At 38.2% G+C, this 51,618-nt stretch overlaps 1 protein-coding gene across 2 annotated transcripts; it reads right to left on the bottom strand.

The window, feature by feature from the left end:
* Positions 1 to 2,098: 2,098 nt before the first annotated feature.
* VSIG1 (V-set and immunoglobulin domain containing 1) lies at positions 2,099 to 49,596 on the bottom strand. Of its 2 annotated transcripts, XM_037167118.2 has the most exons (8): positions 49,505 to 49,596; positions 24,072 to 24,235; positions 20,093 to 20,200; positions 14,444 to 14,642; positions 8,248 to 8,403; positions 7,744 to 7,863; positions 4,299 to 4,446; positions 2,099 to 3,491 (listed from the first exon to the last, which is right to left on the bottom strand). In XM_037167118.2, exons 1-8 carry the CDS (start codon positions 49,551 to 49,553, stop codon positions 3,188 to 3,190), a joined length of 1,248 nt encoding a protein of 415 aa, XP_037023013.2. In that variant the 5' UTR covers positions 49,554 to 49,596; the 3' UTR covers positions 2,099 to 3,187. The 2 variants fall into 2 exon arrangements, with proteins under 2 accessions (XP_037023013.2, XP_037023012.2); XM_037167117.2 differs by lacking the exon at positions 20,093 to 20,200 and having other exon boundaries at positions 2,100 to 3,491.
* Positions 49,597 to 51,618: the final 2,022 nt, after the last annotated feature.

Genomic DNA, 51,618 nt, shown 5'->3' with positions numbered 1-51,618 from the left:
GATTGCAGACTGGTACAACCACTATGGAAAACAGTATGGAATTTTCTCAGAAAACTAGAAATGGATCTGCCTTTTGACCCAGCAATTCCACTGATAGGATTGTATCCTACAAACCCTGAAAACAACAATCCAAAAGATCCTATGCACCCCAATGTTCATATCAGCATGATTTACAGTAGCCAACTGCTGGTAGAAACCTAGGTGCCTGTCAGTAAATGAATGGATCCAAAAACTATGGTACATTTACAGAGTGGAATTCTATGCAGCAGAAAGAAAGAAGGAGCTTCTACCCTTTGCAACAGCATGGATGGAAGTGGAAAGCATTATGCTAAGTGAAATAAGCCAAGTGGAAAAGACAAATAGCATATGATCTCACCTTTAACAGGAACCTAAACAACAAAACAAGCAAGCAACCAAAATATAACCAAAGACACTGAAATAGAGAACAGGCTGACAATGGCCAGAGGGGAGAGGAGAGGGAATTTCAGGGGAACAGGGAAAGAATTTACAGGGACAAGTATAAATGGAAACATGGACAAAAACTAGGGGGGTTTGGAAATGTAAGGGAGGTGGGGAGGTCTGGGACTTGGCCTGGGATGGGAGTAAAAGACAGAAAATTGTACATCAACAACATTTTTTAAAAAAGCATTTACATAAAAAAACGGGGGAAAATAACTGAATAGACCCTCGTCTAAGGAATACATACAGAGGGCCCAGAGACATATGAAAAGATGCTCAGCATCACTAGCTATCAGAGAGATGAAAATTAGAACCACACTGAGATACCAGTTCACATTGGTCAAAATGGCCATCATAACCAAATCAATAAACAACAACTTCTAATGAGGTTGTGCAGAAAATGGAACCCTAGTGCACTGTTGGTGGGCATGTAGACTGGTGCAGCCACTCTGGAAGACAGTATGGAATTTCCTCAGAAAACTAAAACTGGAATTGCCTTTTGGCCTGTAAGTTCTCTTGCTGGGAGTATACCCTAAGAATTCTGAAATACCAATCCAAAAGAACCTGTGCACCCCAATATGCATAGCAGTACAATTTATAATAGCTGGGTGCTGGAAGCAACCCAAATGCCCATCAGTAAATGAGTGGATAAAAAAAAACTGTCATACATTTACATGATGAAATACTATGCAGCAGTAAGAAAGAAGTACCTCCCATCCTTTGCAATAACTTGGATGGATCTGGAGAGCATTTTTCTAAGTGAAATAAGCCAGGCAGTGAAAAACATATACCATATAATCTCAACTATGAGTGCAACCTGATCAATGAAACAAACAAAGAAGCAAAATAACAACCAGAGACATTGAAATAAAGAACAAACTGACAGAAACCACAGGTGAGGTGGGAGGGGATAATGGGAGGAAAAGGGGGAAGGGCTGTCAAGGAACATGTTATAAAGGACACACAGACAAAGCCAAAGGCAGAGCATGGATCGCATGAAAGGTGAGAGGTGGGGATGGCTGTGTTGGGGCAATGGTAGGAGGAAAATAGAGACAACTCATTGCACTTGAACAACAATAAATAAAAAGATTCACTTTAGAAGGAAGTCAACACAGAAAATTCATACTGAATGATCCCACTGATATGAAGATAAGGCAAAGCTCTTGATAGAAAACAAACTGGTGTTTAAATCTAGGGCCAGGGTGTTGGTAGGATTGCACAAAGGGGCATAGGAAATGTTTTGGGATGATGGAAATGCTGTATAAGGAGTGTCCAACCTTTTGGTGTTTCTGAGACACACTGGAAGAAGAAGAGTTGTTTTTGGTACAACATTAAATGCATCGTGATACATAATGACAAAAAAATCTCACAATGTTTTAAGGAAATGTATGATTTTGTGTTGGGTCATATCTGTAGCCATCCTATGACACATGTGACCTGCAGGCCACAGAATGGACACCCCTGCTTGTGGGGGTTTTATGGGTATATACCATGGCAAAACTCATCAACCTGTACAGTTGAAATAGGTGCAGTTTATTGTATATAAAGTAAATGTCAATAATATTGCTTATAGGAAATTTACTGCAGGATCATTAAAGAAAGATTTTATTGAATATTGTTTATTGAACATTACGATAAGATTTAAAATCTGATTGATTACACAAATGAAAACATCTGCCTGTACATTTCTGCAAGGTGAGATGTGGATGAAATATGATCAATGGAGAAGCTTTTTAACAGGTAAAGAAGAGGTGATATCAATGCATTTTAGTTAATGTTTAACTTATAGGAATGATATCTCTTTATTAATGTGGAATTACCCCAACCGTAAAACAAGTTCAGATTATCTAAAGTTGATCTTAAGTGTTCATTTAGAACAGTTTTCTAATCTGACCCTTCCAAAATAGATAGCATGAGACCCAGTGATAACACAATAGCTCATTCAAAGCTAAATTGTACATCACCTATGATATTAACATTTTGTATTCACTAAATAAAAATTGTATTTGGAATTGTTTGTGTATTACTTTGAATTTAAAAATTGGGTTATTTAAAAAATTGCTATGCTCAGATATTGAATAGCAGGGTGGTTCCTTGGGAAATCTAATATGATAAATGAAGCACTAATTTTAAGACCTAGGTTTAAATGTTATGTATCAATCAATATGTACCCTTTACATAATCTCCTCTAGAATTTTTAATGAACTATAGAAATAATCCCTGAAAGTATAGTCTTTCCTCTGGAATTTTTAAAGATTTTTTCTAATCTGTGAGGTGGTGATGGTGAATTCTTTTCTTTGTAGTCAATGTGGAAATGAGAAGCCCTGAACTAATCCTGGAAATAATACTGAATCCAATTAAAGCCACCTTATCATGTGTGCATGTGGACTGTAATAGAGAGTAGATAAAATACAGAAATAAGGTTTTATAAAATACTACACAGATGTTGCAAAAACACTTTCAAATAAATCAGAAATCAATTGTCATTAGTTATGCTTATGTGTTAGTGAAAGTGTTAGTACTCTTCACTAGCAATGGAGGAATCCTTGCATTTATTTAGTGGTTATCTTGAACCTGTTTATTTTGGCTTGATGGTAGAAGCACCTTGTTGGAAGAGGGTTGGTCAAATGCAGGGAGGGAGGTTAGTGGGCAATTGGTTAGGTCAACTAAATTCTAAATGCCAGTAATGGGTTCCTTAACCTAACAACACTGTACTTAGGCTACCAGCCTATGTCTTATTCACTTGCTTTTCCTCATCACCCACAATCTCAAGCTCGGACTCCAGCTTGGGCTCAGCCTCTGGCTCCAACATGATTTCAACTTCAAGCACCTGGGCAGGCTCAGGTCCTGGGGCAGGCTCCTGGGCAGGATCCACGGAAGGCTCAGGCTTGGGGATAGACCCTGGATCTGGCCCCAGAATGGTGCTGAAGTCAGTCTCATAGAAGGAAGGATGCAGCGTTGCTTTTACTTGGATAACATCTTCAGATGGTGTTGTCTCGAACTCTGTGCCTGTGTTTATCTTTGCCATTGGTCTGCAGGAAGAAGGCCCAAGAAAGACCAAGTTAGGGTTTGACATTTCATATGGGGCCACAGGCTCTGTAGATTTAGCAACCACAGATCCATCCCCATCTGTTCAGGAACTCTGTGATTTCTGATATTCTTACCTACTGTTAGACCACTCCATTTTGGGTGCAGAAAGGTTATGTCTCAACAACATCATGAGAGTTCAAGAGAGAAAAAACTATTGTTTAAAATGTAGGGAAAATATAAAGATGAAAAGATTTAAATATCTAGTAAGGTCTTTGAGGGCCAAATCCACAGCTCGGGTGCATCTCCCACTTCATCTAGCACAACTCTTGCATCTGTTTGTTGTCTAAAACATAACTGTGGAAGCATAGAAATGGAGGGATGAACACATGAATGAGTGTGAGGTACATTCAAAAAGAAATAGCAGAGTGGTCAAGAGCATGAGCTCTGGGCATGGTCGTGTGACATAGGCACTTCTTCCTTCATGTACCCCTTGTTCCAAAACATATTAAAAATTATATTTTATGACTGTTGGTAAAAATACAAGCATACTAATATGATACATTAAATAATTTTTCTTAGACCTAAAAGAGTTATTGTGGTAAAAGAAGTTGGTATAAATTGCTTAGAGTAGTTTCGCACATAGTGCTCAGTAAATGGTACCCATCATGACTCTTTTATAAAAGCAGTGAGAATAAGCAGAATGATATCCTTAATATCTTATGCTAAAAGGAATGCTTGGGAAGAGATAACTGATAGACATACCTGAGAAATGTCTATATTCAAGTAAAGTCAACAAAATAAGGTCTTACTCGAGTTCTGTGGTGGTTTTAGAACTTCTCTTCCTTTCCTTCCCCTTTGCCTTTGCCTTGCTCCTTGCAAAACACACCACAGAGGTGATAATGGCAGCACCCACTAGGGAACCCACCAAGGCCCCAACAATGATTCCAACTTCTGGATCTGCAGGATACAAACAGCTGGTTAGTAAGCTGGAACATATTGTCTCTGCCTCAGACATGTGTTTTTGTGACCAGTGGGAAATATTTGGGGCATTCATAGCCTAGGAAAGAGACTTGTATAGGTAGGGAGAATGTAAACCCCTAGAACTCTGCCAGTTGGACTCAAGGGGAAGAAAGATGGCTAGGTCAACTATATAGCTTACCTATTCACATTTCCACACATAAAGAAAAAAAAATATGCCAACTTGGGGGAGGTGGGGTCACTTTCAAAATGAGGTTTGGAGAAGTGAGTTTTCAGTGGTCATTTGCTTAGTCAATGAGAGAGACACCATGCAGCTGCATTCTGGTGACCAGAGAAATGACCTCTGTTACAGGCAGGGGCATTTCGCCAGGTTTTCCCAGATAATAAGTCAAGTAGGTCCCTAAAACATTCTCTCTCACAGATTCTATGCTCACCGTGGAGCCTCATTCATTCTGGCCACTGGAAAGGGATATGCCAATTCCATAAACTGGTTTATTAGATGAGTCGATGGAAAAGCTTAATGAGTGAGATGATTCACATGAGCATCAGATCTTAAAGCACTAAAGTATTTTCCCAAAAAGGCTATGTCTGGGTTCTAGGAGGGCTCATCTCCATCTACCTCTCTTCAAATAAGAACAGACACCTTTTTTTTTAAAAAAAAAAAAAAGAAAATTTCTTTATTTACTTTCAGAAAGGGGAAGGGAGGGAGAAAAAGAGGGAGAGAAACATCAATGTGTGGTTGCCTCTCAAGTGCCCCCTACTGGGGACCTGGCCTGCAACACAGGCATGTGCCCTGATAGGGAATGGAACCAGCGACCCTTTGATTTGTAGGCTGGCACTCAATCCACTAAGCCACACCAGCCAGGGCAAGAATGGACATCATATAGTTTTAGACTAAAGGCTAGTTGAATTGCCTGATAATTCTTTCAACGTTTTATGACTAAAGGAATACATGTGAATAATTTAGAAAGTAAAACAGTTCTATTAGACTTCTAATGGAAACAAAAATAAAAACAAAACAAACAAAAAACACCAGTCCCCCATCTCTGAGTCACATTCACTAAAGAAAACCATTTTTAACTCTTTTTTTTAACCTTCTGAAATTTGCCCGCAAGTTCCTGTTATGCTTGTTCTAATATTCCCAGCCTTTTCCAATTTTGGTAATTTTCTATTGACTTCCTACTTTGGAAGTTGAAGATTTAATCTCTTATACCATTCCTCTTACACTTTGCCACATTCTTCTTATGTAGACAGGTTGTAGTTAAATTCAAGTTTGCAGTATTATGACTATGTGAATATTATCCACAGCTACAGAACACAGTATTACTATGGTCCTCTCTAGTACAACATTTAAAAATATTATTAGATTACTAATTGCTTCATTTGGGATTTTTTAAAATGTGTTATTGCTAGTCCCCAAGACTTCCAGTAAAACTATTGAACTCCTTTCAACAGATTCAAACATGTCAGATAATCTATAAGAATTTAAAAATTTTTTTCTCTCAGGGATATCCTTTATGGAGCCCCCCTGTATTGACTGGTTGCCTTCTTGCTCTACTGTCATTCTTTAATCTTGTTTTACCTTTGTTCCTATTTTACAGTTAAAGAAACAAACTGCAAGTTCCTTCAAGACCCAGCTCAAGAAGTACTTCATTGGTAAAGTTGCCCTGGTTCTATAACCATAATTGTTTCTTCTTTGATGTCCTATAGACACTCTGCAGACCTCTATTATAGCATTTAACACATTTTAGTGTTTGTTCATACCTCTAGCTAAACTATGAGCTCCTTGATTGTAAGGCATATATGTTATTAATCTCTGTATCTCCATCACCTAGGATATTCCCTGGCATATAGTAGATATTCAGTGAATATTTAAGGAAGTCAGGGAGGGAGGGAGGGAACCAAATGACAATACTGGAAAGAGAATTCAAAAGGAAGTGAGGTTCAAGTAGAAATCCTAGGAATTTTCCCATCTGCAGTATGACTGTACCCCTAGAAAGGCAAAACAGGTGAAACAGGACTGAGGAAGATCTAGAAAAAAAAAAAAAACAGCAGAAATGGCTGAAAGGACTGGGGGCAGACTGAGATCACAGAAAGGACAGACCAAAAAGGTAAGGTTTCTTCATTTTGAATAAAAATAGCTGAAAGTGCCTTAGCTGGTTTGGCTCAGTAAATTGAGTGTCAGCCTGGGAACAAAAGGGCCACCAGTTTGATTCCCAGTCAGGGCACATGCCTGGGTCTCAGACCAGGTTCCCAGTAGGGAGTGTGTGACAGGCAACCACACACTGATGTTTCTCTTCATCTCCCTCTCTCTCAAAAATTAAAAAAAAGTAACTGAAAGTGACATAAGAATGCAGGTGTAGTCTGGAGTTGGAAAATGTTTGGTTTAGGACAAAAGGAAGAAAGCTGGGCTTCATAGGAGACTAATGATCTAATGGAACTGGCCACCTGTGTTTTGTATAGATTAAGACCACAGATTCAAAGTAAGTTAGAAAAAATGAATAGATCCTAAGTGTTAAATGATTTTTGAGAGATGTTGCAAGATGTCCCTTATGGGAACTTGCCCTTGATTGGCCCATTTTGACAGTTCCAGGTCCTGGAGTCCATGCTTAATAACTAAGCACCTTTGAACTAGAAAGTCGAGGTTTAAAGACATCCTGGAACTGCCGGTTACTAACTGGATGACCTTGGGCAAATCACTTACCTCCCTGAATTCAGTTTCCTTTCAGTAAAGTGAGGCTAACAATATATTCAGCCTCTTAGACAGGGTAGTTGGAGGATCAAGTGAGGCAATGCTCACAGTACTTGGCTGAGTGGTACATAATTTGTGCTTCACTAACATTGGCTACTATGACTGTAGGTATGTTTTTACTCCCATTATTATTAGAGGCAGATCTTAACAAATTAGTTAAGAACTGGAAAGTTTTTGAGCTCCCTATTTGATGTAGATTGCTACAGTTTCACCTGGGTTTACCAACAGCATAACAGAAAATTTAGCTCGGGACTATCAATGAGGCTGTTTTATTTATTATATAGTAATTCTTACTTTCTAGAGAATTTTGAGGGTTAAACAAACTTATTTTTATAAACACCTTAGGGAAGTGTGTGACACATATTAAGTATAGTGTAAGCATTAGATATAGGGATGGTAATTCATGAAATTAACCTATAAAGCACCAAAATGTCCAGAGAAGCAGGAAGGACAAACTAGGACTATTTAAATTACTTGGTTGGCAGGCCCGCAATATTTGACTTAAAGCTGTATGATCAACTCACGTGAAACAGTTAGATCGATTTCACAGGAGCTATTGCCAAGGATGTTGGTTGCAGTGCACTGGTAATAACCTTGTTCAAAATTGGTCAGATTTCCAAAAACCAAAGTCCCGGTTGCTGGATCTGTCAAGACCAGGAAATAGACTTTTGAAATCTCTTATGTGGGTAGAGATCATGTTAATGTAGCAGATCATTCATTGCCAACCCACTTCCTCACATTGGCCTTCCTTTTTTGATATATCCTTATGACTATTCCAAAGTAGCCCAGCTTGGACCACACCATTCTCTCCATACCCACCACCTCTTAGGCAAAACCAGGCCTGACTTCTAGAAGATGGGGACAAGGCCAGAGTACAATCATCTCGTTAAGAGACAGATATTATTTTTATATCCCCTCCCAGAAAAATAGAAGATTGAGCTCTAGAGATGAACAGCCAGTAACATACATGCTATTAGCCACCACACATACCATATACCTTGCCAAGGGCTGCTGAGAGCTATACTTACCAAAGCTTTCTTTCACTGGAATGATGTCTCTTCCTTCAAGTTTATACCAGTGGTACACAGGAGAAGGTGTTCCGAGCACCGAGAGGCAAGAAAGAGATATAGGTTGGCCAGTTTCTGGTATTCCTTGAATGCTGCAAAAGGGCTTAGAAGGTTTTACTGTAAAACAATGACAAACAGTAAAAATCATGTTAGATGAATGGCAGTCTGTAACCATTGTAGTCACTGACTCCCTCTTGTTTTGAGGAACGTCTGCTTAATTAAAAAACAAAATCTTTAGCACTTGTTTTGACAGTATTCTATTTGTACCACCAGGTGGGAGTAGAGTGCTTCAGATACAAGGACCTTTCAGTCACCAGTTAATGTTCCAATAGCATCTCTTCCATCTACCTCCTTCCTTGATTTATAACCATGAATTTTTATATTGTGTCTTAAAACATGGCTTTAATAAAACAACCAAATATAAGCAAACACTAAACAACTACAAGCATAGTTAATACTCTCGAAGCACAGCTGTAAATGAAAATACTTTGAGATAACCTGTTATTTTTTTCTGTTAAAAATTGTTATATAAATGCCATATTTTTCTTTTTTCTTTTTATATAAGAGTCATTTTGGCATTTGTTCTTCTTGGGTAAACCACATGGTTTGAATTTACCAGTGTCACTCATTGGTAGGGGAAGCCCATTTGTTGAGAGTGGTGCTACAGAGCATTGAAATCTTTATTCATTTTTCACTCTAGGACAAACACATACTTGAGGGCCTTATGTGTGCCTGGCATTGGAATAGGCACTAGGGATTCAAAAGTAATTCTGACACAGTTGTGAAGTGGAGTGGGGAAGTGGTGAAAGAGAAACATGTAGCTTGGAGGGTGTTGTATCTCATGTATTTTATACCGAGAGCAGGAGGACCACAGAAGGAATTTAAGTAGGGAAGAGATGATGGTCGTTTTAACGTTTTACTTGGATCACTCTGACTCTGGAGTTCCTAAACCAAGGGAGAGGAGAAGACATATTTAAGAGGTATTAACAAGTCAACAACACTTGGTGACTAAGTAGATATTGGGCATGAGGAAGAAGGTGGGGTCAGTGGTGATCCCCAACTTTCTGATTTGAACAGATGGTACATGAACTTGGCCTCATCTCCTGAGATAATATAGGAGGAAGAGCAGGTTTTCAGGGAAAGAGAGGAAAAAGGGGTGAAGATGAGTTCAGTTTGGATTTTTAAACCCTCCAAACATGTAGATTTTCTAATTAGACCTTAAATCTCCAGATTTCCCAGCTCTTTGCTCTTAATTGAAAGGTAACAGTTAAAAACACAGCTCTGGATCCACACAAAATCCTGGCTTTGCAACTTTACCATAGATGTGTTTAGGCAAGTAGCCTAAGAGAAAAAACCTCAATTGACTCATCTATAAAATGTGAAGAAGAGATTATCTGTGCTCCAGCTAATGCAAATACATTGTATTTATATAATTAAAATTATGTCTATAGAGCCTTGCACATGGAGTTGCTCTTGGCCATAGGCAGGACTAATTTCTGCTGCCACATTTTAAAGCATGCTACTGAAGTTAATCTTCCAATCTAAGATTCTAGTCCTCTGTACACGTGAGCAAGAATACAGATGGATAGAGCTGTAACTCTCTGAAACACTTCACCATTCCTATTTTTAAACAGTTGTATTTTAATTAAAAGAAATATTTTCCTACTTACCCCTTTATTATTTCTACTGATTTTCTCAGATGGGTATAATGCACTGTATTTGCCCACCCTAATTTAAGCAGAAGTCCATTGTAGATTTAGATACTGCATTTTTTCTTTGTCTTTTTTTTTCATTTTTTAATGTAATTATTGTTCAAGTACAGTTTTCTGTCTTTTACACCCATCCCAGCCTACCCCCCAGTGCTTCCCACCTCCCTCCCATTTCCACCCCCCCCCCCCTTAGTTTTTGTTCGTGTGTCCTTTATACTTGTTCCTGTAAACCCTTCCCCTTTTCCCCTGAAATTTTCTCCCCTCTCCTCTCTGGACACTTTCAGCCTGTTCTCTATTTCAGTGTCTTTGCTTGCATGTTTGTTTTGTTGTGTAGGTCACTAATAAAGGTGAGATCATATGGTATTTGTCTTTCACCGCCTGGCTTATTTCACTCAGCATAATGCTTTCCACTTCCATCCATGCTGTTGCAAATGGTAGGAGCTCTTTCTTTCTTTCTGCTGCATAGAATGCCATTGTGTAAATGTACCATAGTTTTTGAATCCATTCATTTAATGATGGGCACTTAGGTTGCTCCCAACTCTTGGCTATTGTAAATTGTGCTGCTATGAACATTGGTGTGCATAGGTTCTTTTGGATTGGTGTTTCAGGGTTCTTAGGATATAATCCCAGCAGTGGAATTGCTGGGTCAAAAGACATATTCATTTTTAGTTTTTTTAGAAAACTCCATACTGTTTTCCATAGTGGTTATACCAGTCTGTAATCTCACCAACAGTGAACTAGGGAGATACTGCATTTTTTTAACATGGTGATGTTATAGCTTTTACAGCAGAATGGATCAATTTAAACAGAAAATTAAGTGGGTTGTTTTTATCATGGTGTTTTAATACCAGAACTTGAACTAATGATGGGGGAAAAAAACCTGAATGGCTTGCATTCATTTCTTGAGCCCAGAATGAAACCCAAATAGGCATTTTCTATTTATTTATTTTGCTGAACACATTTTTCCACTTTTTTAAAATTAACAAAACAGCGTATGTTCCATGTTCATTCTAACCATGTTCCAAACCTATACATTTTCTAAAACTACTACATCGGGATTGAATTGACACTTCATTCAGTTAGAGTCCCCAGCAGAACCTAGATATTTACTGCCAAAGCCATTGATCTACAATTTACCTTTATTGCTTTCAACAGAATTGGAGAGGCTTACCTCAGAAAATAAATGAAAATGTTTCAGCATGTTCTCAAACCTTCTCTAAATTCATCATTTTCTTTTTACATGCCAAATTCCAGAAGGAAAACGATGCTAATTCCAAAGGCATACAAAATAATTATTCAAACTTGTGCTGAGCTTTTTTTCATCAATTCACTTTCTAAGTCTGTCTTACCTAATGGAAGTCTGCCAAATGTATGGTTATCCAAATCACCTGGGTCTTCGCTCATTGCTGTTTCCTTCACCTAAATCATATCCTAACACCTCAGCCTCCTTTCTACCTTGTATACTCTTGCATATTCTTCAACATTCAGTGTAAAAGTCACTTTCTCCAGGAAGCCTTCTTCAGTTCCCCCACACAGCTTTTAGCCCTTTCCTCTGTCTCTCTCAGCTCTCTTCTCCTACCTCCATGGTATGTTTTTGTCATATGAGTGTATTTGCCTTCCTCACTAGACTCTGAACTTTTGAAGGGCTTAGACTTTACCTTTTAAATCTTTCCATCTCCATTGCCTAGCTCAGTAACTGGACACGTGCTCCAGGTTTGTCCAAATGACCTTATGCATGAACAATTGAATGCATGGAATCAATCAAGGTCCACTACTGGGTAACAAAATATCTCTAAAAGATGCATGCTAGGAAAAGCAACTTTTAAAGAAATATCGGCACTTCTTCCCACAATTGGCCTCCTTTACCCACCTGTCCCAACTGTGTCCTGACCTTCAGTGGGGGTAAGCAGAACAGGCATTCATATACAATGGAATTTGAGAATTATAAATGACCTTAGTAATTTTTAGAGAAAATTATCAGTCTCAAAATTTCCAAAACCATTAATTTGTAGAATGCTTCTGTTCTTAACCCAATTAGTAAAAACAGAATTTTTGAGAGTTCCCAAACAAACAAGGAAATCCACAGACACTTCTGCCTCTTGCCTTTCCTGAATCCTGGATGCTTCAGGAAAGAAAAGTCGGGACACAGTTATTGCAGGAACAACTTACCCAAAGACTCATGGGAAAGAACAACTCAGAGAGAAGATAATCCTCACCTTTTTATGGAAGTTGATTCGGGATTCTCTGAACTCTCAATTTAATAATATTAACCTCTCTGTCTAACTAATTCAGGACTATTTCCAAGCTCAGAGATAAAGAGGCTTGGCTTCTCTAGCTTGTTTCTGGTCAGAAGGACAACCCAGAGTCAGGGAGCAACAGAAAACTATTACAAAACTAATCCCTCTAATTCTTTTAACAGTGACTGTATAACATTTGATCCTCATGGTAAACTTGTAAAGACAGGGAAAGAGTTAGAACTCCATCTCAAAATGGACAGAAGAGACAAAATGGACAGGCCAGAACAAAGTGGACTAACTTGCCTGAGGCTACTGAGTAGCCAAGTTAGCAATAGAACCTAGGTCTTCTGGCTTACAGCCTGATGTGCTAGCATCTATACCATACTGTTTAGTTGCCATACAAATGAATAATCTTCCAAACTGAAACATCGACTCTCCCAGGAAAGGCCTTTTGTATACTTCTCTGGTCTTTCCTTGTACCCCAATGCTGAAAACAGGGCTCAGCAAAATAAAAACATGATTGAGCTACGTTGCTCTTAAAAATCAGCTCCTGCTTATCATTTCCTCTTTTCCAGGTGGGTAGATATGGTAGAAAACCTTACAGTAAATACATGGTGTATTTTTGGCACCAAGTGAGTGGCAAGCTCAGACAACTCTAGACATTGCTACTAAGTTTTCACCTTGTTACCAATTACTGTTTTTCCAAGCTACTCAATTATGAAGTCATTGATTTGATCTAGTTCTTTCTTTCCTGTGATGGAAGTACACAGCTCAAGAACAATAACTAGATCATCTTCATTTGAGGTTACTTAGGAGTGGAAGAGCCCTTATTAGTTAAACTGGTTAGTTGATGAGGGTTTAGAGCCCTTTCATCCTTCCCTTTAGGACTGAGGGCCTGCACACAGGACCTGCTAAGCTGAAAGTCAGGATCAAAGTTTCCATTGTCCCCTAAATCTGATGTTGAAAGGAGCCCTAGAAACCTCCCAAACTGTGAACTTCCCAAGATCAATAACTATGCCTCAATATTGTAATCCTTACGGCTCTTGGCACAAAGTTGGCACTCAATAAATACCACATAAATGAACCACTCCATATTCACTTGAAGAATAGTTATGACTTGTCCAATGTTACATAATGCATATTTGCATATAAATAAATTCATTCTAAACTCTGGTTTAACATGTGGTCCTTTTTCCAAATAGTGTTAACATTTAAATTATTTATTAAAGTATAATTAGCATACAACAGTATATTAGTTTCAGATGTACAAAATAGTGATTTAATATGTATATACCTTGTGATATGATCACCACACTAAGCATCTATCTGTCACCATGCCAAGTTATTACAATATTACTGACTATATTCCCTGTGCCTTATACTACATATCTCTGGCTTATTCATTTTATGACTGGAATTTTGTACCTGTTATTCCCCATCCACCTTTTTTACCCATCCCCACACCCCTCATCTCTGACAACCAAGAGTTTGTTCTCTGTAAGTATGCATATGTTCTTGTTTTGGCCCATTGATACATAAATGGATAAAGAAGATGTGGTGTATATATACACAATGGAATATTACCAAGCAATAAAAAACAATGAAATCTTGTCATTTGTGACAGCATGGATGGATCTAGAGGGTATTATGGTAGGTGAAATAAGTCAGTTAGAGGGAGATAAATACCATTTGATTTCACTTATATGTGGAATCTAGAAATACAATCCAAATGATGTTAACATTTAAAAAAATGGACCCTCCTGCCTTTATTCAAAAGAATGATTTAATGGTGGAAATTATGGCTGGCTTACAAGAGGTAATAAGTTAGCAGTTGTCTCCCCCAGGTAGGACAGGCTGTTACTGGAGGTCCCCTATGAAGGAGTTGATAATGATCATTTATCATTATCTGTGAGACTGTGCATTGTCTAAAATGTTCTCATTTTATCCTTCAGAGATAGGAATCCCTGGAGGTGGAGTCATATACTGTTGTTTGTCATTTTGGCAACCCTTTTAGTTTGGCAATTTTTCAACATATTATATGAGCAATTTATCAGTGTTGCTATATGGGTTGGGGTATGTGTCTCTAGTTACCCAATAATCAAAGAGCAGGGAGGATATTTATCCCTGAGACTTAATTGGCATTATAACCCATGCCCTGGCTCATTCAATGTCCTAAGTTGTCTCAAGAAAGGGCATAAAAATTATTCATACCTAACACACTAACTGTGACAATGCCTTGATTGTTGCCATCAAAGTCTGGGGGGTTGTTAACATCGCAGGTGTAGGTTCCACTATCTGCTGGTTGTATATGCAAAATAGTGATGGATGCATTATCTGGCTCATTGGATACCACAATTCGATCTTCAAATTGCCCGCTGGATGCAGCTTGTCCACCTTCAGAATAGTAAATCTAGAACAGAATAATGAGAGAAATGAGAACTGGAGAGTGTTTAGGGCTAGGACAAACTATCTGGGAGCTCCTTCTATCCAAGGTTACCTCCTTTGATAAGCAGCAGCATTTTCCCCTGGCAAGAAACAGGTCCCTGTGGCAAAGGATTTTCAACTCAGTGGGGCATTTTAGCTTTCTCGTAGCTGTATACAGCCATTACCTCACTTGTGCTCAATGCAGCTTTGTGATGTCATCAGGACAGAGAGGTATTCCTGTCTCATAGACAGTAGACAGCTAGAGCTGATGGGATTTAACTCTTAAGCTTAGGTTAGAAGATCAAGATGCTCATTTGAGGAGTCTACTAGGAGGAAACTCATTATATAAGATATAAATGCCTCATGGGAAATCTAAAACTATCATTTCCTCCTACTTTATAAGCTTTTTTCTTTTTAAATTTTGTTGTATTTTTTCTCATTGCCGTTTAATCTCCTTATAGCCTGCTCCCCAGAAATCACCACACTTTGTCCATGTCTATGAGTCCTTTTTCCTTTGTGCTCAGTCCCTCCACTTATTTTACTCAGTGGGACTATCTGGAAATTCTGGTTTCACTGAAAGTTAGAATATTCAAGCTCCTTTTGTACACACATACTTTTTTGGACAACTAGACTTGGGTTCACCCCGTTAGAATAACATTTTCAAGTAGACAGGCCCCTGAGAAATCATCTGGTCCCATCTCCTCATAATGATGATATGAGGATGGAACAAAATAATCCAGGACAGGGCCTAGTGAGTGTTTAGTCGATGAAGCTACTACCTTTCTCCCCATGTGGCAGGAAGTAGTACTGGAATTATTATTTCAAAGAAGGGCATTCACATCCAGAGAGATTAAATGACCCATTTAAAGCCAAAGGGATTTTCATTATTATAATTTAGTAGACCTAAGAAATATCTGGATTCTAGTCCCATCTCTGTTTAAGAACATGGAAAATTAGCCCTGGTTGGTGTATGGATTGAGTGCCAGCCTGGGAATCAAAGGGTTTCCAGTTTGATTCACGGGGCACAGGCCTGGGTTGTGGGCCAGGTCCCTAGTGGGAGCCATGTGAGAGGCAACCACACATTGCTGTTTCTCTCCCTCTCTTTCTCCCTGCCTTCCCCTATCTCTAAAAATAAATAAATAAAATCTTAAAAACAAGAACATCGATAATTAGATAATAATGGCAACTGTGGGAGCAGCAAAGTGAGGTGGAAAGAGGCCTGGTCTCTGAGTTCCAGGACCCAGCTTTTAGTCACAGCTCTGCCTCTGACTAACTGTAACAAAGTTAGGGAAGATGGCCTCTGGTCATGTCTCCATGGCAACCTGCTTTGCGATAAGAAAACAAAATTATTTAATTTTTAACCTTTAGTTTCCACATCTGAATGAGGAACCAGAGCAATGTTCTCCCAAATATGTGTTCCCTAAGTATAAACACATAAGTTGATTTTAGGTGGTACATAAATGAAAACATTAAAATGAGATATAATTAGCACATCAAGTCTGTGACCTAATAAATATTATTGCTTGGGTGAAACTAAGATATTTTTAAGATTTTAAGAAACCAAGTCAGTATAGAAAACATTACATACTACTACTTAATATGGCAAAAAATCAGAAAGACGAGGCATGAATGATGAGCTTTGGAATCACTGATCCCTGAGGTTCCTTCATAATATACACAGTCTATATACATACTTCATTAGTTTCACACAAATGTGTATAATTGAAATGGCTGTTATTTATTATTCAATAAACTGATACTGCCCTAGTCCAGTGGAAGTAATTAATATTTTTATACAATCTACTTGAAGAGCCTTATGGTTCACTCTTCTCACTTTATAGAGCAAAGTGAAGCACAGAGGAGTTAACAGGTGGGAGAGTTCTAGAACCCAATTCTTTTCATTCCTTGTCTAGTGCTCCTTACATTAATAGGCTAATGAGAGAGGGAAGGTAATCAGCAAAACCAAAGATATTGTCTAGATAAATTTAAAAGCATTGTCCTTTGTGGTACATATACACAATGGAATTCTATGCAGCAGAGAGAAAGAAGGAGCTACTACCCTTTGCAACAACATGGATGGAACTGGAAAGCATTATGCTGAGTGAAATAGGCCAGGTGCTGAAAGACAAATACCATATGATCTCACCTTTAACAGGAAGCTAAACAACAAAACAAAGAAGCAAGCAGAAAAAAAACAAAGACACTGAAATAGAGAACAAGGGGACAGTGACCAGAGGGGAGGGGGAAGGGAATTTAAGGGGAAAAAGGGGAGGGATTTGGAGGAACAAATAGGAAGGACACAGGGATGAGAACTAAGGGGGGTGGAAATGGGAGGGAGGTGGGAGCAAGGGGCGGGGGAGGCTGGGATGGGAGAAATATATAAAAAAACTGTACTTGAAAAATAACTAAATAAAATTAAAAAATACAATGTTTTCTTGAAACTGCTTATCTAATCACACAGCAAGACTGCAACTTGATTCCATTTTCCACAAAAGAATAACTCTTTTAAAAATCAAAGCTAATCAATGATCAAGGCCTGGTCATGATCCTGTGAGGCTTTCATATTTTTCAAAGAAACTATACTGTGAATTTAGAGATCAAAACAGATGAAGTCCAGGAAAAATCATGGATGTTTAAGAAGCTACATTCTTTGTGGGAAAGTCTGCTTTAAGAGAATCCATCCAAGTGTTTCCTTAAATGTGCTTGTTAATTTTATGCCCACTTGCCCTTTGTGGTTTTGTTTATGGCAGACTTCCCTACTTTCCCCCCATGGTTCTATCTCTATGCCCATTGGTGATGTTAGAAGCTGAATGTAGAATCATGATAGCACATTCATTATAAGATATAACCAAAGACACTGAAATAGAGAACAGGCTGACAGTGACCAGAGGGGAGAGGGGAGGGAATTTCAGGGGAAAAGGGGTATGGTTTACAGGAACAAATATAAAGGACACATGGACAAAAACTAGGGCAGGGGGCCTGGAAATGGGACAGAGGTGGGGAGGGCTGGATGGGTGGGCTGGGATGGGAGTAAAAGACAGAACACTGAACTTGAACAACAATTAAAATAAATTAAAAAAAAGATTTCTGAGAGATCACTTTCGTCATGGTTTCTAAGGTTGAAGAGCCTTAAGAAGCCAGATAGATATGAGAAATATGGGAAATGGTTGGGAGGGTCTGGTGGATAGTGGTAAGATAGGAGAATAGTGGGAACTGTGGTGAACTGGAGATCTAACACAAACAAGACTTTCAAACTGTGTAAACAAACAAAATATTGGGTTGGCCAACCAACATGCATCCATTGACCAAATCATGCCCAGAGTCCTCTAGTTTTCAACCTCTGATTCATTCTCTTCTATTACAGAGGAGGGACACTAAGACCCCTTGAGGAAGTGATTTGCCTAAGGTCACACAATTTATAATTAGACCTGAAATCCAGACCTTGTGATTCCCACTGAACATATTAAAATGGCACTCATAGTACTGACTTAGGTGAGGAAGATGATTCCCAGGAATCTGGGAATCTTCTGCCATTGGGGCCATTCCATCTTCTACTCCAGCCTGACAGTTCTGTAATTGCCACTATTCATTGACATGATGCTTCTTCCTGTACTGAGTAAGTTCATCACGCAATGCCTTCAATGTCTGCCAGCTGCAATAACTACCTTTTTCCTCTTACTGTTCCAGGTTCCTACTCACATAAGGTCATGCAGCTAGGATCCAGATTTGTCCAAAAAGATTTTTTCCTCGGCTTTTTGACACTGCTTTCTAACTAGAGGGTGGAATATAAAAAAGAGGGTGGAAAGTACTGTCTGCTTTCTGTTTGAGTCTGAGTTGCCATTAATAAATGTGTTTAGCTTCCAGAATTGATTTTGTGGGTTCTTTTTGGAAATATGCAGGGTACAGAAGTCCACGGCCAATCACCCATTCTTTCCCTCTGGTTTCTTGCTTTCCTGTGCTGTTCATATAGTAGTGAGCCATAGAAGGGGGCATGGTGAGTGTAAGTTAGCAATGGTCTCAAGCCCAGAATTTTCTCTGGAGTGCACTAGAGGGCTGAGATTGCTTATATAAAAAAAAAATGTAACACCAAAAGGAAGACTGCTTGCCCACAAACCACTCCCTTCCCAACCTGTCATTTGCCTGAAATACCTACCATTTCAATAGATTTTAGGGGATGAAGGCATGGAAGGCCTATGCTTAAATTATTTTCTTTGGAAAATAATAAAATAAGCTACCACCAGTCCCTAACACCTTAATATTAAATTAATCTATCAAAATTAGCAAGAATAGACACATGAGGAAATGGGACAGAGAATAAACTTTAATAGGAGGGGGTGGTAAGGAGGGAGGGAAGAAATTAGTTTCTCAATTAATGTTACACTGGCACTTTGGGCGGACAAAGTGGGTCAGCACTATATACTGCAAGACATTTAGCATCTCTAACCACCACCCACTCAGTGCCAGGACTGGCTCCCATTTGTAACAATTAAACCAAGCCCCTGTCATTTTCAAGTGCCCCTGAGGAGGTGGAATACTTCCACTCTGTTAACATTTGAAAAGCATTTGATATAATGGTATCTGTTGTGGACAGGACAGGTTGGAAGAATCTGAGCAGCCAGAGAATATGAAGACACTAGGTTATGTATAGAAGTTGTTCACACCATATGTGTTTTGGGAAAGTGAGGATGGCAAAGGGTTTCTCCCACTATGGATATGCTAGAAAAATAAGTATTGTCTGAGAGACCCATGCTAAATATGATCAATGCTTGCTCTGCTCATAGGCAGCTGAAGTCTCTGAAGTTTTACTAGTGACTGGCTAGGTAGAAGAAAACATTTTTGTGATCAGAGGGACACCAGACCACCAAAACTTTCATGCTAGCCTGGCTGTCCCAAGACCTAGAGTCTTCAGCTAAGGGTCCCTGCTGAGGAAGTCACTATATGAAGCTGTCTATGTCTTCTGAGAGGAGGGCTTCTCTAAGAGGAGGACCATGCTAAAGAATATCCTGGCCTCCTTAGTTAGAAGACTTGTGGAATAATTCTTTAAACCCTATTCACCAAAAGAACCCCTTGGAGAAGAAAGCAAGAGATAACATCCTCCTCTGGGTATTAAGAAATACTAGAACTTGAAGTGAAATTCTCTTTTATAAAAGAATGATTTGAGGCAAGGAGGAGAATATGATCCTATGGCAAGAGTTGGCCACTCCCCTGCTCAATAGGGCAGCAATAGGGCCCTGAACTTTTTGAAGGAGGATGAAAAGACCAGACATGGACATGAGAAGGCAAACTCACGGCTGTCCCAGTTTTGCCAGGAATTTCTGATGATCTGGATTGGCACCAAACTCAGGCCAACCCTTCCCACTCCTAAAAGCTCGTGTCACTTCCCTAGAAACTCCAAATAATGAAGGAATCCAGTAGTCCATCAATAGGTGTTCTTACCTGAGAGGTCCAGCTACATCTTCCCCGAGCATCTCTTGCATGCGCCATTTTTAGACACTGACTGACTGCCTTTTCCTCCATAGCCTCATTATTGAGGCACCGGTTGTGCTGTGTTTGAGCAGAAATGGGTGGATCTGAGAGCTGAATGACAAATGGTATACTGCCACATCAATGCAGGAGTTGAATTGAATCCCCCAGTGGTCAGTGTGGCAACAGCTTCCTCCCATGAATCATAGAATTGTCTAATAGCACAGCAGTCTTTTTTTTTATCATCCCCCCAAAGTCCCATTAGCCATTCCTAGATTAATATATAACATGATCTACAGGATTCTGAATGCATAGAATTGCTCTAAGAAGAAACAAATTTGAAATAGAAGCCAAATTTTATTTTGAAAAATACCATGCCTATAGCCCTGGCAGGAATGGCTCAGTGGATTGAGTGCTGGTCTGTGAATCAAAGGGTCACCAGTTTGATTCCCAGTCAGGACATATGCCTGGGTTTCAGGCCAGTTCCCCAGTATGGGGCTCATGAGAGGCAACCACACACTGATGTTTCTTTCCCTCTCTTTCTCCCTCCCTTCCCCTCTCTAAAAGTAAATAAAATCTTTTAAAAAAGAAAAATATTATGTCCATGAGTAAATGAGTAGGTCAAAAAACCATGGTACATTTATACCATGAAATACTATTTAGCAGAAAGAAAGAAAGAACTCCTATCCCTCATGACAGCATGGATGGAACTGGAGAGTATTATGCTAAGTGAAATAAGCCAGGCAGTGAAAGACAAATACCATATGATCTCACTTATAAGTGGAACCTAATTCATGAGACAAACAAGCAAGCAAAATAGAACCAGAGACGTGGAAATAAAGAACAAAGTGATAGTGACTAGAGGGGAGAGGGGAGGGAGATAAAGGAGGAAAGAAAGGGAAGGGTCAAGTCAAGGAACATGTACAAAGACCCATGGACAAGGACAATGTGGGGGAGGATTGAATGTGGGACGTGGAGGGTGGGTAGGGCAGTGAAGAGTAATGTGGGGGAAATTGGGACAACTGTAATTGAACAACAATAAAAAATTTTAAAAATACCATTTCAACTGAAGATATCTGCAACATCTTTGTTGAGCAGTTTCTCTGTTTAAGGATAAGAAGCAGGCCAAAAAGGGAACTGACCTCTCTCTCCCTTTAGCCACAGGGACCTGAAAGGCAGTGGAGCTGGAAGCCATTCTGGGGACAGAATTCCCCCAAGAGCTCTGTCCCAGCTGACCAGCTGTAAAAAGTGTACCTTGTTAGGCTGGATTCCCTAGTGCCCATCACCCAGGGCTAGGGATAGGATAGGGATTTTGCAAAATCACCATTTTGGGAGTAATGTTGCTGATAATAACTCACATTCATTGAATGGTTACTGGGTAGAAAGCTTCCTAGTGCTTCAAAAGTAGCATCTCATTTAAATTTCACAGTAAACCTGTGAAGTAGGTAAGTAGCCCCATTTTACAGATGGAAAAACTGAACCTCTGAAAGGTCAAGTGACTTGTCTAAGGTCAACAATCTGGCAAGTAAGCAGAAAGGCAAGGAATAGAATTAATGGGAGGTTTCCTCTGGGGCTCCAAAACTACTCATCTAGAAAAGCAGAGAGAAGCACATGCCTGCACTGTATGGAGGAAAATGTGGAGGGACTCAAGTTCTCTAGATTTAGAGACCTAAGGATGGTTATAATGGGGATCTTGCTGGGGCAAGGAGAAAGAGAAAGCCTGCCTTTTTGGAGGTGATTTTCACTGTCTCCAAGCTAGGAGCTAGCCCTACCTCACCCTGTCTTGTATGTGGCTTAAGGTATGAAAGTAGCACAGGTGTCATGCTCTTTAAGAGATGCCTGGAATGTTTTATAATCAAGGAGCATGTTCTCACTAATCAAGTGTTTCAGTGCAGAAGCTCTCTTTTGATTTAGACATTCCAAAAGAGTAGATACCCTAAATTATTTGCACTGCCTGGGCCAGACATTTTGAAGAATGAGGTAAATGGCAAGTAAATAAGCTACTTAAATAATTATTTGTTCATTGATTTCTTTTTTTTTCCATAAATTTTCTTTCTAAAGCTGTTCTAAGAGATGTCCTGAGCACAAGTAACATTCAGTTCACTAACCTACACCTTCTTCCTCTCCATTTTAAGGTCTAGAATAAAGTCATTGTTGGTCACAAGATCCTTCAGGTCCTGCATCTATGAGCTCCTCACCAGCCACATAATTCAACCAAGAGGCGATCTTGTAAATTTCAGTATCAGAGGAGGCATAAAGAAGAATTTGTGTTTTTGAATTCAGACTTGCCTGGCCTGATCTCCAGGTATTTTAGAACATCTTGATTTGTGGACTAAGCCTAATAATTTTTTCCAAAATATACTGGTAAGACCTCTCTAAATTCAGCCTTTACTGGAAAACATGAGAAGGACTTTAAGCCCACAGATAAAGAATGCACTAAAAAGACTAGTAAGGAATGTACACTTTAAAAAGGAAGAAACATCAGGTGATTATCGTCATCTACAATCTAAGAGAACAGCATACTCTCTCGGTTAACTGCAACATGTGAGATGTTGGGTCAGAACATTTTTGGTGATGGGAACTGGTAGACTTATGTTGCTGCTGCTGCTGCTGCTGTTGATAATAGTGTTTATAAGGATGAAAATTTACAGTGATTTATATTATTTTTTCAGTGTTTTCACATATGTCAGTTGATTCTCCATGAAACATGTAAGAGTATTACTGTTCTACCATATTTTGAGAGAGGCATAAAGTGATTTGTATACTTGTCTAAGTACTAGTGATTCATATACTTAACTAGTATTGAGCAAAGTTGTTGAACTTTGACTAGCGGGTATAATTGACAAAATCTCTTGAATGTTATTTCCTGCTAAAGAAGTGTTCGAGGCCTCTGGTGAAGAGATGACTCAGCACGCCCAAAAGACTGGTGATGGCTGAAACAACACTGGCCAAGACGTGACTCCTCCAATCTAATGTCCCTTTTCACCTCTGCCCTTGCTCCTCTTCCAGTCTACTCTACTGGCTCTCTGTCTATCTTTCTGCTAATCAAAACCTTCCCTTTCCTTCAAGGCCCAACTCAACTACATCCCACTCTTTCAAATCACATTGATTTGTCTCTTCTTTGAATTCCTTGTTTTGGATTATATATCATTTTGAAAATCTAATTAAAGCTATAGATCTTTTCCCCTCAAGGAATATATGTTGGCATATGTGCTTGCACACTCATGCACCCACAGAGGGAGACACACACACTTGGAGTATACAATTTTAATCCTTGGGCTAATTTAAAGATGCAATTACCCTAAGGTCAGATGGAGAAAACCTGGGACTAGGCAGCTTGCAGGTAGAATCATTCTCTTTGACTTTCACACAACCTCTTCTGGCAACTTGTTCCCCCCAGACCCTGTCCTACCTCTCTCTACCCTATAGCTTCCTGGTGCCTTTGTTTACCCAGAGCTCATCATTACCTTGACCCTTCTCCACCTATCTTGGACTCTCATTGCACCAGGACTCAGTCTGATTCAATGAACTAGCTTGCTTAAAGACAGATCCCATATGTTAAGTTTGACAGAGATCTACACATCAATTAGGAAATGAATTTGAATTAGGGTCTTCTGGAAATAATAGTGAGAAAGATTTTTTTTGGAGGGGAGGAAGTCCTTTCAGAACTGCTTATTTCACCTATGAGAAAAACCACTCCTGTCTAATCTGGAATACCTGGTATACTTTATGTTGACTTACACAGAATTAAGATAACAGGCTATAACAGAATATGAAGATAGGTCAAAGGCTAAGTCACTTACATGATGGTATTCCCTAAGAAGCTATCTTCAAATTCTTTGTATCTGAGGTTCTGCCACTGCTGTCACTATCTTACCATTCCTTCACACACTGACTTCAACGGTTTATGTCAGAACTATTAAAGGGGAATAATTTAGGAATAAGTTCTTACAGTAATTGGACGTAACTCTTTTTCATTGGAGAAGGACCACTGGATGGAAAGATTGTCCCGGGAGGCCACAGTGCTGGTATAGGTGCAGATGAGAGTGACATTAGATCCAACAGTCACATTCACAACACTTTTTGGGATGGTCACTTGCACCCCAGTAACTTGACCTGAAAAGATAATCACCAAAAATAATGTTACACACTCACTTTCTGACAACATTTTTCATTATGAAGCATTTTCAATGACATCTTATTTTAGGAATCCAAGATGAAGAGGATAAAGTAGAATGAACCATATAGGAAAGCTGAGCAAGCAATTGGTTGGGGTAAGGGAGTTTTTGATAAATTACTATGTGAATATACTCAAATCCTATGTGATAGTGAGGTGATAGCACTGAACTGGGAATTTCTTTTGTGCAAGAATAGCCTCAATCACTTCTTGTCCTTTTGACTAAGATCAAGTGAAGAATAGCCTTGGACAGAGGTTCTGAAAATGTTGTCTGGGGGTTCACAAAGGTCCTTGAGTATGGGGAACAATCAATCCTGTTTTCCCAGAACTAGGGGTTCCCTTAGACATAGGACTTTCCATTTTAAAACTGGGTCTTGGTGCTTAAACCAGAAAAGCCCCAGGAAAACCAGGATGAGTTTGTTGCTCTATAAGATCATTTTGTTAACTAAAAGATAAAAAATTATATTCATAATGCTAAGATGTTATTTTTCTTTTTCACTTTCATCCTCTCATCAGTCTACAGTGAAGTGTTCTAGAAACTACACAATAATGATATCACTGCTTTAGTAACTCATGGATGTGTGCTCATGTATTTTTGTGTTTAACTTTTTTTTTACTTGCTAATACAGTAAATATAGATACAAATAACCCACATAGCAAAAATTCCTTGGGTTCCCCAATAATTTTCAATTAAAATTATCTAGAATTAAGTGCATATATATATACACACAAAGACAAGCAAAAATGGACAAGTATGAATAAGATCACTAGATTTTATTAATGTTAGTTTCCTGGTTGTGATATTATACTATAGTTTTACAATATGTTACCATGGCAGGTATGGTTGTGTAAAGCATACATGGGATGACTGTCCTAAAATTTTTTAACATATTTTTTAAATTTATTTTTAGAGAGAGGGGAAGGGAGGGAAAAAGGGAGAAACATCAGTGTGTGGTTGCCTCTTGTGTACCCCCTACTGGGGACCTGGCCTGCAACCCAAGCACGTACCCTGACTGGGAATTGAACTGGCAACCCTTTGGTTCACAGACCAGCATTCAATCCACTGAGCCACACTAGCCAGGGCTGTCTTAAAAATTTTAATGACTGCAGAATGTACAGTGATATCTCATATTTCATTACTGATATTGATGTTACATGTCTTATCTGCTTTTATTTTTTTACCAGTTTTGCTGGGGGTTTGTCAATTTTATTTATTGATTCTTTTTCAGAAAACCATATTTTTATTTCATTTAATTTTCTCTATAATTTTCTTATTTTAATTCAACTGACGTCAGCTCTTTCTTACTTCTTGAATTCTGTTTTTAATAGAAATTTAAAAACTAGAGGCCTATGCTTTTGCAGGTGAGGTGATCTTTTTGGTCTCTCTTTTGTACAGAGTACATATCACTTTAAACCCATTTCCCAGACCTTGTGGTTCTTCTGTCAGATGATTACAAAGGTGCCATGAAAACAATAAGGCATTTGCATAGGCACTTCTGCTCAGCCTAGTTCTTCAAATTTCTTGGCATCCAAGATCAGGAGAAAATTGTTTTTCTTCTGCTTGGGTGTGATCAACACAAAAAGAATAACCCCACCATCTTTTTCATTACTTCTGGTACTGGAACAAAAACAGATTCTGAAGGATAAAAGCCATTTTCTTTTCAAACCATCAGTGCCTTGTTCACCACATCAACCTTGATTACAAAATCCCCCACCAAATGCTGAAAGCCACAGCCATAGAAGAAATGATACTTTTTTGCCACTGAACCAGCCATAGTGACTTCAGCTCTTAATATGTTCCTTTTTCTTGTTGTTTTCAGATTATTTTGTCCTTCTTATTTTAGATCCTTGATGTAGAAACTTCAATTAGTGACTTGAGATATTTGTTCATTTCAAATGTAAGCACTAGGTATTATAAATTTCTCTCTCATGAGTGCTTTAGTTGCATGTTACATATTTCTATATGTTATATTTTTATTTTTATTCAGTTTATGTTTACTTTTAAATTTTTCTTTGAGACTTCATTATTGATCCATACATTATTTAGAAGTGTGTTGAATAGTTCACAAGTATTTAAAGACTTACTATCTTTTAGTTCTTTTTTTAAAATAAATGATTCTTTTTTTATTTTTATTTTTTATTTATTTATCTTTAGAGGGGAAGGGAAGGAGAGAGGGAGAGAAGTATCAATGTATGGTTGCCTTTCATGCGTCCCCTGCTGGGAAGTGGCCTGCAGGGAAGCGGTCTGCAACCCCGGTATGTGCCCTGACTGGGAATCGAGCCGCGATTGTCTTGTTTGCAGGCCCGCGCTCAATCCACTGAGCTACACCAGCCAGGGCTCTATCTTTTGGTTCTTGATTTCTAGTTTAATTGTATTGTGCTCAGAGAACAGACCCTGTATAATTTCAATTTTTTAAAAAAAATTATGTCTGTTTTATGTCCAAGTACGTGGTCTATTTGGTAAATGTTCCATGGGTGCTTGGGGGAGTAAGTGCATTACTTGGAGAAGTAATGCTGTTACTTGGAGAAGTGTTCTACATAAAGAGATACACTTTAAAATGTTATGAATACTCACCAAGTTAGACCAAGTTGTAGGCAATAAAAGAAACCTTAACAAGTTTAAAAGAACAAAAGTCATATGTTTGCTCTCAACCACAATGAAATTAAAGTAGAAATCAATAACAAAGAAATTAACAGAAAGTCCCCAAATATATGGTGATTAAATAGTATACTTCTGAACAAATTGGTCAAAAAGAAATCTCAAAAGAAAGTTAAACATACCTTGAATAAACGTATCTTAAATAAAAAAGACAAATACCATATGATCTCGCCTTTAAGTGGAACCTAATCAACAAAACAAACAAGCAAGCAAAATATAACCAGAGACATTGAAATTAAGAACAACCTGACAGTAACCAGAGGGGAGGGGGGAGGGAATAATTGGGGGGGAGAGGGAAAGAGTTTTCAGGAACAGCTATAAAGGACACACAGACAAAACCAAGGGGAATGGAATCAGGGAAGGGAGGTTGGGATGGCTGGGGTTGGGGGGAGTGGTGGGAGGTAAATGGAGACAACTGTACTTGAACAACAATAAAATAATTTTTAAAAATAAAACTGATCAAAATTTATGGTATGTAGTAAAAGCAGTCCTTAGTGGGAAATTTACACCATTGAATATAGTAGAAAAGAAAAAAAGATCTAAAATCAATCATGGAAAATTGCACCTTAGGAAACAGACAAACAAAAAAAATAGCAGATTAAATCCAAAGTAAGCAAAAGAAAATAAATAATGAAAACTAGAGCAGAAACCAATGAAATTGAAAAACAAGAAATCATTAGAGAAAACCAATAAAATGAAAATGGCTTATTTGAAAAAATCTATAATATTGATAAGATTCTAGCCAAGCTAAGAAAAAATAGAGTACATAAATTACTGAAACTAGAAATGAAGAAAAGGTCATTGCTACAGACTCTATTGGCATTAAAAAGATAATAAAGAAATACAAGAAAAACTCAGTGCCCACAAATTCAACAATTTAGGTGAAATGGTCCAGTGTCCTGAAAGACACGGTATTCCAAAATTCACACAAGAAGAAGTAAACAATTCAAACAGGCCTATATCTATTCTATATTTATTTTTAAAATGAATGAATAATCAATAACCTTCTAAAACAGAAAGCACCAGGTCCAGATGGTTTCACTGGTTAATTCTACCAAATATTTAAGGAAATCATACCAATTCTCTATAATCTCTTTCAGAAGATAGAACAGAGTGAATATTTCCTCACTCATTATAGGATGCTCTCATCACCCTAGTACTAAAATCAGACCAAGACAATACAAGAAAAAAACTCAAATACATCTCATGAACATAAATACAAAAATACTCAGTGTGGCATTGGTGGTATAGTGGTGAGCATAGCTGCCTTCCAAAAATACTCAGTAAAAAGTTAGCAAACCAAATTCAACAATATATGAAAATAATTCTATACCATGACCAAGTGGAATTTATCCCAGGTATGCAAGCCTGGTTCAACACTTAAAAATCAATTAATATACTTTTAGTCAAGATGGTAGTGTAGGCAGACATAGCTCACCTCTTCACACAACCACATCCAAATTACAACTAAATTATAGAACAACCATTAGTCAGAACTGTAAGAAATCAAGCAGAGTGGAAGTCTGACAAATATGGAATTAAAGAAACCATATCAACCAGACTGGTAAGAAAGGCAGAGACACAGTATGGGCTGGTCCCACATCCACGTGTAGTGGACAAAATTTGGGAAGGATATCTTGGGAGCAAGGAGTCCCAACCCTGTACAAGAACTCCCAGCCCAGGGTTCCAGTGCCAGAAAGATAAGTCTCTATAACTTCTGGCTTCAAAACCCAGTGGGGACTGAGTTGGTGGAAGAAACCTCTGGAGTCCTAAGTAATTCCTCTTAAAGGTAAGTCCACACAGGACTTACTCAGACTCACTCCCTCTGAGCTTCAGCATTGGGTTAGCAGCTTGAAAAGGCACCAGTGGCATACAGGGAGAAACTGAAGTGTCTGGAATTAAGTCAAGCAAAGGCCATTGCCCTTTTCTGAACCCTCCTCTGACAGACCACATTTCTGGCAGGCTGGTGCTATATCTGAGACTATCTGCCTGGATAGTACTGTTTGCCCTGCCCTGGAGACCCCCAGAACTCTTTCCAACCCAACTTAAGGGCTGGCCCAAGCTGTTTTTCCATATGAATGGTTGGATTCGGCTCATGCTTCACAACTTCCTAAATTCTCTTAAACAAGGAACAGCCTGCCTCAGTGAGCCCCCAGTCCCTAGGTACCACTTGCTAAGTGGCCCCAGGCCTGGCACTAGTAGAAACCAGCCTAGATTAACATCTTGGCTTTACCTGGGAATCTCCAAGTCCAGCACAAGCAGCAGCCATCTCAGATTGCTTCATAGCTCAGGCAGGGTGGCCCTGGGAAAAACACAGGTGGGGGCTGACCTTGGTCTGCACCACCTGCAAAACTTCAGAGCCTGTGCACCCAGTGGACAGCTATGGATCATGTTGGAGCACCACCACTCTGCCCTACACAGCTTATCCTCCATAGAGAGCAGAGGTTGGTGGTCAGTGGTCACAGCCAGTACTTGCAGCTGACTGCCTTGGGTAAATAACTTCCATTGACCTGCCAACAGTAATCAAAGCTCAACTACAAGAGAAAGATGTACTCAGCCCACCTAAAGGGGGCACCTTGAGTACTCAGCTTGGAAGGAAGAGGAAACTGTGCCACTGGACCTTACAGGATACCTACTATATTAGGCCCTGCTACCAAAACAGGAAGTCGTAGCAGCTCTGCCTAATACACAGAAACAAACACAGGGGGATTGCCAGAAAGGAGCAGAGAAAAAACATGGCCCAAACATGAAAGAACAGATCAAAATTCCAGAAAAAGAACTAAACAAAATGGAGATAGAAATTTATCAGATGCCGAGTTCAAAACACAGTTACACGGATGCTCAAGGGACTTACTGAGGACCTCAATAGCATAAAAAAAAATCCAGTCAGAAATTAAGGATGCACTAATAGAAATAAAGAACAATTTACAGGGAAACAACAGTAGAGTGAATGAAGCCAAGCATCAAGTCAATGACTTGGAACATAAGGAAGCAAAAAACAACCAATCAGAACAACAAGAAAAAAAGAATCCAAAAAAATGAGGATAATGTTACCGGCCTCTGGGACAACTTCAAGCATTCCAACATCTGCATCATAGGGGCACCAGAAGGAGAAGAGAAAGAGCAAGAAATTGGAAATCTATTTGAAAAAAGAATGAAAGAAAACTTCTGTACCACAGTGAAGGAAATAGACATGCAAATCCAGGAAGTACAGGATCAAAAGAGGTCCATTCCAAGACATGTCATAATTAAAATGCCAAAGTTAAAGCTAAAGAATGTTTTTAAAGTATATTTTAATGATTATGCTATTACAGTTGTTCCAGTTTTTTCCTCCCCTTTACCCGTCTCCTCCCTGCACAACCCTCCTTACCCTCCAGCATTCCCACTCCTGACATGCAGCTCATGTCCATGGGTTGTACATATACGTTCTTAGGCTTCTCCATTTCCTATACTATTCTTAACCTCCTCCTGTCTATTTTGTGCCTACCAATTATGCTTCTTATACCCTGTACCTTTCCCCCATTCTCCCTCTCCCCTTCCCACTGATAACTGTCCATGTAATCTTCATTTCTGTGATTCTGTTCCTGTTCTAGTTGTTTGCTTGGTTTATTTTTGTATTTGTTTTTGGTTTTAGGTTGAGCTGTAGATAGTGGTGACTTTGTTGTCTCTTTACGGTTCATAGTATTCGATCTTTTTCTTAGATAAGTCCTTTTAACATTTCATATAATAAGGGTTTGGTGATGGTGAACTCCTTTATCTTGACCTTATCTGGGAAGCACTTTATCTGCCCTTTCATTCAAAAAGATAACTGCTGGGTAGAGTAATCTTGGATGCAGGTCCTTGCCTTTCATGACTTCAAATACTTCTTTCCAGCCCTTTCTTGCCTTTAAGGTTTCTTTTGAGAAATATGCTAATAGTCTTATGGGAACTCTTTGTCAGTAACTCTCTACCTTCCTTTTGCTACTTTTAAGATTAAAAGAAAGAATCTTAAAAGCAGCAATAGAAAAGATGTGAGTTACCTACAGGGCAGTTCCCATAAGACTATCAGCTGATTTCACAAAAGAAATTTTGCAGGCCAGGAAAGACTTGCAAGAAATATTGAAAGATGTGAAAAGCAAGAACCTGTAGCCGAGATTGCTCAACCCAGCACAGCTATCACTTAGAATCAAAAGGTGGATAAAAGAGCTTTCCAGATAAGAAAAAATTAAAGAAGTTCATCATCACCAAACCATTATTATATGAAATGTTAAAGAGATTTATTTAAGAAAAAAAGTTCAAAACTAGGAACAATAAAATGGCAATAAATACATATCTATGAACAATTGAGTCTGAAAAAAGATGGGATGGTGTGTGGAGAATGGGTGAGGAGTTTAGGGGATTAAGAAGAACAAACAGCCCTAGCTGGTGTGGCTCAGTGGATTGAGTGTCAGCCTGTGAATCAAAGGGCCACAGGTTCCACTCCCAGTCAGAGCACATGCCTGGGTTGCAGGCCAGGTCCCCAGCAGGGGGCACGTGAGAGGCAACCACACATTGATGTTTCTCTCTCTCCCTTTCCCTGTCTCTAAAAATAAATAAATAAAATCTTTAAAAAAGAAGTACAGAATAGGTGCTTAAAAAGTAGGTAGTTACAGAGTAATCATGGGGATGTAAAGTACAGTAGAGGAAGTGAAGTAGCCAAAGAACTTATATGCATTACCCATTGACATGAATAATGATGTAGAGATTGGACTGAAGGAGTGGGGTGTGTTTGGTGGAGGGAAAAGGGGAGAAATGTGGAACAACTATAATACCATAACCAAAAAATATAATTTAAAAATCAATTAATGTAACACATCACAAGAAAAGGCTAAAGAAAAAAATCACAAATAATATCAACAGATGAAGAGAAAGCATTTAATGAAATCTAACACCCATTTGTGATTAAAAAAAACTCTTAATAAGCTAAAAATAGAAATAGAGGGAAATTTCCCCAACTTGATAAAAGACATCTATAAAACACCTATAGCTAACACTGTACTTAGTGATGAAAAACGAGAAGGTTTCCTGCTTAGATAAGGGAGAATGCAAGGATGTCCCTTCCATCACTCCTTTTCAACCTCATAGTGAAAGTCTTAGCCAATGCAGTAAGACATGAAAAGGAAATAAAAGATATACAGTTGTGAAAGAGATGATAGATAACATAGTTGTTTATGTAGAAAATCCAAAAGAATCAACAAAAAACTCATGGAACTAATAAGTGATTATGGCAAGGTTTCAGGATACAAGGTTAATATGTAAAACTTTATTGCTTTACTATATACCAACAGTGAAAAAGTGGATTTTGAAATTAAAAACACAATACCATTTATATCAGCACTCTAAAAAATTAAATACTTAAGTATAAGTCTAACAAAATGTGTACAAGATCTGTATGAGGAAAACGAAAACCTCCAATATAAGAAAGTAGAAAAATAAACCTAATAAATGGATATTCCATGTTTACAGATAAGAGGACTCAATTTTGTCAAGATGTCAATTCTTAAAAACTTGATCTGTAGACTTAATGCAGCCTCAATAAAAATCATAGCAAGTTATTTTTGTGGATATTGACAAATTTATTCTAAAGTTTACATGGAGAGCTAACACAATATTAAAGGAAAATAACAAAGTTGGAGTACTGACACTACTTGTCTACAAGACTTCCTATAAAGCTGTCATATGGTAATAAGGAGTGTGTAGTATTATAAAAAAAATAGACAAATAGAACAATGGAAAAAATAGACAGCCAAGAAATAGATCCAAATACATACAGGTAACATTTTTTACAAAGGAGCAACAACAATAGCAATGGAGGAATGATAATCTTTTTCAACAAATGATGTTGGAACAATTTGATGTCCATGTCCAAAAGCCAAATCTAGACTTAGACCTTATACCTTTCACATAAATTATCTCAAAATGGGTCACAGATCTAATTTTAAAAAGGAGAACCATAAAACTGTTAGAAGATAACATAAGGGAAATCTAGATGACCTTGGTTTTGATGATGACTTTAAATACAAAACCAAAGGAACAATCCATGAAAGAAAAAAAACAAAGATAAGCTGAACTTCATTAAAATTAGAAACTCTCATTCTGAGAAAGATACCATGAAGAGAATAAAAAGACAAGCCACAGACTAGGAGAAACTGATTATGAAAGGCATAACTGATAAAGAACTGTTTTCCAAAATACACAAAGAATTATTAAAACTTAATAAAAGGAAAACAAGCAACCAGACTGAAAAATGGACCAAAGACCCTAACAGACATCTCACCAGAGATGATATATAGACAGCAACTAAGCATACGAAAAGATAATTTACATCATATATCATCAGGAAAATGCAAATTAAAACAATGAGATACCAATACACACCCAGTGTCAAAAATCGAAAACACTGACAACACTGAATACTAGTGTGAATGTGGAAAAACAGGAACTCTCATTCATTGCTGGTGGGAAGGCACAATGGTAGAGCCACTTTGGAAGACAGGTTTGTGGTGTCTTAGCACATCTGGACAGTAAACATACTCTTACCATACTATCCAGCAATAGCACTCCTTGGTATTTACCCAAAGAAGTGGAAAAGTTATGTTCATAGAAAATTTTGTATGCAGATATTTATAGCAGCTTTATTTATAATTGTCCAAATTTGGGCAACCAAGATATTCTTCTGTAGTTTGATGGATTAATTAACTGTGGTACATACAGACAATGGAATATTATTCAGTGCTAAAAAGAAATAAGCTATAAAGACTTGGGGGAATATTAAATGCATATTCTTAAGTGAAAGAAGCCAATCCAGAAAGTCTACATACATGTGATTCCAACTCCAAGACTTTCTGGAAAAGGCAAAACTATTAAAACAGTGGTTGCAAGGTAATAGGGGATAGGATGACAGTGATGGAGCATAGAGGATTTTTAGGACAGTGAAAACAATCTGTATAGTAATGTAATGGTGGATACATGCCATTATACATTCATTAAATCTCACAGATATTTTGGCTACTATGCTAAGAAGTTGCTATTTTAATATTTTATTTTTGCAGCCCCTATTTAAAATATACTTATTGATTATGCTATTATAGTTTTCTCAAACTTTCCCCCCTTATGCCCCCTCTGACCTGCACCTGCAACCCTCCTCCAGCATTCCTCTGCTTTAGTTCATGCCCATGAGTTGTACATATAAATTCTTTGACTTCTGTTTCCTATACCATTTTTTACCTCTCCCCATCTATTTTATGTCTAACAGTTATGCTTTTTATTTCCCATACCTTCCCCCACTATTCCTTGCCTTCACCTCCCCACTGAAAACCCTCCATGTCTCTGATTCTGTTGTCCATTTTTTCTGATTCTGTTCCTTTCTAGTTGTTTGCTTAGTTCTTGTTTTCATTGCTTTTCTTTTCTTTTTAGGTTTATTTGGTTGATAGGTTGATAGTTATTAGGTTGATAGTTGTGAGTTTGTTGTCATTTTACTGTTCATAGTTTTATATCATCTTCTATTCCTTAGATAAATCCCTTCAACAGTTCATATAATAATGGCTTGATGAGGATGAACTCCTTTATCTTGACCTTATCTGGAAAGCACTTTATCTGTCCTTCCATTCCAGCTTTGCCAGATAGAGTAATCTTGGATGTAGGTCTTTGCCTTCCATGACTTCAAATACTTCTTTACAACCCCTTCTTGCCTGTAAGGTTTCTTTTGAGAAATTTGCTGATAGTCTGATGGGAACTCCTTTGTAGGCAACTCTCTCCTTTCCTCTTGCTGCTTTTAAGATTTTTCTCTTTATCTTTAATCTTGGGTAATTTAATGATGATGTGACTTGGTGTGTTCCTCTTTTGCTCCAACTTCATTGGGATTCTCTGGGCTTCCTGGACTTCCCTTTGTCAGATTGGCAAAGTCTATGTCCTTTGTCAGATTGGCAAAGCTATCCTTCATTATTTGTTCAAATGAGTTTTCAATTTCTTGCTGTTCTTCTCCTTCTGGCACCCCTATAATTCAGATATTGGAAAGTTTATAGTTGTCCCAGAGGTTCCTAAACCTCTCTTTATTTCTTTTAATTCATGTTTTTTTATTCTGTCCCAGTTGGATGATTATTTCTTCCTTTTGTTCCAAATCATCGCTTTGAGTCCTGGTTTCCTTCCTGTCACTGTTGGTTCCCTGAATATTTCCCTTCATTTCACTTTGGGTATCTTTCATTTGCTCTTTTGTTTTACAACCCAGCTCAATCAGTTCTGTGAGCATTTTGGTTACCAGGGCTTTAAATTCTCCATCAAATAGGTTGGCTATCTCCTCATCACTTAGCTCTCTTTCTGGAGTTTTGCTCTGTTCTTTCATTTGGGCCATATGTTTTTTTTTGTCTCCGTGTACCAGTCAGGTTGGTCTTGACTGCTTCATTAATTCCTTGGTTGTCAGAGTTCCATGTGGTTTGATTTTCTGGTACATCGGTTTTTTTTTTAAATTGATTTTAGACTGGTTGTTATCTTCCTTTTGGTTGTTCAAGTAAGTGAAGGGTTTCTACCTATGTCTCCATCTTGGCTGGAACCTGGACCAGCAGACAGTCTCTTCTATTTTGTATTTTCTTTATATTTTGCACAAAAACCTGAGCTCACTTTTCTGTGCTGTGGTTCTAACACTAGTTTAATTCTCAGCGTTTTCCTGGTGTTGTTGTGGTCTTTTTGGTTTATCTTATGATATTAGGATTTTGGTTTTACCTGATCCTGTTGTCTGAGAGGGTGGAAGTATTTTTCTAGGTCAGGATGCTCAGCATCTCTCAGTGGGGGATTGTTACAATGAGACTCCTAGTATCTCTGTTGTGGGGAGAGAGTCTCAGACCCACAAAGACAAAGAGCATTCCGGAATCCAGCACTGCCATGGTTTCATCCCTCTTGTCTGTTCACCCTTCAACCTCAGTATCTCTGTGTGAAAGTGGGGAGTCTCAGGTCCAGTGAGGAAACAGCATGCTTCCATTGCCTACTATTATTGGTGGGACTTCTGATATATCCCCTTTTCCAGTGGTATTGGGCTCATCTGATGTCAGAGGGACTTCCATTCCATCTTGGGGAAGAGTGCGTCTACCTGTGTGCTGCTCTTTATTGCTAGGTTAGCATCAGGAAGTGCCATGCCTGAGTTCATTTCTGTTGGGTGAAGATATGTAAGATACCTTACCTCTCTGTTGTTCTCAGGGTCCAAAGCTTTTTAAAAAAATCATCTTTCAGAGTTCTCTCTTGGTTGTTTCTTACTTTATTTCCAGGAATGGTTTGTACTTGTTCTTAGAAGAGGAAACAAGGAGAAACAGGTCCATGCCATTTTGTCTAAGCCAGAAATCACCCTTGCATTTTAAAAGTGTAAAAAGGACCTGAGATCACAAATTTTTAAGAATTGTTGGCTTCACAAAAGGGTGAGCTACCCATGTGATTTGAACAAACACCAAAAAGCTCCCTACCTCAAAATTCAACCCACTGTATTTGAAATTCTCAGTACTACATAAACATTTTCCAAACAGCTGTTATAGAAGATAATTTAGTTAATACTGTAGAGGCATTAGCTCTTCTAAATAATTGTTTATATCCATTGCAAAGTTAAAGAATACTGAAGTTCTCCAGGATGGAATACAAGACCGTCAGCTAGGTATTAGAAGAAAAGGTCAAATTTAAAAGATGCTCTCTGTGCTACAGGGGTGCTGGAGTAAAAACCCTAGCTCTCTGCAAGGTTATAGATAAGGTGTGGAAGTGGGATGAGGATACAGAAATTGTAGGAAGATCAGAGGAAATAGTACAGAAAGACAAATTCCTGGCTTCCATCCCAAGTTTGCATACCCAAAGAGTTTTTAATTTTGTTTTTCTTAATGGCAGCAATCAGGAGAAAGGAAGTTAGGGAGGAACAAACATTTTGGAAAATTTTAAAGAAAAAGCCAATCATTGTACCGATTACTGCTTCTTCCTTGGAATCAATAGTCACGTTCTCTTTCACAGCAAGGCCACCTGGTCCAGATGCTTCTCTGCCAGACTGTTTATATGGCAACCAATGTCTTGATGAATTGAGAGAAATGCTTTAGAGCACACACCAAAGCAACACCTTTTTCTGAAAATCTTTACCCAAGGATGCGTATTGATTTTAGAGAGAATGGAAGGAAGAGGATAAAAGAGACATTGATGTGAGAGAAAAATATTGATCAGTTGCTGCCTGTATGTGCCCCAACCAGGGATTGTACCTGCAACCTAGGTATGTACTGTGATCAGGAATTGGACCCACAACCTTTTAGTTCATGAGACCACAGTCCAACCAACTGAGCCACCCAGTCATGACCAATGCAGCACCTTCTAACTCCATGCAGTTTCTCTCTTCCAAATGTTTTCTTTCCATGTTTTTCTGGTTTCCATAATGCCTTTGCCCAAAATGAAATTGGACTGCAGAAAGCAGCTACTTTTGATGGTCAAAACTTCATTGGACAAAGCTTAGTGGTACTCTTCCACCCTCAAAAGCCTATCTTATTTCTCCTGGAAGTTTGCCATATTCATTTCTGGCTACAGTGTCCAAACTAAAAGGAAAAACAAAGAATATAAAGGGGATTTAATGGCCATTAAAGTTCCTAGTAACTTCCCTCTAAAAATAGAGATATCGAAGATACTATTTGGCCATCATTTCTGTCCTCCTGTTTTGGTTCCAATATCTTTATGGAATTGGCTAATTCTGGGAACCTATGATCACATATGGCCAACAACAATAATAGCAATAAAAATTTTAAGGGCTGTTCTCAACAAAACTCCTTGAAGGCAGAGTAAACATGATTCCCACAAAAGACATGCCATGAAAAAGGTCATGGTGCCTATCAAGAAATATCTGTTGAACACCTATCTGTGTCACAAACAGTGCTGACACTGGGAAAACAAAAATGAACAAGACAGACACAATTTCTGCCTGCCATGTTAATGTGGTAGGAAGCCATTTATAGTGCAGACCAAAATGGAGGCACATGAAAATCCCTTTATTTAAGTGTATACACCTTGATTTGGGAACTATAAATCTGATTTAAAGATTTTCAACTTTTTAAAATAGAAAACATATAAATAATTTTAGATCTGTAAAAGCTCAATAACATCACCTTGGAATAAAGATAGTAACCTCCAAATCTACTATAAGATAATATGTTTTTAAAAATATACACTTTGGGCCCCCACACACCAAGGGTCCTCTGCCAACACAACCCTCTGTGAATGCAGTCGTGCTTACGAGCTGACTCTTCCCTATCAAGGACCAGCCTCCCAAAGAGCTGGAAAATACCTTTTTGCAGCCCAAAGACAAAGCCCACTGACAAAAACAAAGAACAGCTGTCCTGGAAGATGGCGACGGAGTAGGATGGAGCGATTCCAGTTCCCTTACCTATGGGAGAAAACCCTGGCAGATCTACTGAGAAACAGCACAATCAACCAACAGTTCCCCAGCATTTATGAAACTGAGAGACCAGACATTGTGACGGACAGACCAGACAGCTGAAGGTCAGTGGGGTCTTGGGGACCTGAGTAAAGACAGGAGTGGCAGCAGTGGCAGGGGCCGGTGCCCCTGGCCAGTGCCCTCGGCCAGTGCCTAACAGCCTTGGTGCAGCCGCCATGGTCAGGGTCTAGAGGCATTGGTCTGGGACCAGCGCTGGGGGTGTCTGCCACGGAGGACTCTTCGGGAGCCCCGCACCCGGTGAGTCTACGGCAGACTCTTTGGGAGCCTTGGGCCTGCTGCAGGGTTCTTGGGAGAGAGCTGGATCATCAGCTCCCTCCCTCCCCGTCTAAGCAAGGCTGGGCAACGCTGGGCAGAGACCTGTCTGCCTAAGTTTATAGAGAGGGTAACAAAGACAAAGGGTCCTGTTCAACTGTGGACTCTGGTCGCCAGCGCACCAGCTGGGGAGAATTGAGAGGTGTATTGTCATCACCGGTCTGGCTGGGGATTGGGCTGGGCCGAGAGGCAGGCTTTCTGGAGAAGTTTTTATTGGAAAGTGGACTGAGGTGTTCTCTGTGAGGGCAGCTTGGCTTGCTTCCTACCCAGCCTGGCAGCGATCCAAAGGAAGGGCAGAAGCAGTTGAATCCCACCACGGAAGTAGAAAGGACTGTGCCAGATACCAGGGGACCCAGAAAGCCTGACGGGTGTACGGGTGCCCGCACCCCAATCCGGCAGCCTGGCTGGCAGGTGCGCATGCAGCTGCACCTCAGCCCACAGAGAGGACCCCTGGGGTAGATGTTCTGAAAAGAACCTAGATCCCCTTCATGGAGCACTGGGGAGAGGCTAGCTCTTTGGAGAGCATTCTCAGAAAGACTGCACCAATCAACCCACAGGCTGCTGCAACCAGAAAAACCAGTTTGGACACTTTAAAAACAACAAGGGATTTTTTTTCCTTTAGTAAATTTTTTTTAGTAATCTTATTTTTTAAATTTTGTTATTGTTTTATCTTTCAGTACTTTGTTCTTCTCCTTTTGTTTTTCCTGTTTTAGTCCTTCTTCCCTTATTCCCAAACTTATCACTTTTTCTTCCCTTCTCCTGCCTTTTTTTGTTTGTTGCTTTGTTTTCTTTTACCCACAAGAGACAAAAACAACTGGGAACTGTGAAAAGACCAGAGTGAGACCCAAAGAGGGGGCACCCCAACAATAGAGACAGAGGGACAAATTTCACTTTGCTATAGCATAGAAGCCACAAGTTGCTGCACATTTGTATTTTTTATTATTCTCACTCCTTTTATATTTTAATAATATCTTTGTATTACTTCTCTACCGGCTGTGGCTGTAAATATCATAAAATACTCTTCTGCTGTCATAAACAATTTTGCCTCCCCCTCCAACTGATCACACACACACACACACACACACACACACACACACACATGAGTAGGTGGAAGCGGAGAAAATCAAGGTACCTGAAGGAGACTTCACCACTGAATTTCGCAGGTATTCTACCACAGAAGTTCACACCATAAACCCAGGGAGTCAGAACAGATCAGTTTACGATGCTGAGGCTAAGAAGAAGAGTCTCACAAACAATGGGAAGACAATAAAAGACTCCCCAAATGAAAGAAAAGGAGGAAGCCTCGGAAAGAATGTTAGATGAAAGAGTCATCTAAGAAGGAGGAAGCAAGTCAGCTATCAGATATTGAATTCAAAGCACTAGTTATCAGGAAGTTCAAAGAGCTCACAATGAGCTACCAGAAACTACAGGGGAGCTACAATGAACTCACCCCAAACTATATCAACATGAAAAAGGAAATAGAAACTATCAGCAAAGGCCAAGAGGAAATGAAAAATACAATCTCTGAACTGAAGCACACAGTAGAAGGAATTAAAAGCAGGATCAATTAAGCAGAAAATCAGATCAGCGAGTTGGAGGACAAAGTAGAAAAAAAGTAGCAGAAAGAGCAAGAAAAGGAAAAGAGGCTCAGAAAGAATGAAGAGGAATTAAGAGAAATGCAAGACAATATGAAATGTAATAATATCCAAATAATAGAGATTCCAGAAGAAGAAGAACAAGAAATAGAAAACCAATTTGAAAAAGTAATGATGGAAAACATCCCTGATTTGATGAAGGAAAAAAATCACACAAATCCATGAATCACAGAGAGTCCCAATCAAGAGGAACCCAAAGAGACCCACTTCAAGACACAACATCATTAAAATGGCAACATTCCAAGACAAACAGAGAATCTTAAAGGCAGCAAGGGAGAAAAAGGAAGTAACATACAATGGGGCCCCAATAAGGTTAGCTACTGACTTCTCACTAAAAACACTCCAAGCAAGAAGAGAATGGCGAGAAATATTCCAAGTAATGAGAACCAGAGGCCTTCAACCAAGGCTACTTTACTCAGCAAGGCTCTCAATCAAGACAGAAGGCCAAATAAAGAGCTTCTAGGACAAAAGAAGTCTAAAAGAATACACCTCCACCAAACCAGCTCTACAAGAAATGCAAGAAGGACTGCTTTAAGGAAAGTAAGGAAAAGAGAAAGACAGAGAGGAACATAGGTACAAAAATGGCAATGAATAAGTACCTATCAATAATAACATTTAATTTAAATGGATTAAATGCTCCATTCAAAAGACACAAAATAGCTCAATGGATAAGAAAGCATGACCCACACATATGCTGACTACAAGAGACCCACCTCAGGTCAAAAGACCATCACAGACTGAAAGTGAAAGGCTGGAAACAAATTTTCCAAGCAAACAGACAAGAAAAAAAAGCTGGGGTAGCAATTCTCATATCGGACAAAATAGACTTCAGAAAAAGGACCATAAAGAGAGACCCAGAAGGTCACCTCATTATATTCAAGGGAAGAATCCACCAAGAAGACATTAACATTCTAAATATATATACACCCAACATAGGAGCACCCAAATATATAAAGAAAATCTTAGAGGACTTCAAGAAAGATATTGACAGCAACACAATTATAGTAGGTGATTTTAACACCCCACTGTCAAAAATGGACAGATCCTCTAAACAAAATATCAAAAAAGATATTGTGGCATTAAACAACACCCTAGATGAAATAGACTTAATTGGTATATATAGAGCCCTTCATCCCAAAGAAGCTAAATACGCATCCTTTTTAAATGCACATGGAACATCTTCAAAGATAGACCACATGATAGGACACAAAACAAGCCTCAACAAATTTAACAAAATTGAAATCATACCAGGAATCTTCTCTGACCACAAGGGACTGAAATTGGAAACAAACCCGAAAGAAAAAAAACCCAAAACACCCAAAATCATGGAGACTGAATGGCATGCTATTAAAGAATGAATGGGTCAAGAATGAAATTAGGGAACAAATCAAAAAGTTTCTAGAAACAAATGGGAATTAACTCAGACAAACCCCAAACTTATAAGACACAGCGAAGGCAGTCCTGAGAGGGAAGTTTATAGCAATACAGGCCTATCTTAAAAAGATAGAAACATTTCAGACAAACAACCTAACCCCATGCCTGCAAGAACTTGAGGAACAACAACAAAGACAGCCCAGAGCAAGTAGAAGGAAGGACATAAGCAACATCAGAGCAGAATTAAATGACATAGAGACTAAAAGCACAATTGTAAGGATCAATGAATCCAGGAGCTGGTTTTTTGAAAAGATAAAGAAAATCGACAAGCCATGAAGTAGACTAATCAAGAAGAGAGAAGACCCAAATGAACACAATCAGAAATGAAAGAGGAGAAATTACAACTGATACCACAGAAATAGAAGGAATTGTAAGAAATTACCCTGAAGAATTGTATGCCAAGGTTTTGAAAACCTAGGTGAAATGGACAAATTTCTAGAAAAATATAATCTTCCAAAACTCAATGAAGAAGCAGCAGAAAGCCTGAACAGACCAATAACAGCAGATGAAATTGCAGCAGTAATAAAAAATTCCCATCACACAAAAGCCCTGGACCAGATGGTTTCACAGAATTCTACAAAGCATTTAAGAGCTAACCCCTATTCTTCACAGACTATTCCAAAATATCCAAAATGATGGAAGTCTCCCAAACTCTTTTATGAAGCCAGCATCATTCTAATTCCAAAACCAGATAAAGATACAACAAAGAAAGAAAACTTCAGGCCAATATTGCTGATGAACATAGACACTAAAATCCTCAGCAAAATATTGGTGAATCAGTCCAACAATACATGAAAAAGATCACACACCATGACCAAGGGGGATGTATCCCAGGGATGTAAGGATGATACAATATTCACAAGTCATTAAATGTAATACATCATATAAAGAAAAGCAAAAACAAAAATCACACGATCATATCAATAGATGTGGAAAAAGCTTTTGATAAGGTACAATACCCATTCATGATAAAAACACTCAGCAAAGTGGGAATAGAGGAAGCATTCCTCAGTATAATAAAGGCCATATATGAGAGACCTACAGCCAACATCATACTCAATGGGCAAAAACTAAAATCCTTTCCACTAAGATCAGGAACAAGACAAGGTTGTCCACTTTCACTAGTTCTATTCAATATAGTATTGGAAGTTTTAGCCACAGTGATTAGGCAAGAAAAGGAAATAAAAGGCATCCAAATAGGAAAGGAGGAAACAAAACTGTCACTGTTTTCAGATTTCATGATAGTGTACATGGAAAATCCTATGGACTCTACCCAAAAACTGCTCAACCTAATAAATGAATTTGGCAAAACAGCAGGATACAAAGTCAATATCCAGAAATCAAAGGCATTTTGGTATAGTAACAATGAAACCGCAGATGCTGAAATCAATAAAAAAATCCCATTCAATATAGCAAAAATAAAATAAAATATCTGGGAATAAACCTAACTAAGGAGATAAAAGACCTGTATACAGAAAACTACACAACACTGAAGAAAGAAATCAAGGAAGACATAAACAAATGAAAACATATACCATGTTCATGGATTGGAAGAATTAACTTAATCAAAATGTCCATACTACCCAAAACAATTTGCAGATTCAATGCAATACCTATTAAAGTACCAATGGCATATTTCACAGACATATAACATACACTTAAAAAATTTATATGGAACCATAAATGACCCCGAATAGCAGCTGCAATTTTGAGAAAGACAAACAAAGTAGGAGGGATCACAATAACTGATATCAAACTGTATTACAGGGCCACTGTAATCAAAAGAGCCTGGTACTGGCATAAAAACAGGCACATAGACCAATGGAACAGAACAGAGAGCCCAGAAACAAACCCAACTCTCTATAGTCAATTAATATTCGAAAAAGGGGGCAGTAACATAAAATGTAGTAAAAATAGCCTCTTTAACAAATGGTGTTGGGAGAACTGGACAGCTACGTGTAAAAAAATGAAACTTGAGCACCAACTTACACCATACACCAAAATAAATTCAAGGTGGATAAAAGACTTAAATATAAGCTGTGACACCATTAAAGTCCTAGAGGAGAACGTAGGCAGGAAAATCTCAGATATTTCACGCAGCAACATTTTTACTGATATGTCCCCTAGAGCAAGGGACATAAAGGAAAGAATAAACAAACGGGATCTCATCAAAATTAAAAGCTTCTGCATGGCTAAAGAAAACAGTATTAAGATAAAAAGAGAAGCAACTGTTTGGGAAAACGTATTTGCCAATGATACCTCAGACGAAGATCTAATCTCCAAAATATACAAAGAAATTACACGACTCCACTCTAAGAAGACAAGCAACCCAATTAAAAAGTGGGCAGAGGACTTGAACAGACAGTTCTCTAAGGAGGGCACACAGAGGATCCAGAGACACATGAAAAGATGCTCAATATTGCTATCTATCAGAGAGATGGAAATTAAAACCACAATGAGATACCACTTTACACCAGTCAGGATGGCCATCATAAACAAATCAACAAGCAACAAATGTTGGAGAGGTTGTGGGGAAAAGGGGACCTTAGTTCACTGTTGGTGGAATTGCAGACTGGTACAACCACTGGGAAAAACAGTGTGTAATTTTCTCAGAAAACTAAAAATGAACATGCCTTTTGACCCAGCAATTCCACTGTTAGGAGTATATCCTAAGAACCCTGAAACACCAATCCAAAAGAACATATGCGCACCAATGTTCATAGTAGCACAATTTACAATCGCCAAGAGTTGGAAGCAACCTAGATGCCCATCAGTAAATGAATGGATTCAAAAACTATGGTACATTTACAGAATGGAATTCTATGCAGCAGAAAGAAAGAAGGAGCTCCTACCCTTTTGCAACAGCATGGGTAAAACTGGAAAGCATTATGCTGAGTGAAATAAGCCAGGCAGTGAAAGATAAATACCATATGATCTCACCTTTAACAGGAACCTAAACAGCAAAACAAACAAGCAAGGAAAATATAGCTAAGGACACTGAAATACAGAACAGGCTGACAGCGACCAGAAGGGAAAGAATTTCAGGGGAAAAGGGGAAGGATTCACAGGAACAAGTATAGAGGGCACTTGGACAAAAACTAATGTGGGGGAGGGGAAATGGGAGCGAGGTGGCGAACATTGGGTGGGTGGGCTGGGATGGGAGTATAAGACAAAACTGTACTTGAACAATAATTAAATAAATCTAAAAAAATAAAATAAAAGAATATACATTTTGTCCTATAATAGGTAAGAACTGGCAAGACGATACATCCAAACCATTTTATTGCCAAGATTTTCATACTCAGGATGATAATCAGTTCTTAGATTCTGAAGAAAAGATGGTTTTCAGATATTGTCCACCCCTCTTATAGTGACAATATAATTCAGAGCTAAAAACTGTATATTTCCAGATGAACTTTTAAAAAATGTTACATCATTCCATTGGTACACATTACTTAAACCTTTGAGATCATCCTCTAGCCCAGCACTGTGCAAGAGAACTTTCTATGATGGTGGAAATATTTTATCTCTGTACGGTCCAATTCAGTATCCATTATCCACATGTAGTTATGGAGCACCTGAAATGTGGCTAGTGTGACTGAGTAACTTGGTTTCTAATTTTATTTAATTTGAATTTATTAAATTAAATAGCCACATAGTGCACAGTGCAAATTTAGTCCTAAAATGGAGATTATTCTGTCAAGGGGAAAAAAACCCTCCCCTTCCTTTGGATCAACTTTCTCTAAACTGAGAAACTCTTAAAAACTGAAAAAAGGCAGAAAAATCTCTACATTAACAAAACTGTGAATAAGTACCAAAGTAAAGGTTTTCAACCAAAAATAAAGTACCAAAAGTACCAAGTACCAAAAATAAAGAGTTCAACCCAGAACTCTGGGTTGAAACAAAATTTAGGATTGCAATTTCACTCATGAGCTGCCTGATATGAAGAACACAAAAGCCCACATTCGTAATTGAAATATGTGTGACTGACAAAAGTGTCATGATTGTGGGGTGGAGGAAGGCAATGGGTGGAGGTGGAAGAGGGTATAAGGGGTATAAATGGTATTGGAAAAAATAAAATAAAAAGTAGACTATTAAAAATTCAGTGCCTATTACTAAAGGAAAATAATCCAAGGTGTATATACTTAAATTAATCAATATTCTAAAAAGATTTTAAATTCCTCATGTTTTGGTAGTGATTTTCATTCATTTTTTTAACACCTACAATGTGGCAGGCACTTTGCTTATTGGGGGGTATTATTCTTCTAATATAGCATAGCAAAAAGTTCACCAAATAGTCATATTTAGCCCCACGCATTTGAAGTGATTTAATTTTTAGCAAATTCATGTGAAATTGCATCATTTTCAGTTAGAAGATAATATAATCAAATGATCACTGACATTTTGGATTTGACTACAAAACCAAAGTCCAAATATATTACTGCTTTAAAATGCATAGCATATTCCTCCAAAAAATAGAAAATAATCAACATACATTTCCAAAAGGTGACTAATATGTATTACAAGCATGCAACATGATATGCATAAACTTTTTAAAGACGACATCTTTGAAACCATTTTCCAAAAATAGAATTTAGCCTTTGATTTCCTATGGAGTCATCTGAAAGGTTTTGATGAGAATAAAATCTGTCTTGCATAGTTGTAGAGAAAATTGATTTTAAATACATATGTGAGAATCATTTCTGGATCTTTGGAGTTTGGGAAAGTACTTCATTCTTTTATTTTTTAGCTTTATTGACATATGATTGCATAGAACATTGTGTAAGTTTAACGTGTATAAAGTGTTGATTTGATTAAAAGTATATGTTGCAAAATGATTACCATCATAACATTAACTAACACTCCATTATATCACATAATTACCATTTCTTTTTTGTGGTGCAAACACAAGATCTAGTCTCTTAGCAACTTTTAGGTATATAATACTGTATTGTTAACTATGATCACCATGCTGTACTTTATATCCCCAGAACTTATTCATCTTATAACTGGAAGTTTGTTCCCTTTGACCAACATACCCACATTTTCCCCACCCACCCATACTGGTAACCATTATTTTACCCTCTATTTTTATGAATACAGGTTTTTAAGACTCCCCATATAATTTCAGTCATAGAGGATGTCTTTATCTGTCTTATTTCACTTAGCATATTGTTTTCGAGGTCCATACATGTTGCAAATAACAGGATTTCAAAAGTAATTCATTCTTTCAATAAATATTTCCTTTGTGCCCATTACATGGCTGGCATCATGCTTGACACAAAAATTGTGACCAGGAGACAGGTTCAGCTAGCCCATCAAATTACACATTGATGGAAACCTCACAGCCATCTCTGGATCAACTGATGGACACTACTAATGTCAGGTATAGACTGAAATGTTTCTCTGACTTCTACACCTATGTAAACATGGAAAACAGCAGTATATAATATTATGCCACATTACCACATCTAGGCTGACACTATCATATTTTGATTTGGGCCAGCTAGATTGTGTATATGTACATGCACAGTATATACTATATGCCAACAAAACCAATTATGCAGTAATTTAAGAACAAAGGCTCTGAAATATTTATTAGTCACTCTGATTGGGCCTTGTTCTAAAAGTTACAATCAAGTAAGACTCTGACATCATGTAAGTGATTTTTTTAAACAATAAAAATTGCATACAAGGTATAAACCCAATTTTGTAATCTCACATATACACTTGCAAAGGAAAAAGAAATTTGCCCAAATCTGTGGTAAGATCGCTTGTGATTTTTATTTTCTTATCTGAATATTTCTATATTTTCCAACCTTTCTACAATTACCACACATTACATTTATTATCAGGAAAATTTATATATATATAATTATATACACACACACACACCCACACACATATATATATGTTAGTTACAGTAAAAAACACTCTTTCAACTGTTCCAAAACTGGTGTCTAGTATAGGCCAGATGAAGGCCTCACATAGGGAAATAGGTATGACTACAGGTGTGATTTTAGAGGGCTGGTGTAGGAGGCCAAAGGGCTACCCAATTAGTTAATTGGAAGCTCTTTAAAGGAAACAGAGACATTCACTGTGTAAAGTTAAGGTTTAAAATGAATATTCCTGGGCAAAAGGGAAAATAGTAATACTTGTTCTCAGCTGGATGGAAATTGAAAAAGACGGCTTTTTTCCAGCTGTAAATCTTGGTTAGATCACTGGATACACTCAATTTTGCCTTTTTTTTTTTTCAATCGTTGTTTAAGTACAGCTGTGTCCATTTCCCCCTACCACTGCCCCTCACCCCCCCACCCTCAATTCCACCCCTCCTTTGGCTTTGTCTATGTTGCCTTTTGGTGAATCCATAGAATATGTTTGGTTAAGCATCTTGTAATGAACATTTAGAAAACTTTTACTAAAAATCATATGGTTTTGGAAAGTAACATTTTAATTATGGTTATAAAAATAGTATAATATTTTTTGTAGAAACCCTGGAAAATATGAAAAAGGTGGGGAATAAAATAAATGTCATGTATGATTTTATCACCCAGAGGAAATCACTATGAGTGTTTTGGTGTATAACCTTCTAGTAATTTATTCTAGGCATGTGTATGTATCATACTTTTTCACTTAATATTTTATCTTGAGCACTTTATTATGTCATTAAATATACTTAGTAAACCTCATGCTAATGACTGCCTAATATTACTGATGGATTAAAGATATCATTTTAGGCCCTGGATGGTGTGGCGCAGAGGATTGAGTGTCAGCCTGTGAACCAAAGGGTAACAGGTTAGATTCCCAGTCAGGGCATATGCCTGGGTCCCCAAAAACTACAAGTCCCCAGTAGGGGGCGTGTGAGAGGCAACCACAGTTTGATGTTTCTCTCCCTCTCTCCCTTTCCCCTCTCTAAAAATAAATAAATAAATAAAGTATTTTTAAAAATATATAATTTGGGGAAGAAAGTATATTATTTTATCTCCTGTTGACCTAATATATAAGAATAAATTTAAAATATATCTGGTATTTGAAAAAACTAGCCAAGGAATTTTTCTGAACTACTGATCATTTATGAGTCTAACCAACATCAGCGTTTTAACTCTAAAAGTGATTTTGTTCTCCACAAATCCCTGAAAATACCCATATCATGCACAATGATAAACCACTCACATATTTCCCAACATACAGCCTTAGGCCTGAAAAAGTACAAGTCCCTAAGAACTGTTAGATAGGAAAGCATTGCAGGGGGCCTCTCAGCCAGGCTCTGCCTGCTGTAGCAAATTAGGTCCATCACAAGGAGGTTAAAGGAAATAATACTCAAGTAAAAACAAAACAGAAAATATCCTCAACATAAGCTTGAGCTTCTGAATGAGTTCATTTGTTCAGATTCCAACCTCAAAAAAAAAAAAGGCTACTGTGATTTGTCTTTAAAAATATGTTTAAATTCAGAAGCTACAGAAAACAATTTTATTTACAGGCTGCCCATCTCCCAAGTCAGCATAGCACATATTTTCTAAGCAAAATTTCTGAACATTATTTTACTCAGAATACTAATCATAATTCTATTCCAGTACAGGTGGGGAACATTCTCTGTAAAAATTTACAATTTCAGTTTAAAATGAAACTCCACTCCCAATTTTCTTTGGTGGTTTGGCAATTCTTTCCTTACCTGCAAGGCAGTTTAGGATCAGAAAGACCTTCCAAAATGCGAACACCATTGTGTTGAAGTTCGTGTAGTGTAGCTGGGGACCAGTAGCTGGCCTGGGCTAGGCTGAGTCTCAAACTGGCTTCTTTAATCACACTGAGGTTTGGGCAGGCTTATCTGTGGGCATCACTGAGCAAACAAGTTTTTTCAGGCTTGCGTATTGGGTACAGAGCTTTTGCAGAGCAGATTTCTGTTTCTTTGAAACACTTTTCATGGGGCGTGTTTCCTTGATATATTTGCTACTATGTTAATAATAAACCCACGTATTTAAATTCTTCAAGTTCTTTGTACACAGACTCTCTAAGCTTTATTGTTTAAAATCAATTTTATTAAAAGTTATACTTAGGGGGGAAGATACAGTTGGAAGAGAGCCTATGCAAATAAAAGCTGACAAGGCTAATTAATTTCAAATATTTCCATAAAAGTCTTAAAACATTGATTCAGTAACATCCTTTTACAAATTAGGTTAGTAAATTATTGGTGCTCTAAGATTTTCTCAGGAGACGGAGTTCACAAAAAGAGTGCAGGGATTAATTATGAAGCAAAAAATAATAATTTCTATGTGAATAAACTCTGGACATGTCACACTTTTTTTAAGCCCTGGCAGTTCTCACTACCCTCCACCAAAACTGGCAGTAAAATGAATTCCATGCTTCTGTTTTCTGGGTTAGAAAACTCACAGCATTTATTCACTTACCTAATTTTGCAAAATCAGATGAGGGAAAAATGCTTTAAGACTTCCATTGAATGAGTCTGAATTTTTGTACTGAATAGGGGCTACAAGACTTCCTTGGAAAGGAGGTTCGATAGGAGGGAATGGGAGGCTGTACAGGCGAAAAGCCTTCATGTGAACAAGAACTTCTAACAGTGTTCCTCTTGTGCCTATGTTACCCTCAAATACGTAAGGGCCTCCTCCTCTGTCTTTTTCCATATAGTCTTGAAGTCCTGCTGTTTATATCTCTGTAATGGCTCTCAGATTTGTCCTTTCTCCAATCTGCTGTTTCCATCATGGACCAGGTCCAGATTCTCAATCCCTGGCCTACTGTAGCAGTTCCCTAAATGGTCTCCCTTACTTCTTCCTCCTTCATACTGTGTACCAACCACACACCAATGTTCCAACCCTGATCAAGCTTCTTCAATAACAGCATTATGAACTATTTCATCAAATCCCAAGTCCTTAATCTGTATTCCCATGTTCCCAAATCTTGTCCTCACTTCTTTTTAATTTAAGACATATTATTTCGCCTGAAAAATGCTCTCAAGATTTATTGCCTCAAAAGTATTCAGTCAAATGAAATATGTACAAGTTTCAGAGATATGTTGTATGAACTGTAATTTATGGGAAATGTTTTACCCCATCTCATGTTAGCTAAGCCAATTCCAATACTGCTTCTCAGAAAGACATTTTTGCTTCTATGAGGCCTGATTTCTTCTCACAGCCTTTGCTGTCCATGCTCCTATCTGGTGCTAAAGCTTGGTTCCAGGTGTCTTCCATCATTACTTAAATTTTCTCATTCCTTATATGAGGAGGCCCCCCCCAAAAGTAATTATCTTCTGGAGGGTGGGACTCCTGAAGTACAGGCTTCCCCCCCTAGGTGAGTGTTTTAGGAATACATCTGTATTAATGGACCAGCTGGTGTTGCTGTGAGAGGCTGCATTTGGCTTCAGTGAAGTTTTTTGAAGACTCTTTCAACACATTTGCCCATTTCATGGATGATTGACGAGCACACCTGCCCACACTGTGCTGAGTGTTCAGTAGTTTTTAACCAAAAATGGCATGACTCTCTTGACCCACCCTTCCTCTTTACCCAATCTCTCCCCACCCACGTTTTTTTTCCATTTCCCCAGATGAAAAAAGTCCTCAAAGGCAAACATTTTGCTGATGTGGAAGAGGTGAAACAAAAAATGGCAGAAGCACTAAAATGCATCAAATTTGAAAAGTTCAAAAATTGTTCTGAGCAGTGGAAAAAACATCTTGATAGCTGTATTGCATCAAATGAAGAGTACTTTGAAGGTGACTGGAGTTTAAACATGTAAGAATAAATACATAATTTTTATAAATAAATTCCAGTTTTTTT

This window comes from Artibeus jamaicensis, unplaced genomic scaffold (assembly GCF_021234435.1).
Source record: "Artibeus jamaicensis isolate MK-2021 breed Jamaican fruit bat unplaced genomic scaffold, CSHL_Jam_final scaffold_461, whole genome shotgun sequence".
In the NCBI taxonomy this organism is placed as follows: Eukaryota; Metazoa; Chordata; class Mammalia; order Chiroptera; family Phyllostomidae; genus Artibeus; species Artibeus jamaicensis.
Note: the sequence above shows the minus strand (reverse complement) of the source record. Positions and strands in the feature narration are given on the sequence as shown.

Excerpts from the sequence above, each read along its gene's own strand:
- VSIG1 (XM_037167118.2), bottom strand. The coding sequence starts at position 49,553 with ATGGTGTTCGCATTTTGGAAGGTCTTTCTGATCCTAAACTGCCTTGCA. Across the intron at positions 7,864-8,247 it reads TCCAGTGAAAGAAAGCTTTG|ATCCAGCAACCGGGACTTTG; the intron begins GTAAGTATAGCT and ends TGGTCTTGACAG. Across the intron at positions 4,447-7,743 it reads AATCGATCTAACTGTTTCAC|ATCCAGAAGTTGGAATCATT; the intron begins GTGAGTTGATCA and ends TGTATCCTGCAG.